The 54,416-nt window shown below is 45.8% G+C and overlaps 2 long non-coding RNA genes across 5 annotated transcripts; both read left to right on the forward strand.

The window, feature by feature from the left end:
- Positions 1–28,329: 28,329 nt before the first annotated feature.
- On the forward strand, positions 28,330–47,341 carry LOC134433525 (uncharacterized). Of its 4 annotated transcripts, XR_010031593.1 has the most exons (7): positions 41,443–41,550; positions 44,065–44,129; positions 44,737–44,800; positions 45,093–45,171; positions 45,491–45,566; positions 45,687–45,946; positions 46,337–47,337. It is a non-coding gene; the product is annotated as an uncharacterized LOC134433525 (long non-coding RNA). The 4 variants fall into 4 exon arrangements; XR_010031595.1 differs by lacking the exon at positions 41,443–41,550 and adding an exon at positions 28,330–28,362 and having other exon boundaries at positions 45,687–47,341; XR_010031592.1 differs by having other exon boundaries at positions 41,439–41,550; positions 45,687–47,341.
- LOC134433526 (uncharacterized) lies at positions 30,702–35,880 on the forward strand. The gene is made up of 6 exons (XR_010031596.1): positions 30,702–30,944; positions 31,563–31,626; positions 32,317–32,392; positions 32,511–32,820; positions 33,161–33,278; positions 34,435–35,880. It is a non-coding gene; the product is annotated as an uncharacterized LOC134433526 (long non-coding RNA).
- Positions 47,342–54,416: the final 7,075 nt, after the last annotated feature.

Below are 54,416 nucleotides of genomic sequence, written 5' to 3' on the forward strand. Positions count from 1 at the left end.
GCGACTGTCGTAAATACGGCCGTAAAGCGCGACTGCCGTAAATACGGCCGTAAAGCGCGACTGCCGTAAATACGGCCGTAAAGCGCGACTGCCGTAAATACGGCCGTTAAAGCGCGACTGTCGTAAATACGGCCGTAAAGCGCGACTGTCGTAAATACGGCCGTAAAGCGCGACTGTCGTAAATACGGCCGTAAAGCGCGACTGTCGTAAATACGGCCGTAAAGCGCGACTGTCGTAAATACGGCCGTAAATAGCGACTGTCGTAAATACGGCCGTAAAGCGCGACTGTCGTAAATACGGCCGTAAAGCGCGACTGCCGTAAATACGGCCGTAAAGCGCGACTGTCGTAAATACGGCCGTAAAGCGCGACTGCCGTAAATACGGCCGTAATCGCGACTGTCGTAAATACGGCCGTAAAGCGCGACTGCCGTAAATACGGCCGTAAAGCGCGACTGCCGTAAATACGGCCGTAAAGCGCGACTGTCGTAAATACGGCCGTAAAGCGCGACTGTCGTAAATACGGCCGTAAATAGCGACTGTCGTAAGTACGGCCGTAAAGGCGCGACTGTCGTAAATACGGCCGTAAATAGCGACTGTCGTAAATACGGCCGTAAAGCGCGACTGCCGTAAATACGGTCGTAAAGCGCGACTGCCGTAAATACGGCCGTAAAGCGCGACTGCCGTAAATACGGCCGTAAAGCGCGACTGTCGTAAATACGGCCGTAAAGCGCGACTGCCGTAAATACGGCCGTAAAGCGCGACCTGCCGTAAATACGGCCGTAAAGCGCGACTTCCGTAAATACGGCCGTAAAGCGCGACTGTCGTAAATACGGCCGTAAATAGCGACTGTCGTAAATACGGCCGTAAAGCGCGACTGCCGTAAATACGGCCGTAAAGCGCGACTGTCGTAAATACGGCCGTAATAGCGACTGTCGTAAATACGGCCGGTAGAAGCGCGACTGTCGTAAATACGGCCGTAAAGCGCGACTGTCGTAAATACGGCCGTAAAGCGCGACTGTCGTAAATACGGCCGTATAAAGCGCGACTGTCGTAAATACGGCGTAAATCGCGACTGTCGTAAATACGGCCGTAAAGCGCGACTGTCGTAAATACGGCCGTAAAGCGCGACTGTCGTAAATACGGCCGTAAAGGCGCGACTGCCGTAAATACGGGCCGTAAAGCGCGACTGTCGTAAATACGGCCGTAAAGCGCGACTGCCGTAAATACGGCCGTAAATCGCGACTGTCGTAAATACGGCCGTAAAGCGCGACTGCCGTAAATACGGCAGTAAAGCGCGACTGCAGTAAATACGGCCGTAAAGCGCGACTGTCGTAAATACGGCCGTAAAGCGCGACTGTCGTAAATACGGCCGTAAGATAGCGACTGTCGTAAGTACGGCGTAAAGCGGTCGTACTGTCGTAATACGGCCGTAAATAGCGACTGTCGTAAATACGGCCGTAAAGCGCGACTGCCGTAAATACGGCCGTAAAGCGCGACTGCCGTAAATACGGCCGTAAAGCGCGACTGTCGTAAATACGGCCGTAAATAGCGACTGTCGTAAATACGGCCGTAAAGCGCGACTGTCGTAAATACGGCCGTAAAGAGCGCGACTGCCGTAAATACGGCCGTAAAGCGCGACTGTCGTAAAATACGGCCGAAAAGCGCGACTGTCGTAAATACGGCCGTAAAGCGCGACTGCCGTAAATACGGCCGTAAAGCGCGACTGTCGTAAATACGGCCGTAAAGCGCGACTGCCGTAAATACGGCGTAAAGCGCGACTGTCGTTAAATACGGCCGTAAAGCGCGACTGTCGTAAATACGGCCGTAAAGCGCGACTGCCGTAAATACGGCCGTAAAGCGCGACTGCCGTAAATACGGCCGTAAAGCGCGACTGTCGTAAATACGGCCGTAAAGCGCGACTGTCGTAAATACGGCCGTAAAAAGCGACTGTCGTAAATACGGCCGAAAAGCGCGACTGTCGTAAATACGGCCGTAAAGCTCGACTGCCGTAAATACGGCCGTAAAGCGCGACTGCCGTAAATACGGCCGTAAATCGCGACTGCCGTAAATACGGCCGTAAAGCGCGACTGCCGTAAATACGGCCGTAAAGCGCGACTGCCGTAAATACGGCCGTAAAGCGCGACTGCCGTAAATACGGCCGTAAAGCGCGACTGTCGTAAATACGGCCGTAAAAAGCGACTGTCGTAAATACGGCCGTAAAGCGCGACTGTCGTAAATACGGCCGTAAATAGCGACTGTCGTAAATACGGCCGTAAAGCGCGGACTGTCGTAAATACGGCCGTAAAGCGCGACTGCCGTAAATACGGCCGTAAAGCACGACTGTCGTAAATACGGCCGTAAAGCGCGACTGCCGTAAATACGGCCGTAAAGCGCGACTGCCGTAAATACGGCCGTAAAGCGCGACTGTCGTAAATACGGCCGTAAAGCGCGACTGTCGTAAATACGGCCGTAAAGCGCGACTGCCGTAAATACGGCCGTAAAGCGCGACTGTCGTAAAAGGTGCCGTAAAGCGCGACTGCCGTAAATACGGCCGTAAAGCGCGACTGTCGTAAATACGGACGTAAAAGCGCGACTGTCGTAAATACGGCCGTAAAGCGCGACTGTCGTAAATACGGCCGTAAAGCGCGACTGCCGTAAATACGGCCGTAAAGCGCGACTGTCGTAAATACGGCCGTAAAGCGCGACTGTCGTAAATACGGCCGTAAAGCGCGACTGCCGTAAATACGGCCGTAAAGCGCGACTGCCGTAAATACGGCCGTAAAGCGCGACTGCCGTAAATACGGCCGTAAAGCGCGACTGCCGTAAATACGGCCGTAAATAGCGACTGTCGTAAATACGGCCGTAAAGCGCGACTGTCGTAAATATGGCCGCTAATAGCGACTGTCGTAAATACGGCCGTAAAGCGCGACTGTCGTAAATACGGCCGTAAAGCGCGACTGCCGTAAATACGGCCGTAAAGCGCGACTGCCGTAAATACGGCCGTAAAGCGCGACTGTCGTAAATACGGCCGTAAAGCGCGACTGTCGTAAATACGGCCGTAAAGCGCGACTGCCGTAAATACGGCCGTAAAGCGCGACTGTCGTAAATACGGCCGTAAAGCGCGACTGTCGTAAATACGGCCGTAAATAGCGACTGTCGTAAATACGGCCGTAAAGCGCGACTGTCGTAAATACGGCCGTAAAGCGCGACTGCCGTAAATACGGCCGTAAAGCGCGACTGTCGTAAATACGGCCGTAAAGCGCGACTGCCGTAAATACGGCCGTAAATAGCGACTGTCGTAAATACGGCCGTAAAGCGCGACTGTCGTAAATACGGCCGTTAAAGCGCGACTGTCGTAAATACGGCCGTAAAGCGCGACTGCCGTAAATACGGCCGTAAAGCGCGACTGTCGTAAATACGGCCGTAAAGCGCGACTGCCGTAAATACGGCCGTAAAGCGCGACTGCCGTAAATACGGCCGTAAAGCGCGACTGCCGTAAATACGGCCGTAAAGCGCGACTGTCGTAAATACGGCCGTAAGCGCGACTGTCGTAAATACGGCCGTAAAGCGCGACTGCCGTAAATACGGCCGTAAATAGCGACTGTCGTAAATACGGCCGTAAAGCGCGACTGCCGTAAATACGGCCGTAAAGCGCGACTGTCGTAAATACGGCCGTAAAGCGCGACTGCCGTAAATACGGCCGTAAAGCGCGACTGCCGTAAATACGGCCGTAAAGCGCGACTGCCGTAAATACGGCCGTAAAGCGCGACTGCCGTAAATACGGCCGTAAAGCGCGACTGCCGTAAATACGGCCGTAAATCGCGACTGCCGTAAATACGGCCGTAAAGCGCGACTGCCTTAAATACGGCCGTAAAGCGCGACTGTCGTAAATACGGCCGTAAAGCGCGACTGTCGTAAATACGGGCCGTAAATCGCGACTGTCGTAAATACGGCCGTAAAGCGCGACTGTCGTAAATACGGCCGTAAAGCGCGACTGCCGTAAATACGGCCGTTAAAGCGCGACTGTCGTAAATACGGCCGTAAAGCGCGACTGCCGTAAATACGGCCGTAAAGCGCGACTGTCGTAAATACGGCCGTAAGCGCGACTGCCGTAAATACGGCCGTAAAGCGCGACTGCCGTAAATACGGCCGTTAAAGCGCGACTGTCGTAAATACGGCCGTAAATAGCGACTGTCGTAAGTACGGCCGTAAAGCGCGACTGTCGTAAATACGGCCGTAAATAGCGACTGTCGTAAATACGGCCGTAAAGCGCGACTGCCTTAAATACGGCCGTAAAGCGCGACTGCCGTAAATACGGCCGTAAAGCGCGACTGTCGTAAATACGGCCGTAAAGCGCGACTGTCGTAAATACGGCCGTAAATCGCGACTGTCGTAAATACGGCCGTAAAGCGCGACTGCCGTAAATTACGGCCGTAAAGCGCGACTGTCGTAAATACGGCCGTAAAGCGCGACTGCCGTAAATACGGCCGTTAAAGCGCGACTGCCGTAAATACGGCCGTAAAGCGCGACTGCCGTAAATACGGCCGTAAAGCGCGACTGTCGTAAATACGGCCGTAAAGCGCGACTGCCGTAAATACGGCCGTAAATCGCGACTGCCGTAATACGGCCGTAAAGCGCGACTGTCGTAAATACGGCCGTAAAGCGCGACTGTCGTAAATACGGCCGTAAAGCGCGACTGTCGTAAATACGGCCTTAAAGCGCGACTGCCGTAAATACGGCCGTAAATCGCGACTGTCGTAAATACAGCCGTAAAGCGCGACTGCCGTAAATACGGCCGTAAAGCGCGGACTGCCGTAAATACGGCCGTAAAGCGCGACTGCCGTAAATACGGCCGTAAAGCGCGACTGCCGTAAATACGGCCGTTAAAGCGCGACTGTCGTAAATACGGCCGTAAAGCGCGACTGTCGTAAATACGGCCGTAAAGCGCGACTGTCGTAAATACGACCGTAAATAGCGACTGTCGTAAATACGGCCGTAAAGCGCGACTGTCGTAAATACGGCCGTAAAGCGCGACTGCCGTAAATACGGCCGTTAAGCGCGACTGTCGTAAATACGGCCGTAAAGCGCGACTGTCGTAAATACGGCCGTAAAGCGCGACTGTCGTAAATACGGCCGTAAAGCGCGACTGCCGTAAATACGGCCGTAAAGCGCGACTGCCGTAAATACGGCCGTAAAGCGCGACTGCCGTAAATACGGCCGTAAAGCGCGACTGCCGTAAATACGGTCGTAAAGCGCGACTGCCGTAAATACGGCCGTAAAGCGCGACTGCCGTAAATACGGCCGTAAAGCGCGACTGTCGTAAATACGGCCGTAAAGCGCGACTGCCGTAAATACGGCCGTAAAGCGCGACTGCCGTAAATACGGCCGTAAAGCGCGACTGCCGTAAATACGGCCGTAAAGCGCGACTGCCGTAAATACGGCCGTAAAGCGCGACTGTCGTAAATACGGCCGTAAATAGCGACTGTCGTAAATACGGCCGTAAAGCGCGACTGTCGTAAATACGGCCGTAAAGCGCGACTGTCGTAAATACGGCCGTAAAGCGCGACTGTCGTAAATACGGCCGTAAAGCGCGACTGTCGTAAATACGGCCGTAAATCGCGACTGTCGTAAATACGGCCGTAAAGCGCGACTGTCGTAAATACGGCCGTAAAGCGCGACTGTCGTAAATACGGCCGTAAAGCGCGACTGCCGTAAATACGGCCGTAAAGCGCGACTGTCGTAAATACGGCCGTAAAGCGCGACTGCGTAAATACGGCCGTAAATCGCGACTGTCGTAAATACGGCCGTAAAGCGCGACTGCCGTAAATACGGCCGTAAAGCGCGACTGCCGTAAATACGGCCGTAAAGCGCGACTGTCCGTAAATACGGCCGTAAAGCGCGACTGTCGTAAATACGGCCGTAAATAGCGACTGTCGTAAGTACGGCCGTAAAGCGCGGACTGTCGTAAATACGGCCGTAAATAGCGACTGTCGTAAATACGGCCGTAAAGCGCGACTGCCGTAAATACGGCCGTAAAGCGCGACTGCCGTAAATACGGCCGTAAAGCGCGACTGTCGTAAATACGGCCGTAAATAGCGACTGTCGTAAATACGGCCGTATAAGCGCGACTGTCGTAAATACGGCCGTAAAGCGCGACTGCCGTAAATACGGCCGTAAAGCGCGACTGTCGTAAATACGGCCGAAAAGCGCGACTGTCGTAAATACGGCCGTAAAGCGCGACTGCCGTAAATACGGCCGTAAAGCGCGACTGTCGTAAATACGGCCGTAAAGCGCGACTGCCGTAAATACGCGCCGTAAAGCGCGACTGCCGTAAATACGGCCGTAAAGCGCGACTGTCGTAAATACGGCCGTAAAGCGCGACTGCCGTAAATACGGCCGTAAATCGCGACTGTCGTAAATACGGCCGTAAAGCGCGACTGCCGTAAATACGGCCGTAAAGCGCGACTGCCGTAAATACGGCCGTGAAGCGCGACTGCCGTAAATACGGCCGTAAATCGCGACTGCCGTAAATACGGCCGTAAAGCGCGACTGTCGTAAATACGGCCGTAAAGCGCGACTGTCGTAAATACGGCCGTAAAGCGCGACTGTCGTAAATACGGCCGTAAAGCGCGACTGTCGTAAATACGGCCGTAAATAGCGACTGTCGTAAATACGGCCGTAAAGCGCGACTGTCGTAAATACGGCCGTAAAGCGCGACTGCCGTAAATACGGCCGAAAAGCGCGACTGCCGTAAATACGGCCGTAAAGCGCGACTGCCGTAAATACGGCCGTAAAGCGCGACTGCCGTAAATACGGCCGTAAATCGCGACTGCCGTAAATACGGCCGTAAAGCGCGACTGTCGTAAATACGGCCGTAAATCGCGACTGCCATAAATACGGCCGTAAAGCGCGACTGCCGTAAATACGGCCGTAAAGCGCGACTGCCGTAAATACGGCCGTAAATCGCGACTGCCGTAAATACGGCCGTAAAGCGCGACTGTCGTAAATACGGCCGTAAAGCGCGACTGTCGTAAATACGGCCGTTAAAGCGCGACTGCCGTAAATACGGCCGTAAAGCGCGACTGCCGTAAATACGGCCGTAAAGCGCGACTGCCGTAAATACGGCCGTAAAGCGCGACTGTCGTAAATACGGCCGTAAAGCGCGACTGCCGTAAATACGGCCGTAAATCGCGACTGCCGTAAATACGGCCGTAAAGCGCGACTGTCGTAAATACGGCCGTAAAGCGCGACTGTCGTAAATACGGCCGTAAAGCGCGACTGTCGTAAATACGGCCGTAAAGCGCGACTGTCGTAAATACGGCCTTAAAGCGCGACTGCCGTAAATACGGCCGTAAATCGCGACTGTCGTAAATACGGCCGTAAAGCGCGACTGCCGTAAATACGGCCGTTAAAGCGCGACTGCCGTAAATACGGCCGTAAAGCGCGACTGCCGTAAATACGGCCGTAAAGCGCGACTGTCGTAAATACGCCGTAAAGCGCGACTGTCGTAAATACGACCGTAAATAGCGACTGTCGTAAATACGGCCGTAAAGCGCGACTGTCGTAAATACGGCCGTAAAGCGCGACTGCCGTAAATACGGCCGTTAAGCGCGACTGTCGTAAATACGGCCGTAAAGCGCGACTGTCGTAAATACGGCCGTAAAGCGCGACTGCTGTAAATACGGCCGTAAAGCGCGACTGCCGTAAATACGGCCGTAAAGCGCGACTGCCGTAAATACGGCCGTAAAGCGTGACTGCCGTAAATACGGTCGTAAAGCGCGACTGCCGTAAATACGGCCGTAAATAGCGACTGCCGTAAATACGGCCGTAAAGCGCGACTGTCGTAAATACGGCCGTAAAGCGCGACTGCCGTAAATACGGCCGTAAAGCACGACTGCCGTAAATACGGCCGTAAAGCGCGACTGCCGTAAATACGGCCGTAAAGCGCGACTGCCGTAAATACGGCCGTAAAGCGCGACTGTCGTAAATACGGCCGTAAATAGCGACTGTCGTAATTACGGCCGTAAAGCGCGACTGTCGTAAATACGGCCGTAAAGCGCGACTGTCGTAAATACGGCCGTAAAGCGCGACTGTCGTAAATACGGCCGTAAAGCGCGACTGTCGTAAATACGGCCGTAAATCGCGACTGTCGTAAATACGGCCGTAAAGCGCGACTGTCGTAAATACGGCCGTAAAGCGCGACTGTCGTAAATACGGCCGAAAAGCGCGACTGCCGTAAATACGGCCGTAAAGCGCGACTGTCGTAAATACGGCCGTAAAGCGCGACTGCCGTAAATACGGCCGTAAAGCGCGACTGTCGTAAATACGGCCGTAAAGCGCGACTGCCGTAAATACGGCCGTAAAGCGCGACTGCCGTAAATACGGCCGTAAAGCGCGACTGTCGTAAATACGGCCGTAAAGCGCTACTGTCGTAAATACGGCCGTAAATAGCGACTGTCGTAAGTACGGCCGTAAAGCGCGACTGCCGTAAATACGGCCGTAAATAGCGACTGTCGTAAATACGGCCGTAAAGCGCGACTGCCGTAAATACGGCCGTAAAGCGCGACTGCCGTAAATACGGCCGTAAAGCGCGACTGTCGTAAATACGGCCGTAAATAGCGACTGTCGTAAATACGGCCGTAAAGCGCGACTGTCGTAAATACGGCCGTAAAGCGCGACTGCCGTAAATACGGCCGTAAAGCGCGACTGTCGTAAATACGGCCGAAAAGCGCGACTGTCGTAAATACGGCCGTAAAGCGCGACTGCCGTAAATACGGCCGTAAAGCGCGACTGTCGTAAATACGGCCGTAAAGCGCGACTGCCGTAAATACGGCCGTAAAGCGCGACTGCCGTAAATACGGCCGTAAAGCGCGACTGTCGTAAATACGGCCGTAAAGCGCGACTGCCGTAAATACGGCCGTAAAGCGCGACTGCCGTAAATACGGCCGTAAAGCGCGACTGTCGTAAAAGGTGCCGTAAAGCGCGACTGCCGTAAATACGGCCGTAAAGCGCGACTGTCGTAAATACGGCCGTAAAGCGCGACTGTCGTAAATACGGCCGTAAAGCGCGACTGTCGTAAATACGGCCGTAAAGCGCGACTGCCGTAAATACGGCCGTAAAGCGCGACTGTCGTAAATACGGCCGTAAAGCGCGACTGTCGTAAATACGGCCGTAAAGCGCGACTGCCGTAAATACGGCCGTAAAGCGCGACTGCCGTAAATACGGCCGTAAAGCGCGACTGCCGTAAATACGGCCGTAAAGCGCGTCTGCCGTAAATACGGCCGTAAATAGCGACTGTCGTAAATACGGCCGTAAAGCGCGACTGTCGTAAATATGGCCGCTAATAGCGACTGTCGTAAATACGGCCGTAAAGCGCGACTGTCGTAAATACGGCCGTAAAGCGCGACTGCCGTAAATACGGCCGTAAAGCGCGACTGCCGTAAATACGGCCGTAAAGCGCGACTGTCGTAAATACGGCCGTAAAGCGCGACTGTCGTAAATACGGCCGTAAAGCGCGACTGCCGTAAATACGGCCGTAAAGCGCGACTGTCGTAAATACGGCCGTAAAGCGCGACTGTCGTAAATACGGCCGTAAATAGCGACTGTCGTAAATACGGCCGTAAAGCGCGACTGTCGTAAATACGGCCGTAAAGCGCGACTGCCGTAAATACGGCCGTAAAGCGCGACTGTCGTAAATACGGCCGTAAAGCGCGACTGCCGTAAATACGGCCGTAAATAGCGACTGTCGTAAATACGGCCGTAAAGCGCGACTGTCGTAAATACGGCCGTAAAGCGCGACTGTCGTAAATACGGCCGTAAAGCGCGACTGCCGTAAATACGGCCGTAAAGCGCGACTGTCGTAAATACGGCCGTAAAGCGCGACTGCCGTAAATACGGCCGTAAAGCGCGACTGCCGTAAATACGGCCGTAAAGCGCGACTGCCGTAAATACGGCCGTAAAGCGCGACTGTCGTAAATACGGCCGTAAATAGCGACTGTCGTAAATACAGCCGTAAAGCGCGACTGCCGTAAATACGGCCGTAAAGCGCGACTGCCGTAAATACGGCCGTAAAGCGCGACTGCCGTAAATACGGCCGTAAAGCGCGACTGCCGTAAATACGGCCGTAAAGCGCGACTGCCGTAAATACGGCCGTAAAGCGCGACTGCCGTAAATACGGCCGTAAAGCGCGACTGCCGTACATACGGCCGTAAATCGCGACTGCCGTAAATACGGCCGTAAAGCGCGACTGCCTTAAATACGGCCGTAAAGTGCGACTGTCGTAAATACGGCCGTAAAGCGCGACTGTCGTAAATACGGCCGTAAATCGCGACTGTCGTAAATACGGCCGTAAAGCGCGACTGTCGTAAATACGGCCGTAAAGCGCGACTGCCGTAAATACGGCCGTAAAGCCCGACTGTCGTAAATACGGCCGTAAAGCGCGACTGCCGTAAATACGGCCGTAAAGCGCGACTGTCGTAAATACGGCCGTAAAGCGCGACTGCCGTAAATACGGCCGTAAAGCGCGACTGCCGTAAATACGGCCGTAAAGCGCGACTGTCGTAAATACGGCCGTAAATAGCGACTGTCGTAAGTACGGCCGTAAAGCGCGACTGTCGTAAATACGGCCGTAAATAGCGACTGTCGTAAATACGGCCGTAAAGCGCGACTGCCGTAAATACGGCCGTAAAGCGCGACTGCCGTAAATACGGCCGTAAAGCGCGACTGTCGTAAATACGGCCGTAAATAGCGACTGTCGTAAATACGGCCGTAAAGCGCGACTGTCGTAAATACGGCCGTAAAGCGCGACTGCCGTAAATACGGCCGTAAAGCGCGACTGTCGTAAATACGGCCGAAAAGCGCGACTGTCGTAAATACGGCCGTAAAGCGCGACTGCCGTAAATACGGCCGTAAAGCGCGACTGCCGTAAATACGGCCGTAAAGCGCGACTGCCGTAAATACGGCCGTAAAGCGCGACTGCCGTAAATACGGCCGTAAAGCGCGACTGTCGTAAATACGGCAGTAAAGCGCGACTGCCGTAAATACGGCCGTAAAGCGCGACTGCCGTAAATACGGCCGTAAAGCGCGACTGTCGTAAATACGGCCGTAAAGCGCGACTGTCGTAAATACGGCCGTAAAAAGCGACTGTCGTAAATACGGCCGAAAAGCGCGACTGTCGTAAATACGGCCGTAAAGCTCGACTGCCGTAAATACGGCCGTAAAGCGCGACTGTCGTAAATACGGCCGTAAAGCGCGACTGTCGTAAAAGGTGCCGTAAAGCGCGACTGTCGTAAATACGGCCGTAAAGCGCGACTGTCGTAAATACGGCCGTAAATCGCGACTGTCGTAAATACGGCCGTAAAGCGCGACTGCCGTAAATACGGCCGTAAAGCGCGACTGTCGTAAATACGGCCGTAAAGCGCGACTGCCGTAAATACGGCCGTAAAGCGCGACTGTCGTAAATACGGCCGTAAAGCGCGACTGCCGTAAATACGGCCGTAAAGCGCGACTGTCGTAAATACGGCCGTAAAGAGCGACTGTCGTAAATACGGCCGTAAATAGCGACTGTCGTAAATACGGCCGTAAAGCGCGACTGTCGTAAATACGGCCGTAAAGCGCGACTGTCGTAAATACGGCCGTAAATAGCGACTGTCGTAAATACGGCCGTAAAGCGCGACTGCCGTAAATACGGCCGTAAAGCGCGACTGTCGTAAATACGGCCGTAAAGCGGAACTGCCGTAAATACGGCCGTAAAGCGCGACTGTCGTAAATACGGCCGTAAAGCGCGACTGCCGTAAATACGGCCGTAAAGCGCGACTGTCGTAAATACGACCGTAAAGCGCGACTGCCGTAAATACGGCCGTAAAGCGCGACTGCCGTAAATACGGCCGTAAAGCGCGACTGTCGTAAATACGGCCGTAAAGCGGGACTGTCGTAAATACGGCCGTAAAGCGCGACTGCCGTAAATACGGCCGTAAAGCGCGACTGCCGTAAATACGGCCGTAAAGCGCGACTGCCGTAAATACGGCCGTAAAGCGCGACTGCCGTAAATACGGCCGTAAAGCGCGACTGCCGTAAATACGGCCGTAAATCGCGACTGCCGTAAATACGGCCGTAAAGCGCGACTGTCGTAAATACGGCCGTAAAGCGCGACTGTCGTAAATACGGCCGTAAAGCGCGACTGTCGTAAATACGGCCGTAAAGCGCGACTGTCGTAAATACGGCCGTAAAGCGCGACTGCCGTAAATACGGCCGTAAATCGCGACTGTCGTAAATACGGCCGTAAAGCGCGACTGTCGTAAATACGGCCGTAAAGCGCGACTGCCGTAAATACGGCCGTAAAGCGCGACTGCCGTAAATACGGCCGTAAAGCGCGACTGCCGAAAATACGGCCGTAAATAGCGACTGTCGTAAATACGGCCGTAAAGCGCGACTGTCGTAAATACGGCCGTAAATAGCGACTGTCGTAAATACGGCCGTAAAGCGCGACTGTCGTAAATACGGCCGTAAAGCGCGACTGTCGTAAATACGGCCGTAAAGCGCGACTGTCGTAAATAGGGCCGTAAAGCGCGACTGTCGTAAATAGGGCCGTAAAGCGCGACTGCCGTAAATACGGCCGTAAAGCGCGACTGCCGTAAATACGGCCGTAAAGCGCGACTGCCGTAAATACGGCCGTAAAGCGCGACTGCCGTAAATACGGCCGTAAAGCGCGACTGTCGTAAATACGGCCGTAAAGCGCGACTGCCGTAAATACGGCCGTAAAGCGCGACTGCCGTAAATACGGCCGTAAAGCGCGACTGTCGTAAATACGGCCGTAAATAGCGACTGTCGTAAATACGGCCGTAAAGCGCGACTGTCGTAAATACGGCCGTAAAGCGCGACTGCCGTAAATACGGCCGTAAAGCGCGACTGTCGTAAATACGGCCGTAAAGCGCGACTGCCGTAAATACGGCCGTAAAGCGCGACTGTCGTAAATACGGCCGTAAAGCGCGACTGTCGTAAATACGGCCGTAAAGCGCGACTGTCGTAAATACGGCCTTAAAGCGCGACTGCCGTAAATACGGCCGTAAAGCGCGACTGTCGTAAATACGGCCGTAAAGCGCGACTGCCGTAAATACGGCCGTAAAGCGCGACTGTCGTAAATACGGCCGTAAAGCGCGACTGTCGTAAATACGGCCGTAAAGCGCGACTGTCGTAAATACGGCCGTAAAGCGCGACTGCCGTAAATACGGCCGTAAATAGCGACTGTCGTAAATACGGCCGTAAATAGCGACTGTCGTAAATACGGCCGTAAAGCGCGACTGTCGTAAATACGGCCGTAAAGCGCGAGTGTCGTAAATACGGCCGTAAAGCGCGACTGTCGTAAATACGGCCGTAAAGCGCGACTGTCGTAAATACGGCCGTAAAGCGCGACTGCCGTAAATACGGCCGTAAAGCGCGACTGCCGTAAATACGGCCGAAAAGCGCGACTGCCGTAAATACGGCCGTAAAGCGCGACTGCCGTAAATACGGCCGTAAAGCGCGACTGCCGTAAATACGGCCGTAAAGCGCGACTGCCGTAAATACGGCCGTAAATCGCGACTGTCGTAAATACGGCCGTAAAGCGCGACTGTCGTAAATACGGCCGTAAATAGCGACTGTCGTAAATACGGCCGTAAAGCGCGACTGTCGTAAATACGGCCGTAAAGCGCGACTGCCGTAAATACGGCCGTAAAGCGCGACTGCCGTAAATACGGCCGTAAAGCGCGACTGCCGTAAATACGGCCGTAAAGCGCGACTGTCGTAAATACGGCCGTAAATCGCGACTGCCGTAAATACGGCCGTAAAGCGCGACTGCCGTAAATACGGCCGTAAAGCGCGACTGCCGTAAATACGGCCGTAAAGCGCGACTGTCGTAAATACGGCCGTAAATACCGACTGTCGTAAATACGGCCGTAAAGCGCGACTGTCGGAAATACGGCCGTAAATAGCGACTGCCGTAAATACGGCCGTAAAGCGCGACTGTCGTAAATACGGCCGTAAAGCGCGACTGCCGTAAATACGGCCGTAAATCGCGACTGCCGTAAATACGGCCGTAAAGCGCGACTGTCGTAAATACGGCCGTAAAGCGCGACTGTCGTAAATACGGCCGTAAAGCGCGACTGCCGTAAATACGGCCGTAAAGCGCGACTGCCGTAAATACGGCCGTAAAGCGCGACTGTCGTAAATACGGCCGTAAAGCGCGACTGTCGTAAATACGGCCGTAAATAGCGACTGTCGTAAATACGGCCGTAAAGCGCGACTGTCGTAAATACTGCCGTAAAGCGCGACTGTCGTAAATACGGCCGTAAAGCGCGACTGTCGTAAATACGGCCGAAAAGCGCGACTGTCGTAAATACGGCCGTAAAGCGCGACTGCCGTAAATACGGCCGTAAAGCGCGACTGTCGTAAATACGGCCGTAAAGCGCGACTGTCGTAAATACGGCCGTAAAGCGCGACTGCCGTAAATACGGCCGTAAAGCGCGACTGCCGTAAATACGGCCGTAAAGCGCGACTGCCGTAAATACGGCCGAAAAGCGCGACTGTCGTAAATACGGCCGTAAAGCGCGACTGCCGTAAATATGGCCGTAAAGCGCGACTGCCGTAAATACGGCCGTAAAGCGCGACTGCCGTAAATACGGCCGTAAAGCGCGACTGTCGTAAATACGGCCGTAAAGCGCGACTGCCGTAAATACGGCCGTAAAGCGCGACTGCCGTAAATACGGCCGTAAATCGCGACTGTCGTAAATACGGCCGTAAAGCGCGACTGCCGTAAATACGGCCGTAAAGCGCGACTGCCGTAAATACGGCCGTAAAGCGCGACTGTCGTAAATACGGCCGTAAATAGCGACTGTCGTAAATACGGCCGTAAAGCGCGACTGTCGTAAATACGGCCGTAAAGCGCGACTGTCGTAAATACGGCCGTAAAGCGCGGCTGTCGTAAATACGGCCGTAAAGCGCGACTGTCGTAAATACGGCCGTAAAGCGCGACTGTCGTAAATACGGCCGTAAAGCGCGACTGTCGTAAAAGGTGCCGTAAAGCGCGACTGTCGTAAATACGGCCGTAAAGCGCGACTGTCGTAAATACTGCCGTAAAGCGCGACTGTCGTAAATACGGCCGTAAAGCGCGACTGTCGTAAAAGGTGCCGTAAAGCGCGACTGTCGTAAAAGGTGCCGTAAAGCGCGACTGTCGTAAATACGGCCGTAAAGCGCGACTGTCGTAAAAGGTGCCGTAAAGCGCGACTGTCGTAAATACGGCCGTAAAGCGCGACTGTCGTAAATACGGCCGTAAAGCGCGACTGTCGTAAAAGGTGCCGTAAAGCGCGACTGTCGTAAATACGGCCGTAAAGCGCGACTGTCGTAAATACGGCCGTAAAGCACGACTGTCGTAAATACGGCCGTAAAGCGCGACTGCCGTAAATACGGCCGTAAAGCGCGACTGTCGTAAATACGGCCGTAAAGCGCGACTGTCGTAAATACGGCCGTAAAGCGCGACTGTCGTAAAAGGTGCCGTAAAGAGCGACTGTCGTAAATACGGCCGTAAAGCGCGACTGTCGTAAATACGGCCGTAAAGCGCGACTGTCGTAAATGCGGCCATAAAGCGCGACTGTCGTAAAAGGTGCCGTAAAGCGCGACTGTCGTAAATACGGCCGTAAAGCGCGACTGTCGTAAAGACTGCCGTAAAGCGCGACTGTCGTAAATACGGCCGTAAAGCGCGACTGTCGTAAATACGGCCGTAAAGCGCGGCTGTCGTAAACACGGCCGTAAAGCGCGGCTGTCGTAAATACGGCCGTAAAGCGCGACTGTCGTAAATACGGCCGTAAAGCGCGACTGTCGTAAAACGTGCCGTAAAGCGCGACTGTCGTAAATACGGCCGTAAAGCGCGACTGTCGTAAAAGGTGCCGTAAAGCGCGACTGTCGTAAATACGGCCGTAAAGCGCGACTGTCGTAAATACGGCCGTAAAGCGCGACTGTCGTAAAAGGTGTTGTAAAGCGCGACTGTCGTAAATACGGCCGTAAAGCGCGACTGTCGTAAATGGTGCCGTAAAGCGCGACTGTCGTAAAAGGTGCCGTAAAGCGCGACTGTCGTAAATACGGCCGTAAAGCGCGACTGTCGTAAATACGGCCGTAAAGCGCGACTGTCGTAAATACGGCCGTAAAGCGCGACTGTCGTAAAAGGTGCCGTAAAGCAAAACTGTCGTAAAAGGTGCCGTAAAGCGCGACTGTCGTAAAAGGTGTCGTAAAGCGTGACTGTCGTGAAAGGTGCCATGAAGCGCTACTGTCGTAAACGGTGCCGTAAAGCAAGACTGTCGTAAAAGGTGTCGTAAATCGCGACTGTCGTAAAAGGTGCCGTAAAGCAGAACTGTCGCAAAAGGTTCCGTAAAGCAGACCTGTCGTAAAAGGTTCCGTAAAGCGCGACTGTCGTAAAAGGTGCCGTAAAGCGCGACTCGACTGTTGTAAAGATTGTCGTAAAGCGCGACTGTCGTAAAAGGTGCCGTTAAGCAAAACTGTCGTAAAAGGTGCCGTAAAGAAGCGCTGTCGTAAAAGGTGCCATAAAGCGCGACTGTCGTAAAGCGCGACTGCTGTAAAGCACGACTGTCGTAAAAGGCGACGCCGCAGCGCTGTGCCTGCAGTGCGCCTGTGCAGACGGCAGGGATCGCTGTGTCTGCAGTGCGCCGGTGCACACGGCAGGGGGCGCTGTATAAAGTATAAAATATCAACTATCTATAAGAAGGAATAAAAGCTCTATATCATGTGCAGCATTAGAAAATTTCAGGCTCCCAGGGAATAAATCGTTTTCTTTAAATCATTTTCATTTTGGAGTTTTTTTTACTCCCAGGTAGCCTGAAAATTACTACTGCTGCTTTTTTATTCTAAAGCTAGAAAGGAAAACCAAGATTAGAAATGCAGGGAAAGAACGAAAGAAAAAGAAAAAAAAAATAAGGAAAGGAAATGAAAGGAAGAAAGAAGGAAGGACAGGAAGGAAGGAAGGAAGACAGACAAAAAACCCAAAAACCAGGAGGGCAAGGGGAAACCTACGGAAAAAAAAAATAAAAACAAAAAAAAACAAACCCACATAAAAAAAAAAAAACCTCGAGATGGGTGAGAAACCTCCCTCCCTGAAAAATCTAAGATGAGCAAGAAAAATCCCAGAAATACCACAGAAATAAAAACAGGAATAAAACAAAATAAAGACAAAAAAAAAAAAAAAAGAAAAAAAGAAAAAAAACCCCGAAAAACAAGAACAAGATGGGCAAGAAAAAAACGCAGAAGAAAACCCCAAGATGGGCATGAAAAAGCCCAGAATAAACCCCCAAGATGGGCGAGAAAAATCCCAGAAAAAAAAATAAACCAGAAAAAAACGTAAGAAAGGCAGAGAAAAAAAAAAAAAAACCAAAACAAAACAGAAAAGTACCCAAGATGGGCAAGAAAAATCCCTGAGAACAGACCAGAGAAAAACCCCAAAATGGGCAAGAAATAAAATCAGAACTAAAAACCAAGATGGGGAAGAAAAAATCCAGAAAAGAAAAAAAAAGAAGGCCAAGAAAATCCAAGGAAAAAAAACCAAAAAACAAAACACCTGAAAAAAAAAAACCCCAAGGGGGGCAAGGAAAAACAGGAAAAACTAAAAAAACCCAACAAGATGGGCAAGAAGAAACGAAGAAAAAACCCCAAGAAGTGCCAGAAAAAAATCAAGGAATAAGGGAGTAAAAGCCCCAAGAAACAAGGCAAGAAAGAGAGGCAATAAAGGTCACAAAAACTCAAGACAAAAAAACCCAAAAACAAGGCATGCCAGAAAAAGGTACGAAAATGGTTCTGCCAGGTGTGATCAAGGTGAGCGGGTTCAGTTTCAGGTCCAGGAGATGAACAAGTGTCAGATTAGTTTGGAGCACTGCTGTGCAATGCAGCTGTGACAGGATTTATGTTTAAATATAGTTTAAATAAATTGGGGATTGTTTGGCTTTTATTGGGGTATGGGCTGGAGTTTTCATAAAAAATATAAAACTAGAAATGCAAATATATCATATATATATCGATATCAATAAATATTTAATACATATAAATATAACTAAAAGAAATCTATTGTGTCAAAAGAATGTATCTATTATTATATAAAAAGGTATTCTCTCCAATATATATAATATCTATAAATATAACAAATGAAAATTACAAATATAGATGTGAATAGAATTATGACAAACAAAATTATTTTTAAACTTTTAAATGTGTTTTAAAGAAAGGGGTGTCTTTGCTTTTTATTTCATTAGAGGCAGGGGTTTTATTTTAAATAATATAAGTACTTTAGAAATGTAAATCGACATACAGAAATATATAATAAATATATAGAGATATAAAGATATAATACCAAACTATGAATAGAAATAGAAATCTATGCAAGTAACATGAAAAGATGCAATATATAATATAATTTTTATTATAGAGTAATATAAATTCTAAATATAAATGCGAATATAAATATGAAAAATATATGATTGGGGCTCGGAGCAGCCCAGGTGTGAGCTGTAATGATGATGGGGGCTCGGAGCAGCCCAGGTGTGAGTGTGAGGATGATGGGGGCTCGGAGCAGCCCAGGTGTGAGTGTGAGGATGATCGGGGCTCGGAGCAGCCCAGGTGTGAGCTGTTAGAATGATGGGGGCTCGGAGCAGCCCAGGTGTGAGTGTGAGGATGATGAGGGGCCGGCTCCTGCCGGGGCGAGGCTGTTTTAGGGGGAGGCTTTGCCTCAGCTCCCTTTTGCATGGAGCTGCTGAGTGGAGGGGTATTGGAGAAAAAGTGGCTCCCAATATTACCAGTTAGATTGTGCCTGGGCCAGTCTGACCCTCGCTGCTGGGCCAAAGGCAGCAACTGCGGTGTGTCACTGCAGAGATACCTTAGCTTGCTGGTGGTTGCAGCTGGGCCCCGAACAAGTCCAGGCTTGTAAGGGACCCCGTTACCTCAGGAGGATAGCTTCAGGCGATGGTGAAGAGAAAAAGGAGAGGATTCTGCTGGAGGGTTTCATGTCCAGAGGTTTATTCCATGGTTACAGAGGTCTGAACGTGAGGACCTGCTCCAACAGAACCAAGACCGCATGGTCTGATCACCTTTTTAAGCTCAGGGACAGGGGGAGGGGAGGTACAGGTGAGCCACCAACCAGGTGAGAGGGGCAGGGTCTCAGGGGAAGATGACACCCAGACAGGCCAATGACCTCTGGGCATAGGGGCATCCTTTAAACTTGACCAACCACACGACGCCTTGCTGGAACGTTAGGTCTGAGTGACAGGACTCACTCAGCATGGGGGTAAGGGGGAAGGGAGAGAGACATAGGCACACCTGGGAAAGTGACCTGGAAGGCCAAAATGGGACATTACAGCACACCACAACATCTCCCCCTAGTTTTGTTTAAAAAGAAGAGGACTATGTTTGTGGTGCAGAATGATTGCCAAACCATGGTTGGTAAATCAGTTCTTCCTCTACAGGAGGGTCAGTGTTTTCCACTGAGGCTTCTAGGTCATCCATTGGAGCACGGAGGGCTTCCAAATGGTAGACCTCAGGAGGGGGAGATGAGCTTGAAACTGACTTGAGAACCATGCGTTTGATTAGTCCAAAAACAATGCTAAAAACTACAATAACTATAACTAAAATAAACAGCACTAAAAACACAGTTTTCAGAATAGATCCCAACCAGCCCGAGAGTCCCCAGCCCTTGAACAGTCCACTCAGCCTGTTGTCAGTTTCTCTGTTGATGTCTGAGAGCCTTTGTCAAGGTAGTCCATATGTGGTTTGGGCTGAGGCACTATGCAGGAGGTCACAGGTGGGATGATCACGAGTAGGACGAGAAGCAGGCTCGGTCTCATGGTGTCTCGAGGCTACACACGAACAGTGGGATCTAAACTGCCACAAAAACTTGAAACAAATATATATTATAAACTATTCCAGATAGGAGGCTTAAATGGAATTTCCTCCAGAGAACGCGTGCGGCGTTTTCTTCTCCAGGCAGCATGAGCAACCTGGGGTGCTTCTGTAGATTTCTCTGATACCTTGGGAACATAGGGCTTTACCCATTTGGAAGGAACCCACCCTAAACCAGAGGGGGTGGACACACAGGCATATCCACGTCCCCAAGTAACCAATTTGTAAGGTCCCACCATTTTCCAAGTCTCAGGGTCCTTTCCTAAAACTGGAGGTTTTTCCTTAATTAACCTATGATTGCTCCCCCCAAAGTGGCGTAGGATGGGTGGGTTCAGGCTGTCAAAAGAACAATTCAGAAAATTTATTGTGAATAGCGCCCTGGATAACCGGATGTGGGGAGGTTCTACCTTCAGAACCTGTTGTTGCTGGTCCAGGACCCTTTTAATATCACGGTGAGTTCTTTCTACAATGGCTTGACCTGTAGGGGAGTAGGGGATGCCAGTTTTGTGCTCTACTCCCCATTGCTGCAGGAAGCTCCCAAATTCCTTGGATTTGTAAGCAGGCCCATTATCAGTTTTCAGCTCCTTGGGGATGCCCATGAAAGAAAAAGCCTGCAAGAGGTGCTTAGTAGCATCAATAGATGATTCTCCTGTGTGGGCAGAAGCATAGACCGCTCCAGAAAAGGTATCTACACTAACATGAACATATTTCTGCCGTCCAAAAGACTGTATGTGTGTTACATCTGTTTGCCACAGTTCACAATTGTTCAGTCCCCTTGGGTTTGCTCCCGTACTCACTGTAGGGAGTGCATGTTGTTGGCAATTTGGGCATGTGGCCACAATCGCTTTGGCCTGTTCTCGAGTGATGTTAAACTGACGAACCAGGCCAGGTGCATTTTGGTGGAAAAGCTGGTGGCTGATTTTTGCCTGTTCAAAAACATTTGGGAGAGTGGCCATCACTGCAGGTGCAGCAAGAGCATCTGCCCTTCTGTTGCCTTCAGCGATAAACCCCGGCAAGTCAGTGTGTGATCTGACATGCATCACATAAAATGGTTGCTCTCGGTGAGTGACTAACTTTACCAGCTTTGAGAGCAATTCGAAAAGTGCGATGTTAGACACATCTTGCAGTATTGCTTGATCTGCCCTGGATACTACTCCTGCCACATATGCAGAGTCTGTAATCAGATTAAATGGTTCTGAGAACCTTTCAAAGGCCCTAACAACCGCAGCCAATTCAGCAACCTGAGGTGAACCTTCCACCTCAGCAATGTCTGTCTGGGTTTGAGGATCCTTCCAAGTCATAACAGAATTGTGGGACCTCCCGGATGCATCTGTGAAGACAGTTAGAGCCCTTTTTAAAGGTCTCCTACTTAGAGCACTTCTCAGTTTTAAGGTAAATTGAACATCTTGTTCGAACAATTTGTGAGCGGGCCGCGCTACCGAAATTTGTCCTGAGTAGGAATCCAGAGCAAACTGCAACACTTCATTTTCTTGAAACAATTGTTCCAGTATTTTCATAGTATTTTGACCTGATTTTAACTCAACTGGAATGTGAATGCACTTAAAATCACATCCTGCTAACTCCCTGATCCGGGTCCTTGCTTTCCGGATCAGTTCTGCTACCAGCTCCTGAGGCTTTGTCAGTCTCTTGGACCTTTTGTGACTGAGGAAAACCCATTCTATGATCAAGAGAGGGTCCCTCTGGTCCCGGTCCTTTTTTGGTGTGTTCTTTGCCTTAGGTGTTTGTTTTTCCTCCCACTGGAAAATAATTCCATGGAGGTGTGGCAACTTACCTAGAATGATAAATTTGAATGGCAGGTCAGGCCGGCATCGGTTGGCCTGTCTTGTGGACATTGCAATCTGAACCTTTTCTAGAGCTTTCTGTGCCTCTGGGGTAATAGACCTAGGAGCACCTGGGTCCTCTCCCCCTTTCAATAAATTGAAAAGAGGGGCAAGGTCTTCATTAGTCAGACCGAGCCATGGTCTTACCCAATTCAAAGACCCACACAACTTGTGGACATCCGCAAGGGTCTTGATCTTTGGATTGATTTCTAATTTTTGAGGAACAATGGTCCTATTTCCAATTTCTAAGCCCAAATACTTCCAAGGTGGCATCTTTTGAATTTTCTTTTCCTGGAGCTCGAACCCTGCAACAATCAATGCATCGATCGTTAGGTCAAGCGCATGCGTGAGTAAATCATCATTGGGGGCACACACAAGGATATCATCCATATAATGATAGATGATGGCCTTCTCTGCGGCTGCACGTACTGGGGAAAGCAGGGAAGACACATACCACTGGCAAATAGCTGGAGATACCTTTAATCCCTGAGGAAGAACGGTCCAGTGGTACCTTTTCATAGGGGATTCCATATTAATAGAAGGGACTGAGAATGCAAAACGCGGTGCATCGTCAGGGTGCAAGGGGATTTGGAAAAAACAATCCTTAATATCAATAACAGCTAATTTCCAATCTTGGGGAAGCATTGTTGGGGATGGCATACCAGGCTGGGGAGAACCCATATCTTCAATTACATTATTAATTTGTCGGAGGTCGCAGAGGAGCCGCCATCTCTTTTTGTCAGCTTTTTGGATGACAAACACTGGAGAGTTCCATGGGGACATGGTCTCCACAATGTGGCCCTTTTTTAGTTGCTCTTCCACTAGTTCTTCAAGCACCTTTATTTTTTGTTTACTTAGCGGCCACTGTTTCACCTGAACTGGTTTGTCTGTTATCCACTTCAGTTTTGGGGTGGGGCGCTGTTGTTCAGTGACTGCTGTACAAATATGCTGTGGAGAGTCTGGAATATCAATTGTGACACCCCACTGGGCCATTAAATCTCTCCCTAACAAAGGTTCTGAATAATCCAACACAAATGGACGGATATTAGCCAATTGTCCGTTTGGTCCCTCAAATTGAATAATGCTTTTGGATTGTCTTGCCAATTGCAGATCTCCTACTCCTTGAAGGTGACCGGCAACATTTTGCAAAGGCCAATGTGCTGGCCAGTCTTGTACCGGAATTACTGTGCAGTCTGCACCTGTGTCTACAAGCATCTCAATGCGTTTAGACTCCCCACCCCCACTGACATTACACCATAATTTGGGTTTGTCTTTTCCAATAACTTGGACCCGGGCGACTGTGGGCCCTTGTTTTTTGATATTTTCAGGTAAAGATGGCACAGGGATAGCTTGTGCAACAATTTGTCCCTTGGGAAGAAACAGGGGTGGGTGGAAACAATGCAGGCCGAGAACGAATTGCTCAGGATCTGATGTTGTCATTCCCGGAGCAATTTCGATCTCTTGTGGTGTGTGTTTGGTGTCCCCAATGACGATGTACTTACAACGAATCCGGCTCCAAGTACCTTTCTGTTCAGGATTTACAGACACAAAATGCCAATCAGTGTCCTCCAGATGGAGTGACTCAGTCAGCTGCAACCTGTAAGGCTCATTGACAGAAGATGTGGTTAACACAGGATCACTTAAATCATACACAGTCTTTGAAGCACCTGCTTCACTTACACAATCATTAATATTATCGCGCGCTTGATTTGTTTTGCTACCCTTATTCCCTTGGCCTGCTCTTTTTGTGTCTATGCGCCTGGCAGGCCGGCGCTGGCTCTTCAGTTTTTTTGTTGTTGTTGACCCCCAGGGAGGGCTTGTAGTTCTCCTCCCCTGCCATTTCTAAATTCATCAAATTCCCTTTTCAGGGGGCACTGGTTACTCCAGTGCCCTAGGTTGTTACAAAGCAGGCATGGTTTTGTGGGCTCAACCATTGCTGGTCTCCGCTGCTGCCCAGGGTACTGATGTGCTGAGGGAAAAGGCGCAGGGCTGGCAACGGCGACACGCTGAGGTGGTCTTGGCAGCAGCCTTGGTCTGGTGTCTTCAGCCACAGTCATCAGAGGCACTTTCCTGTTACACACTAGAAGCATGTCCTTTAACGTAGGGGTAGGTTCGAGAGGAAGGCTCAGGATTGCCGCTTGACACTGTTCATTTGCATTTGTAAACGCCAATTCCTCTAAAATTGCTTCCCTAGCATTCTCTTTTTTAACTTGTATTTCAATAGCTCTAGTTAACCTTTCTACAAATTTCAAAAAAGGCTCTGATGGTAGCTGTTTAATTTTACTATAGGGCTCAAAAGGCCCCTCAGGTTGTAGGGAAAAGAATGCTTTTTCAGCTGCTTCCTTTACTTTTTCGAGTGTTTCTGCAGGAATTGCAGTAGCTTGGATCAAGGGAGAAGACCATTGGCCCTCACCACAGAGGAGCTCAATGGTGATAGGGTTACCACTGTTGTCTTTGGCTGTGTTTGGATCAGCATGCAAGCCTGGGAGAGCATCTTTTAGCATTTGTTTCCATGCTATTTCCCATAATTTAAATTCCGTGGAGGTCATTAGACAGGAAAAAAGCTGTTTTAAATCATGTGGAATCACTACAGTCCTACTCAATTCAGAATTTAAAAGGCCACGGAAATATGGACTGTGTGGACCATATTCTTTATGAGACTTACAGATCTCTTTAATCAATTGCCGTCCAAAAGAACTCCAATTAGCAGTTGGAACTGCTCCCCCCTGAGCAGCAGTCTGAAAGGTAACAGGAGCCAGTGACAACATGGGACTATGCATTGGGTCTGCTGTTCCCTGCTCTGTATCCCTTGAAACAGAAGCATTGGGATCACAGACACAGGTTTGGGGGATGGCAGTGGGTGTGTCCCCACCGTGGGAACCCGGGGAGGGGGCGGAGACGCAACGGGGACAGGGGGCGGGGACAGGGGGCCGGCAAGGGGCGGGGAAACCGTGGGAACAGGGGGCGGGGTCAAGGGGCAGGCAGGGGGCGGGGACACCTGGTGACATCACGTCAGCAGACGCCCCCTGGGAGGAGTAGAGGGGCGGAGCTGAGGGTATTGCAGGAAAGGGAGGGGGAGGGGGAAAGGTGTCACGAGGAACAGGAGGAGAGGGGGATGGGGCTGGAGTTTTGGGATGCTTAAGGGGATTTTGGGAAGAAGAAGACCAGGTTTGGGAAGATGCCACGTGGCATCCACCATCTTGTGGACCCCCTAGGGACTGGGGGCCATTTTGGGTAACACTACTCTCTGCAAAGCTACCACGTGCTGTGGGTTTCAGAGGAGGGGACACAAGGGATTGGGAAAGATTCCACGCAGGCTGGCCAGGGCCTTGTGGAGAGGGCAACTCAGGCATTTCAACAGAATTTGGGCGTCGACTTCCCAATGAGTTTGATCTGTTTAAAATACTAAGTTTTGGGGAAAGAGGTTTAGGGGTTTTAGAACTAGGAGAGGGAGAAACAGGGAGAGTAGAGGTACATGGCTTTACATTTGGCTTTTTCTCCATTTCCTTTTGTTTGAGCAATGCTGTACGAATTTGTAAACTCCAAAACACAAATTTAGCCGAGGGGGCATTGCCAGATTGTCCTAAGGTTATCAATTCATTTGCAACTTTATCCCAGAATTGAATGTTGTGGATTTCTTCAGGGGAGATTTGTGGGAAGTGGAGGAAAAGCCATCTTATAAACTGTTTCAATTTTCCCTTTGAGAACTTCACATTACTACTATTTAAAATGCTAACAATATTATAATACACTCCTTTTTGTACAATGCTGAGTTTCAAACCCATGTTAAATGTAAAAAGCAAAGTACTAAATCCCGCCTGACCAAAAACAAAGCCAAAATCAGCTACCGATTTCAAAAAAAAAAAAAACCACAGATGGAAAGGGATAACGAGCCGACAAAAGCTTCACAATGCAGCTGTATATACTGCTTTTCAAATTCCCGGGCAGCAGCAGCAGGGCACGCCCTGCCGAGCAGAGGCAGAAACAAAGCCTCCCCCGCCGTGGAATGCACCCCCCCGCGGAGCAGAGAGAGCAGCCACGCCACGCGGCAAGCCGAAACCGGGGCCCCCCGCGCCGCGTGTGCAGAGAACACCCCCCTCCCCCGCACAGAGAGAGAGAGAAAGATCTCCCGACCACGTGGAGAGAGCCGAGCTTGCAGAGCCAAAAGGAAGAGAGAGAGAGCTCCCGCGCGAATTCGAAAAGACAGCAAAACACGCGGCAGAAAGCTAATAGCTAGAAATCAATGAATTCCCGTCTGTGGGGCTGCGCAGCCAAAAATGCAAATGCAAAAAGGAACAGAACTCACGGCAGAGTCTGTTTTTGAGATCCTGCCCTACCGAGAGCAGAGATACTCACCCAAAATGGAAGCTGTAGCTGGCTGGGTACAGGCAGGTCTCTTCACCGGAACAGGACCTCTCTTGGGCGAGAGAGGCTACCCTGTCCTCCCTCTGGAAAATCTGCTCACCAGAAAGGAGCTGGGCTTTCCAGAGGCGCCGAACAGTCCACGAAACTTCTTCTGGGAATATTCCCTAAGTCTCTAGCCGAGGGCGAATAAACCAAAGCCCCTTTCAGCTGGATGCACGGCTGCCAGAAGCTTCTCCAAGGCACTGCAGGTCTGTCTTCGGCTGCAGAGTCGCTTTGCCCGCCTCAGGGACGCCAAATATTGGAGAAAAAGTGGCTCCCAATATTACCAGTTAGATTGTGCCTGGGCCAGTCTGACCCTCGCTGCTGGGCCAAAGGCAGCAACTGCGGTGTGTCACTGCAGAGATACCTTAGCTTGCTGGTGGTTGCAGCTGGGCACCGAACAAGTCCAGGCTTGTAAGGGACCCCGTTACCTCAGGAGGATAGCTTCAGGCGATGGTGAAGAGAAAAAGGAGAGGATTCTGCTGGAGGGTTTCATGTCCAGAGGTTTATTCCATGGTTACAGAGGTCTGAACGTGAGGACCTGCTCCAACAGAACCAAGACCGCATGGTCTGATCACCTTTTTAAGCTCAGGGACAGGGGGAGGGGAGGTACAGGTGAGCCACCAACCAGGTGAGAGGGGCAGGGTCTCAGGGGAAGATGACACCCAGACAGGCCAATGACCTCTGGGCATAGGGGCATCCTTTAAACTTGACCAACCACACGACGCCTTGCTGGAACGTTAGGTCTGAGTGACAGGACTCACTCAGCATGGGGGTAAGGGGGAAGGGAGAGAGACATAGGCACACCTGGGAAAGTGACCTGGAAGGCCAAAATGGGACATTACAGCACACCACAACAGAGGGGTTTATGGGGCGCTCCCGGCGCTGTCTCATGGAAGGACTGCGGGAGCTTCCCACAGGGTCGGGGGCACCACCTGGATCCGCGCTTGGGTACGTGGAGCATCGCTTAAAGGAGGCGCCGAGGGACGAATCTTTGTGCCGGGGAGCAGCAGCCGAACAGGTGAGCCCGTGTGGGTTCGGAGCGGGGAATTTTCTCCTTCCCCTTTGCAATTTCATCTTGCCAGTCCCTCCCCGGTTCCCCAGGAACACAAATGGAGCTTATGAAGACAAAAGGGATTAAGGAGAAGGAAGCAGCTCCTCTTCTTTTATTGTCTGCGTTTGACCTGAGGGGATCCCTCTTGACTTGTGGTTTTAAGGGTGTTGATTGCAGGAAAAGCTGCCTTTTCCAGGCTGTTAGGGGTATCCAGGGGGTTCTATTCTAAGGGGAATGGGAAAAGTATTTTTGTGGTATTATGGGTTTGATTTGAAGGCAGCCACCCCATTTGCACCACCCTCGGGTTTAAATGGCGGGGGCAGCCTTGGTGTCCCTCCTTTTCAAGGGTTTGAATGGAGGTCGAAATCGCCCTTTCCCATCAGTCGAAGGCTTTCATTTGGGGAGCGCCCCTACTTTTCTGCTCTCCTAGGAGGTGAAATTGGAGGGGAGAACACATTTCTTTGCCCTTGTTGAAGTGAGGTGCGCCCCGTCTGCGGTTTCGGGGTTGGCTTGCGGGAAGCCGCAGCTCCGGCAGCGTTTGCAGGGCTGCAATGGGGCTGTACCGCTGCATTGGAGGGCGCTGCCCGTGCCCGCGGCCCGGCCCGGAACGTTCCCGCTCGGGAGCGCTGCTGGCACGGCCCGGACAGCTGCCGGGGCGCACGGGGGATTCGGCGCGGCCGGGCCGGCCGAGGGCGGCAGTGGCGGAGCCGCGCCGGTGCGAGCCGTGCGGAGCCGAGTGGAGCCGGGCCGGGCCGGCCAAGGGCGGCAGAGGCGGCGCGGGCGCTGCCGCGCCGGCCCGGGCGGTGCCGGCCGCTCCGTCCACTCCGGGCGCGGGGCTCGGGCGCCGCCGGTAGCCCCGGGCCCGGTGCCGGCCCCGCCGGGCAGGGGCAGCGGGCGGGGCTCCCCGGGGCGGCGCCGGCCCCGCGTGCCGGAGCAGCCGCCACAGGAGCCGCTTTCCTGCCGGGAGCCGCGCTCCGTCCGGGGCCGGCAGCGAGCGCGGGGTTCGGCCGCTCCAAGTTCGGCGGTGCCGTGGCTCGGAGGCGCTTTGGAGGTGTTGATGGCATCGCTGGGTTCGGTTTGCAGCGGCTGTCCGCTAAGGGATACGGTGTTCTTCCTGAGCGGGCACGGTTCTCGGTGCCGGTAGGGATGATAATGGTTTGTTTCGGATTGAGTTTTGTAGTCGGATATATATTTTTTTGCCGGGGTATTATGTTTAGAAGGGCGCGCAATGTTTTTTACGGGTCGTAGCGCGAAGCAGCGGTTCGCATTTTAATTCTGTTGCGGTGGCTTTTATTAGCGTGAGTGTATAGTGTTTGTTTTGGGCGGCTTGGGGTAGCGTCGTGTCGTTCATAGCAGCGGGTTTTTAATCTCGATAATTGCATGTGTGTTTATCGTCTTCCAGGGCTTTTATTTGTTTGGTTTGTTTGATTGTAGTGTATGTTTTATGGTTACGGGTAATTTGGGGGACATTGTTTATGGTTACGTTTGTCTTTAGTCTTTGTGTTTGTTTCTAGGTGGTATTTTTATTTTGATAGCTTGAGGCACTATGGGTTTATTCAGTTGGGAATAAGTTTTTTGTTTCAGATTTCAGTTTATCTGTGTTTTTTGGTATTATTCTTGTTGTTGCTTTCTTTATTTTCTTTTTTTGTTGTTGTTGTTGTTGTCTTTTAATGTATTTGCGTATTGTTTATCATGGTTTATTTTGGGAACGTGGGTTTTTATATGGTGGGTTTTTAAAGTATTTATTTATTTGAGTAGTCAATTTCTTAGTTTTTAGTGGTTGAGATGTTTTTCCATTTTGTTAATTAGTTCAGGTTTTAAAGTTATTTTTACAGAGGATTGTTTATTCTTTGAGTTAGTGTAGAGGTAGAATTTTGTTGTTTTTTATTTTTTTTAGTAACGTCGTTCAGGGTGAGTGGCACTGTCTTGAGTTTAGTAGATGGGATTGACTTTTTTTTAGTACTTTTTGTAATTTGCTGTGTGTGTTTCTATAGGATTTTCTTTTATTTTGGTTCCATTTTTCTGTCGTGATGAGAATTATTATTGAAAAGAGTGTTCTTTGTTTTTTTGCTGACACTTGTTTGGCTGTTGGAGGTATCTTGATGTTTTTGGAAGATATTGGTGGGAATTTGATGCTGTTTGTTCTGTCATTTCATTTAGGAATTGGATTTTAAATATGCAATTATGACTCTAACTATATTGAAACAAAAGAAATAGATGTGTAGCAATGGGAATGAGCCAATTTTATTTTTATATATTCGGTCAATTTCTAAAATTTAACATGTAACATGAGTCATTATATGTTACAATAAGTTATTCTAATTTTAATAGAGTATTGTGTATGTTTATAGATATATGAATAGAGAATATAAATGTAAATACAACCCAAACAAAAATACAAATATATAAATGTATTGCAACTATATGCAGATATATAAAAAATTAATAATAAATTGTAAATGTAAAATAACATAAATTGATACAATATATAGTACAAGTAATACTGTGTATATTTTTTTAAAATAATATAGGAAATGGATATAAAATAGATATAAATATGGATGTGATCTATCTATCTATATATATCTATCATTTGTTGTATATTATGATAAATATAAATATAAAAAAAAAAATAGGTAGTTTAAAATAATGGATGGTTTTGTTTTTTCTTTGCCCAAGCAGGGGTTTTAGTGTAAAAATTACAAATACAAATAATATAAAGGTAGAAATATAAGTATAGAAATATATCATAAACACATTAAAGATTTATATAAAAATTAGAAATATAAGGAAAAATAAGTTGTAGCAGTAGATATGGTAAATAATAAAAAAAAAATTCCCGTATATTTTTGAATAAGGTGCATATTAAATATAGTTATTAATATAATGCATCAATATAAACTATAAATATATGTAAAATATAACTATCTATAAGAAGGAATAAAAGCTCTGTGTCACGTGCAGCAGTAGAAAATTTCAGGCTCCCAGGGAATAAATAGTTTTCTTTAAATCATTTTCGTTTTGCAGATTTTTTTTTTTACTCTCGGGTAGCCTGAAAGTTTCTACTGCTGCTTTTTTATTCTAAAGGTGGAAAGGAAAACCAAGATCAGAAATACAAGAAAGGGGAAAGGAAAGGGAAGGGAAAGGGAAAAGGAAAAGGAAAAGGGAAGGGAAGTGGTGAAAAACAGAGTGAAAAAAGTAAAAAGAGTTGGAGGGAAAAAGAGAGGGCATTGGGGAGGAGCGGTGCTGCCTCAGGTCCTTCCCCGCCGTGGGGCGAAGGAGCCGTTTGATGCCCGGGAGGGAGTGCAGGTCCCGGTGGCTCCCGGGGGACGGAGCGGTGGCTGTCAGCCCGAGACTCCAACTCCCGGCAGGCCGTGCTGCCGGCGCGGCGTGTGACGCAACGGCTATCGCGGCACATGAGTGGCTGTCAGCCCGAGACTCCAACTCCCGGCAGGCCGTGCTGCTGGCGCGGCGTGTGACGCAACGGGCGACGCGGCCCGGCATTTTTCTCTAAATCGGCAGTAAATACAGCTGAGTAAAATTAGCTTGGTTTTCTTCCTTCTTTTGTAACGGAACTGTTTTTATTAAAAATCCTATTTGAATATGTGGAAAAAGTGGGGATGTCCTGTAATATATCGTCGCTTTTCTTGTTTACAGGGTGCTCAGAAAGCATGCGTCCCTTAGAGTCCCACGGAAAGGTTCTCAGTGCGATCTCTATCAAGGTATGTATTTACAAATAAGTGATCCCTTTAGATATTTGCCTGTGTACCTTTTCCTGTAATTCAGAGCTTGCGTTCTGTGGGTTTTATGATAAACCTGTAAAACATGTAAAAATGGTTTTGCAAGTCTTAAACCTTGAAGGTAGCAATAAGTGGATTTAGAGCCTGTTCTTGACCAGACAAAGGGAAAAAGTGTGACTTTGATGCTGAACTTGTCATTTTTCATTTGACTTGTCTTGAATGATTTAGGAATAGAGAGAACTAGAAAAAGAGAGAAATAGAATTGATTATTGAGCACTCCTCAACTGCTCACCATGGTTCAGTGTAGAGCCAAAGGGAAGGGTGATGGAACAGAGCTCTGTGCTTTGCAAGGAAATAAATTTAAACCTGACCTCCTCACAGAGTCTCACTAACTTCTTTTGTTTTAAAATACAAAATACGATTAGGAAGGGTTGGAAGTTAGTGTTTTCGGAAAGAAACGGCAGTTCCACAGAACATTCCATTTCACAGAGGCTCTGGGAACGATTCATGTTGTAAGTGCTGTCACTGCAATCAGTTGGTGGTTCAGCCTTGAAACGTGCACTTGGCCTTCTATAAAGCACTGTTTTGTTTGCCTTTCAGTGCTATGAGTCTTGATAAATTGGAGAAGAGCCCAAGAGAAATTTTTCATCCCTTGATATAAAAGGTAGGAAGTGACTTTTTTTGGTTTGGTTCTTTTTCTTTATTATTTTCTGGAAATAAAAGTAATTAAGTATAGGTACTACTGGTTTGTTTCTTCCAGTAGCAGGTGATAACAATAGCAGTAGTACTAGTAAAAATAACAATAGAAATAATAATAACAGTAATGTAATACTACGTAAACTGTCTTTATCCATTGAACTGGCCATTTCAAATCAAAACTTCTAAACACAAATCAAACCATCATCCTTGTAGAATCTTTCACAGCAGCGGGCTAAAGATCTTGGTTTTGTTGACAGGATTTATTGGTTCTGGAAGAACAAGAGGGAAGTACAAGCCTAACTACTTCTAGCTCACAGACCCGTCCAGTGAACCCAGCTTTGTGTTTTGGTGGGCTTGTGATGACTTTGAAATCAATTGCTCATTCCAGTAAAAAAAATTCATGTTTTTTTGAACGTGACAGCAGAAATAACTTTAGGCACCAACTGAATAATAATAGATCACCAGTTTAAGTTAAAAATTCATGCTATACTATCAAAATTTAAAGGTAAATTATTATGTATTAGGTGATGGTATAAAGTGTATGTTCTAATGTGTAATGCAAAGATACATACGTACCTGAAAGTCCTTAGAGGAAACAAATTTTTATGTCTGCTGTTTGATTTTTTACCATACGATATTTGGCTTTATTTCCCAGGGATCGGTGAATTTTAACTTTGGAGTCCACTATGCTAAGGATGCTCAGCTTACAGGTGATGAAATGTTCAGTAATGGTGAGTTTTTCACCTTCTCTTTAATTGCTATGCTGATCTGAATAAGAAAAAAAAACAAAAGCAAGAGAAAAAAAAGGATGGTTTATTATTTTTTACGCTGTTATGTTTGTTTCCTCAGTATTTGCTGCAGCTCTGCTTACCCAAGCTTTGGGTTCCTTCTGTCCCACTGGGAGTTGCCCAGTTTGGTTGCATCTGGTGAAATTCACCCTGAGACCTTACAGAACTAGCTCCAACTACGTGAGAGCCATTTGCAGTTCTCTCCAGACACCTGGAGAATGGGTGACGTTTCTGAGGATCCGGCGAGCGTGCTTCTATCAAAACTCAGTCTGTGAAATTCCTGGGGAAAACCCTTCTGTGTCCTGAAGGGTTCAAACTCTGGCGAGGATCCCGTTATCAGGTGCTCACCTGGATGGTTCCAGCTCCCAAAGGTAACACTTGTACTCTTGCCCTGTAGTTTACATCTATTGTATTTTTGTTATTTTGCAAGATTTTTTGTCTTTGCAAAATACTGTGCATTTCACTCTTTGGAACCTCTCAGATGGTTCTTTGGTGCAGCACCACCCCATGGGACACTTGGCTGCTGTCCTGAAGGGGTTGGTGGCTGGAATTGTGAATCCTGGAGAGTTTATGAGTCTTCTGTCCCCAGGGAGGTATCATGCTTTGTTTACTCTTGTTCTGTTGGTTAGGCGCTGCTTCTCGTTGCAAGTACGAATTTCAAACTGCCCTGTTCTTTTTTTAACTGTTTTCCTGGTTCTCTCCGCCCGGCAGGGAAAGACTCTCGTATCCTTGTCGTCGGGCTCGGTGCTGTCCAAGAAGATACGGGGACTAAAAAAATCATAAGAAGCAAAATATGACTGCAGGGAAAAGAAGCTGGAGAGAACAGAAGGTGATGTTGTTATCCTTACCCTGTATTAGAGACATCCGCTGTGCTTTGATGCTGGCAGCTGCCAGGGGCTTGTTAGCTCTTTGTAGGCAGGTGTAGGTGTTCACTTGTAGGTTTTATCTCTGGACAAGTCAATTCAAACTTTGCTAAGCTGATATTTGCAGATTACTCTCTAGCACAGTCCAGCATGACATTTTTGAATGTTGTAAAAATACCATGTTACTTGGAAATTGCTAATGAAGAGAAGCTTTAGGGGAAAATAAGATTTCAGGGTTGGAAGATGTGAGAAGAATTTTGTGGGGACGTTAGACTGAAGTAAAGCACACTTGAAGCTGGACTGGCACGCTGGCAGGTCCCCTATTAAACAGTAGTGCTGAGATTAGCCTGGGGGTTGCCCATTGTTTCTGTAGAAATCAATGTTTCCTGGTCTTCAGAGGTAAGCTGCTTTGAAAAGCTGGAAGGTGCAGCACGCTGACAATCCCCGTGCTTTGGAATAAAAGTAGATTTCAGAAGGGTCCTAAGCTTTTGTCTTTTCCTAGAAGTCGATGTAATCCTGTCGAGGAGTTTTTAATTCTCTGTTGCCATGTCATCCATCAGAGCCCTGTTGTACTAATCTTATACAAGTACAAAACAAAAAATCAGACCCTGTCCCAAGCACTTAGAGGCCAGAACACGATTTCCTCAGGCTGCCATTTGTGTGCCATCGGTACTCACCACGAATTGAGCCCTCTGGCTCTGACAGAGCCCCTGGATGCTGACGGAAGGGGGCTGGTCACAGACCCTGGAGGTGCCTGTCCCCCAGGGTGGGAGAGGACGAGGCAGTGTGGCCTGCAGGGAGGGTGTCGTCCCCAGAGAGCAGCCGGCGACTCCATGCCTGCCCGGGGCTGCGGGTGCACCCTCGGGGTGGACGCCTGCCCTCAGGTTTCCCTCTGGGCACCCGGGGAGGGAACCAGGTCCATCCGTGTGGCAGCTGCAGGGCCTGCAGGCTCTGGGCCCTGGAGCCGAGTGAGCCTGAGCTGCTGCATGCTTGCTGTGAGCTTTGGGGTGAGCGTGCATCACTGCAGGCCTGGGATGGATTGAAATGCGCTGAGGAAAGCGGAGGGAGGGAGGGAGGGAGGGAGGGAAATGCTCTGTTAACATGTGCCAATTCTTCTGTCAGACTCATCACGGCGGGACAGCGTGAGGACTGAAAGTGTAAGAAGATGTGGAGGGAAAGAGAGAATCTGACAGGAGCAGCGAACGCATGAGTGCACGAATTTTGCTTTTTGCTTGGATGTAAACTCAGGAGTTGAGAGGAATTTGGGAGTGAGAAGGGACATTTCAGAAGGAGAAGAAGAAAAAGAAGTTGTTGCTACAGTCCTGGCAAAAGCTTTTGTTCTAGCTAATAAAAGAAGTTAGTTTAAAAAACAAAAAGGAAAAAATGTAGTGTTTTTTTTTTCCTTCACTATGATATTCATTGGTGGTATATGGTGTGTTGTTTTATTTCTTGGTATTATTAACTCTGTGTAAATTGTTTTTTGAGTGAAGCTGACTTTCTGGATGGGTTGGTTTGTATTTGAGGCAGGATTAATTTCAGTAGGGTTCTTTCATAGATTTCTGATGGGTATTACTGGGATTTTGGTTTTGTTTACTGTATGTATGAACCTAGAGCTTTGGTAGGGCCAGCTGGGCTGCTGGAGTTTTGGGTGTGAATTTATTAGATGGCTTTTGTTAGATGCAGTTTTTAATTTTTGAAATGTTTTTCAATGTAGTGGTTTTAAGGTGGTTTTTAAGAATTCATTGTATTGCTTTATCTTGTTTGTAGTTGGTGTATGATAAGGGATGTGGTGTGAGTTCTTGAACATTATGGTTTTGGTGTTCCTAAGTTCTGATTTCTTTGTGGTTCAATATTTTTTTTTATTTTTATTTTTTGGGACAGGGGCATTTATATGGTGGGTTTTTATAGGCAATATGTTTTTTAATTTAGGTAGTGATATTTTTTAATATTTTAATAGTTTAGGTTTTTTATTTTCATGGTTTTAATTATTTTTTTTAATTTTTTGAAATAACTTTTATAGATTACATGTTATTATTTGTGCATTAACATAAAGGTAGAGCTTTGGGGACTTTTTTTAGTAATGTTTAGGGTCAGTTGTGCAGTTTTGAGTCTAGTGCGTTGGTTTGATTTAATTTTTAATGGGTGTTTGTTTTTATTAGCAGTTGTGTCATTTTCAAGGTGTGTTTGAGTTTTTTGGGGTTTTTGAGATACTGGTTTAGGAGGAAGTTTATGATGAGAATGTGCGGAGGTTTTGGGCTACTTTATAGTGAGATTTAAAATTTATTTACAGTTAGGTTTATTTGAGTTTTTATTAGGGTTCAGTGACGTTGTGGGATGTTTGTTCTGTTAGTAATAGAAATAGGTTTTGTTTTGCTGTGCTGCGATGGGATGGGCGTGTGCTGCGTGCCGGTGCTGACAAAGGTACAGTATTGTTGTGGCTCTGGTGCGTCGGGTTAATGAACTGACATGGTTTAATATAGAGATGAAAATAGAAATAAATATACATTTAAAAATAAATATAACATTAGAGTGGTAAACATAAATATAGATAACAGATACATACATAAAACTATAATATATGGTATATAATTGTAACATGTTATCATATAGATAAATGATAGTCTATTTTATATATATATACACAAAGATATATAAATATAGATTGTAAATATAAAAATATTTAAATAGAGTTAAAGTAAATTGGGGGGTTTTATTAGGGTATAGGCTGGGGTTTTTAAATGATAGCAATAAAATATAAATTCAGATATACAAATATATATAGAAATACAAATATCTATACATATTTAATTTAAAGAAATATAAGTAAGAAAATATATATAATACAGAAAATATATTTCTATGATTATATTAGAAGGTATTCCCTCTAATATAGATAAAATCTATGCATAAAATAAATAAAAATATCCATATAAATATCATTATAATTTTGAAAAATAAATTTACTTCGTAAATTTTAAATCTGGTTCAAATAAAGGGGTGTCCTTGGTTTTTATTTGGTTAGAGGCAGGAGTTTTATTTTAAATAATATAAGCAATATAGAAATGTGGATCTTAAGATAGAAATATATAATAAATATATAAAGAGAAATTGCTAAACTATGAATATAAATTTAAATATAAATATATGTAAGTAATATGAGGAGTTGTGGCATGGAATATAAATAACATTAAATGGCAATATAAATTATAAATGGGAATATAAATATAAAAATATGTAAATATCGTTTAAAAGAAATGGAATGTTTTGGCTTTTATTTAAGTAGAGGCAGGGTTTTTATTTTGAATATTATAAGTGTTCCAGAAGTAAAAATCTTGACGCAGAAATATTTAATCCATATAAAAATATGAATAAAAAAATATAAAAAATATAAATACCTACTCGCATCGGATGTAATATAGAATATAAATTTATTTATAAATTGACATTGGTAAAGATAAATATATAAGTAAGCAATATACATTAATATACATTATAAATACAAATATGAATATAACAATTGAACATTAGGATAAAATCTATTTAAATATTTTTTAAAAGAAAGGGTTCGGTTTTTTTTTATTGTTGTGTTAGAGGCAGGGTTTTTATTTTAAATAGTATGAATGTAGATATTGTTATATATTTCTAAATATTGAGATATACAATCAAGATATAAATATATATATAAACACAAAATATAAATAAATACAAATAATAGGAAGTGATGTAATGAAGAATACAAATAACAGTATACATAAGTATACATTTTAAATGTAAATGTGAATATGAACCTGAAAAATAGAATTTTATAAAATATTTAAGTACAGTTTGGAAGAAAGGGGTTCTTTTTGGCTTTAATGTGGATGGAGGCAAAGGTTTTATTTTAAATAATCCAAGTGTTACCGAAGTAAAAATCGTAACAGAAATGTATACTTACTATGTGAAAATATTTATAAAAATATACAAATAAATTTAAGTTTTAGGGATATATGCAATATGGAATAGAAATGTATTTATAAAAAGAAATGTATAAATGGACAGTGTACATCAATATACGTTGTAAATAGAAATGTGAATATTAATATGAAAAAATATTTTTAAAAATATTTAAATATTTTTTTTAATAATTTTTTTTGTGTTGTGTTTTGTTTTGTTTTGTCTTTTATCCTATTAGATTAGAGGCAGACGGTTTTTTTCCCTCTTCCCGGTTGTTTTGGGGCATTTATTTCAGAGCAGTTTTCGGCGGGGGTCGCCCCTGTTCTTTTTTGCCGCCTTCGCTGCCGCAGCCCCGAGGCGCGCTGCGCCCCCGGCTGGGGCGGGCGGCAGTGCTGCCGCCTTGTGGGCAGAGCGCGGTACTGCAGCCGTGCAGCTAGAGGCGGCCAGCTTGGGAGTGGCGCGTGGGCGATGTCGCGGAGTTTTGTTTGACCTTCTCAGCATGGCGGCGAAAAGGGCGGGGAAGTGGAGGACCGTGTGGGTGTTTAACTGCACTGCCTGCGCGGAATACCGATGTCATGGCGGCCCCGACGGATTTTTCTGTGGCGTTTCATGTGTACCCGAGACATGCTGTGGGCTCAGGGGCTCCGCGGGCGGGCGTATTTTGGCGGGTTTGTGAGAGGCATCTGGGTAAACGCCTCGCTGTGCCGGGGTCCTCTCACGTCCGCTTTCCCGCCCTGAGGGAGCCGAGCCGGGCCGAATAGTTCCGAAGAGCCGTAGAGTCTAGTGTGGCCGGAAAGAGCCGAGTTTCCCCGAAGAGCCGAGTGTGGCCGGAAAGAGCCGAGTTTCCCCGAAGAGCCGAGTGTGGCCGGAAAGAGCCGAGTTTCCCCGAAGAGCCGAGTGTGGCCGGAAAAAGCCGAGTTTCCCCGAAGAGCCGAGTGTGGCCGAAAACAGCCGTGTTTCACCGAAGAGCCGAGTGTGGCCGGAAACAGCCGAGTTGAGCCGAAGAGCCCAGTGCGGCCGAAAACAGCCGAGTTTACACCAAGAGCCGATGATAGCCGACTGGAACCGATAGCCGAGTGTAGCCGACTTGAGCCGCATTTAGACAATGTGCCGAATACGACCGAGTTTAGCCGAAGAGCCGAACTGAAACGAGTTTAGACCAAGAGCCGAACCACGCCGAATTCAGCCGAGTTTCATTAAACAGAACCGAACGACGCCGCAGCGCTCTGCATGCAGTGCGCCTGTGCAGACGGCAGGGATCGCTGTGCCTGCAGAGCGCCGGTGCACAAGGCAGGGGGCGCTGTATAAAGTATAAAATATCAACTATCTATAAAAAGGAATAAAAGCTCTATGTCATGTGCAGCAGTAGAAAATTTCAGGCTCCCAGGGAATAAATCGTTTTCTTTAAATCATTTTCGTTTTGGAGGTTTTTTTACTCCCAGGTAGCCTGAAAGTTACTACTGCTGCTTTTTTATTCTAAAGCTAGAAAGGAAAACCAAGATTAGAAATGCAGGGAAAGAAAGAAAGAAAAAGAAAAAAAGAAAATAAGGAAAGGAAATGAAAAAAGAAGGAAGGAAGGAAGGAAGGAAGGAAGGAAGGAAGGAAGGAAGGAAGGAAGGAAGGAAGGAAGGAAGGAAGGAAGGAAGGAAGGAAGGAAGATAGATAGATAGATAAAAAAACCCAAAAACCAGGAGGGCAAGGAGAAGCCTAGGGGGAAAAAAAATAGAAGAAGAAAAGAAAAGAAAAACCAACAAAAAAAAAAAAAACGAAGATGGGCAAGAAAAATCCCTGAAAACAGACCAGAGGAAAACCCCAAGATGGGCAAGAAAAAAAATCGCAACAAAAAACTAAGATGGCGAAGAAAAAATCCAGAAAAGGAAAAACCAGGAAAAAAAAAAAAAAAAACTGAAAAAAACCCCCAAGGGGGGCAAGGAAAAACCAGAAAAAACACCAAGATGGGCAAGAAGAAACGAAGAAAAAACCCCAAGAAGTGCCAGAAAAAAAGAGAGGCAGTAAAGGCCACAAAAACTCAAGACAAAAGAAAAAAAAAACCAAGACATGCCAGAAAAAGGTACGAAAATGGTTCTGCCAGGTGCGATCAAGGTGAGCGGGTTCAGTTTCAGGTCCAGGAGATGAACAAGTGTCAGATTAGCTTGGGGCACTGCTGTGCAATGCAGCCGTGACAGGATTTATGTTTAAATATAGTTTAAATAAATTGGGGATTGTTTGGCTTTTATTGGGGTATGGGCTGGAGTTTTCATAAAAAATATAAAACTAGAAATGCAAATATATCATATATATGTCGATATCAATAAATATTTAATACATATAAATATAACTAAAAGAAATCTATTGTGTCAAAAGAATCTATATGTTATTATATAAAAAGGTATTCTCTCCAATATATATAATATCTATAAATATAACAAACGAAAATTACAAATATAGATGTGAATAGAATTATGACAAACAAAATTATTTTTAAACTTTTAAATGTGTTTTAAAGAAAGGGGTGTCTTTGCTTTTTATTTCGTTAGAGGCAGGGGTTTTATTTTAAATAATATAAGTACTATAGAAATGTAAATCGACATACAGAAATATTTAATAAATATATAGAGATATAAAGATATAATACCAAACTATGAATAGAAATAGAAATCTATGCAAGTAACATGAAGAGATGCAATATATAATATAATTTTTATTATAGAGTAATATAAATTCTAAATATAAATGCGAATATAAATATGAAAAATATATGATGGGGGCTCGGAGCAGCCCAGGTGTGAGTGTGAGGATGATGGGGTCTCGGAGCAGCCCAGGTATGAGCTGTGAGGATGATGGGGGCTCGGAGCAGCCCAGGTGTGAGTGTGAGGATGATGAGGGGCCGGCTCCTGCCGGGGCGAGGCTGTTTTAGGGGGAGGCTTTGCCTCAGCTCCGTTTTGCATGGAGCTGCTGAGTGGAGGGGTTTATGGGGCGCTCCCGGCGCTGTCTCATGGAAGGACTGCGGGAGCTTCCCACAGGGTCGGGGGCACCACCTGGATCCGCGCTTGGGTACGTGGAGCATCGCTTAAAGGAGGCGCCGAGGGACGAATCTTTGTGCCGGGGAGCAGCAGCCGAACAGGTGAGCACGTGTGGGTTTGGAGCGGGGACTTTTCTCCTTCCCCTTTGCAATTTCATCTTGCCAGTCCCTCCCCGGTTCCCCAGGAACAAAAATGGAGCTTGCGAGGACAAAAGGGATTAAGGAGAAGGAAGCAGCTCCTCTTCTCTTATTGTCTGCATTTGACCTGAGGGGATCCCTCTTGACTTGTGGTTTTAAGGGTGTTGATTGCAGGAAAAGCTGCCTTTTCCAGGCTGTTCGGGGTATCCCGGGGGTGACAGGGAATCCCTGCGTTCTATTCTAAGGGGAATGGGAAAAGTATTCTTGTGGCATTATGGGTTTGATTTGAAGGCAGCCACCCCATTTGCACCACCCTCGGGTTTAAATGGCGGGGGCAGCCCTGGTGTCCCTCCTTTTCAAGGGTTTGAATGGAGGTCGAAATCGCCCTTTCCCATCAGTCGAAGGCTTTCATTTGGGGAGCGCCCCTACTTTTCTGCTCTCCTAGGGGGTGAAATTTTAGGGGAGAACACATTTCTTTGCCCTTGTTGAAGTGAGGTGCGCTCCGTCTGCGGTTTCGGGGCTGGCTTGCGGGAAGCCGCAGCTCCGGCAGCGTTTGCAGGGCTGCAATGGGGCTGTGCCGCTGCATTGGAGGGCGCTGCCCGTGCCCGCGGCCCGGCCCGGAACGTTCCCGCTCGGGAGCGCTGCTGGCACGGCCCGGACAGCTGCCGGGGCGCACGGGGGATTCGGCGCGGCCGGGCCGGCCGAGGGCGGCAGTGGCGGAGCCGCGCCGGTGCGAGCCGAGCGGAGCCGGGCCGGGCCGGCCAAGGGCGGCAGAGGCGGCGCGGGCGCTGCTGCGCCGGCCCGGGCGGTGCCGGCCGCTCCGTCCGCTCCGGGCGCGGGGCTCGGGCGCCGCCGGTAGCCCCGGGCCCGGTGCCGGCCCCGCCGGGCAGGGGCAGCGGGCGGGGCTCCCCGGGACGGCGCCGGCCCCGCGTGCCGGAGCAGCCGCCGCAGGAGCCGCTTTCCTGCCGGGAGCCGCGCTCCGTCCGGGGCCGGCAGCGAGCGCGGGGTTCGGCCGCTCCAAGTTCGGCGGTGCCGTGGCTCGGAGGCGCTTTGGAGGCGTTGATGGCATCGCTGGGTTCGGTTTGCAGCGGGTGTCCGCTAAGGGATACGGTGTTCTTCCTGAGTGGGCACGGTTCTCGGTGCCGGTAGGGATGATAATGGTTTGTTTTGGATTGAGTTTTGTAGTCGGATATATATTTTTTTGCCGGGGTATTATGTTTAGAAGGGCGCGCAATGTTTTTTACGGGTCGTAGCGCGAAGCAGCGGTTCGCATTTTAATTCTGTTGCGGTGGCTTTTATTAGCGTGAGTGTGTAGTGTTTGTTTTGGGGGGCTTGGGGAAGCGTCCTGTCCTTCATAGCAGCGGGTTTTTAATCTCGATAATTGCATGTGTGTTTATCGTCTTCCAGGGCTTTTATTTGTTTGGTTTGTTTGATTGTAGTGTATGTTTTATGGTTACGGGTAATTTGGGGGACATTGTTTATGGTTACGTTTGTCTTTAGTCTTTGTGTTTGTTTCTAGGTGGTATTTTTATTTTGATAGCTTGAGGCACTATGGGTTTATTCAGTTGGGAATAAGTTTTTTGTTGCAGATTTCAGTTTATTTGGTTTTTGGTATTATTCTTGTTGTTGCTTTCTTTATTTTCTTTTTTTGTTGTTGTTGTTGTTGTCTTTTAATGTATTTGCGTATTGTTTATCAGGGTTTTTTTTGGGTATTTATATGGTGGGTTTTTAAAGTATTTATTTATTTGGGTAGTTAATTTCTTAGTTTTTAGTGGTTGAGATGTTTTTCCATTTTGTTAATTAGTTCAGGTTTTAAAGTTATTTTTACAGAGGATTGTTTATTCCTTGAGTTAGTGTAGAGGTAGAATTTTGTTGTTTTTTATTTTTTTTTAGTAACGTCGTTCAGGGTGAGTGGCACTGTCTTGAGTTTAGTAGATTGGTTTGACTTTTTTTTAGTACTTTTTGTAATTTGCTGTGTGTGTTTCTATAGGATTTTCTTTTATTTTGGTTCCATTTTTCTGTCGTGATGAGAATTGTTATTGAAAAGAGTGTTCTTTGTTTTTTCGCTGACACTTGTTTGGCTGTTGGAGGTATCTTGATGTTTTTGGAAGATATTGGTGGGAATTTGATGCTGTTTGTTCTGTCATTTCATTTAGGAATTGGATTTTAAATATACAATTATGACTCTAACTGTATTGAAACAAAAGAAATAGATGTGTAGCAACGGGAATGAGCCAATTTTATTTTTATATATTCGGTCAATTTCTAAAATTTAACATGTAACATGAGTCATTATATGTTACAATAAGTTATTCTAATTTTAATAGAGTATTGTGTATGTTTATAGATATATGAATAGAGAATATAAATGTAAATACAACCCAAACAAAAATACAAATATATAAATGTATTGCAACTATATGCAGATATATAAAAAATTAATAATAAATTGTAAATATAAAATAACATAAATTGATACAATATATAATACAAGTGATACTGCATATATTTTATGAAAAATATTATAGGAAATGGATATAAAATAGATATAAATACGGATGTGATATATCTATCTATCTATCTCTATCTATCATTTGTTGTATATTATGATAAATACAAATATAAAAAAACATTTAGGTAGTTTAAAATAATGGATGGTTTTGTTTTTTCTTTGCCAAAGCAGGGGTTTTCGTGTAAAAATTACAAATACAAATAATATAAAGGTAGAAATATGAGTATAGAAATATATCATAAACACGTTAAAGATTTATATAAAAATTAGAAATATAAGGAAAAATAAGTTGTAGCAGTAGATATGGTAAATAATTTAAAAAATATTTCCCGTATATTTTTTGAATAAGGTGCATATTATATATAGTTATTAATATAATACATCAATATAAACGATAAATATATATAAAATGTCAACTATCTATAAGAAGGAATAAAAGCTCTGTGTCACGTGCAGCAGTAGAAAATTTCAGGCTCCCAGGGAATAAATAGTTTTCTTTAAATCATTTTCGTTTTGGATTTTTTTTTTTACTCCCGGGTAGCCTGAAAGTTTCTACTGCTGCTTTTTTATTCTAAAGGTGGAAAGGAAAACCAAGATCAGAAATACAAGAAAGGGGAAGGGGAAGGGAAGGGAAAGGGAAAAGGAAAAGGAAAAGGGAAGGGAAGTGGTGAAAAACAGAGTGAAAAAAGTAAAAAGAGTTGGAGGGAAAAAGAGAGGGCATCCGGGAAGAGCGGTGCTGCCTCAGGTCCTTCCCCGCCCTGGGGCGAAGGAGCCGTTTGATGCCCGGGAGGGAGTGCAGGTCCCGGTGGCTCCCGGGGGACGGAGCGGTGGCTGTCAGCCCGAGACTCCAACTCCCGGCAGGCCGTGCTGCCGGCGCGGCGTGTGACGCAACGGCTATCGCGGCACATGAGTGGCTGTCAGCCCGAGACTCCAACTCCCGGCAGGCCCTGCTGCTGGCGCGGCGTGTGACGCAACGGGCGACGCGGCCCGGCATTTTTCTCTAAATCGGCAGTAAATACAGCTGAGTAAAATTAGCTTGGTTTTCTTCCTTCTTTTGTAACTGAACTGTTTTTATTAAAAATCCTATTTGAATATGTAGAAAAAGTGGGGATGTCCTGTAATATATCGTAGCTTTTCTTGTTTACAGGGTACTGAGAAAATACGTCTCCCTTAGAGTACCGCGGAAAGGTTCTCAGTGCGCTCTCTATCAAGGTATGTATTTACAAATAAGTGATCCCTTTAGATATTTGCCTGTGTACCTTTTCCTGTAATTCAGAGCTTGCGTTCTGTGGGTTTTATGATAAACCTGTAAAACATGTAAAAATGGTTTTGCAAGTCTTAAACCTTGAAGGCAGCAATAAGTGGATTTAGAGCCTGTTCTTGACCAGACAAAGGGAAAAAGTGTGACTTTGATGCTGAACTTGTCATTTTTCATTTGACTTGTCTTGAATGATTTAGGAATAGAGAGAACTAGAAAAAGAGAGAAATAGAATTGGTTCTTGAGCACTCCTCAACTGCTCACCATGATCCAGTGTAGAGCCAAAGGGAAGGGTGATGGAACAGAGCTCTGAGCTTTGGAAGGAAATAAATTTAAACCTGACCTCCTCACAGAGTCTCACTAACTTCTTTTGTTTTAAAATACAAAATACGATTAGGAAGTGTTGGAAGTTAGTGTTTTGGGAAAGAAACAGAACATTCCATTTCACAGAGGCTCTGGGAACGATTCATGTTGTAAGTGCTGTCACTGCAATCAGTTAGTGGTTCAGCCTTGAAACGTGCACTTGGCCTTCTATAAAGCACTGTTTTGTTTGCCTTTCAGTGCTATGAGTCTTGATAAATTGGAGAAGAGCCCAAGAGAAATTTTTCATCCCTTGATATAAAAGGTAGGAAGTGACTTTTTTTGGTTTGGTTCTTTTTCTTTATTATTTTCTGGAAATAAAAGTAATTAAGTATAGGTACTACTGGTTTGTTTCTTCCAGTAGCAGGTGATAACAATAGCAGTAGTACTAGTAAAAATAATAATAGAAATAATAATAATAGTAATGTAATACTACGTAAACTGTCTTTATCCATTGAACTGGCCATTTCAAATCAAAACTTCTAAACACAAATCAAACCATCATCCTTGTAGAATCTTTCACAGCAGCGGGCTAAAGATCCTGGTTTTGTTGACAGGATTTATTGGTTCTGGAAGAACAAGAGGGAAGTACAAGCCTAACTACTTCTAGCTCACAGGCCCGTCCAGTGAACCCAGGTTTGTGTTTTGGTGGGCTTGTGATGACTTTGAAATCAATTGCTCATTCCAGTAAAAAAAATTCATGTTTTTTTGAACGTGACAGCAGAAATAACTTTAGGCACCAACTGAATAATAATAGATCACCAGTTTAAGTTAAAAATTCATGCTATACTATCAAAATTTAAAGGTAAATTATTATGTATTAGGTGATGGTATAAAGTGTATGTTCTAATGTGTAATGCAAAGATACATACGTACCTGAAAGTCCTTAGCGGAAACAAATTTTTATGTCTGCTGTTTGATTGTTTACCATACGATATTTGGTTTCATTTCCCAGGGACCGGTGAATTTTAACTTTGGAGTCCCCTATGCTAAGGATGCTCAGCTTACAGGTGATGAAATGTTCAGTAATGGTGAGTTTTTCACCTTCTCTTTAATTGCTATGCTGATCTGAATAAGAAAAAAAAACAAAAGCAAGAGGAAACAAAAAGGATGGTTTATTATTTTTTACGCTGTTATGTTTGTTTCCTCAGTATTTGCTGCAGCTCTGCTTACCCAAGCTTTGGGTTCCTTCTGTCCCACTGGGAGTTGCCCAGTTTGGTTGCATCTGGTGAAATTCACCCTGAGACCTTACAGAACTAGCTCCAACTACGTGAGAGCCATTTGCAGTTCTCTCCAGACACCTGGAGAATGGGTGACGTTTCTGAGGATCCGGCGAGCGTGCTTCTATCAAAACTCAGTCTGTGAAATTCCTGGGGAAAACCCTTCTGTGTCCTGAAGGGTTCAAACTCTGGTGAGGATCCAGTTATCAGGGGCTCACCTGGATGGTTCCAGCTCCCAAAGTTAACACTTCTACTCTTGCCCTGTAGTTTACATCTATTGTATTTTTGTTATTTTGCAACATTTTTTGTCTTTGCAAAATATTGTGCATTTCACTCTTTGGAACCTCTCAGATGGTTCTTTGGTGCAGCACCACCCCAGGGGACACTTGGCTGCTGTCCTGAAGGGTTTGGTCGCTAGAATTGTGAATCCTGGAGAGTTTGTGAGTCTTCTGTCCCCAGGGAGGTGTCGTGCTTTGTTTACTTTTGTTCTGTTGGTTAGGCGCTGCTTCTCGTTGCAAGTATGAATTTCAAACTGCCCTGTTCTTATTTTAACTGTTTTCCTGGTTCTCTCTGTCCGGCAGGGAAAGACTCTCGTATCCTTGTCGTCGGGCTCGGTGCTGTCCAAGAAGATACAGAGACTAAAAAAATCATAAGAAGCAAAATATGACTGCAGGGAAAAGAAGCTGGAGAGAACAGAAGGTGATGTTGTTATCCTTACCCTGTATTAGAAACATCCGCTGTGCTTTGATGCTGGCAGCTGCCAGGGGCTTGTTAGCTCTTTGTAGGCAGGTGTAGGTGTTCACTTGTAGGTTTTTTCTCTGGACAAGGCAATTCAAACTTTGCTAAGCTTATATTTGCAGATTGCTCTCTAGCACAGTCCAGCATGACATTTTTGAATGTTGTAAAAATACCATGTTACTTGGAAATTGCTAATGAAGAGAAGCTTTAGGGGAAAATAAGATTTCAGGGTTGGAAGATGTGAGAAGAATTTTGTGGGGACGTTAGACTGAAGTAAAGCACACTTGAAGCTGGACTGGCACGCTGGCAGGTCCCATATTAAACAGTAGTGCTGAGATTAGCCTGGGGGTTGCCCATTGTTTCTGTAGAAATCAATGTTTCCTGGTCTTGAGAGGGAAGCTGCTTTGAAAAGCTGGAAGGTGCAGCATGCTGACAATCCCCGTGCTTTGGATTAAAAGTAGATTTCAGAAGGGTCCTAAGCTTTTGTCTTTTCCTTGAAGTTGATGTAATCCTATCGAGGAGTTTTTAGTTCTGTGTTGCCATGTCATCCATCAGAGCCCTGTTGTACTAATCTTCATACAAGTACAAAACAAAAAATCAGACCCTGTCCCAAGCACTTAGAGGCCAGAACACGATTTCCTCGGGCTGCCATTTGTGTGCCATCGGTACTCACCACGAATTGAGCCCTCTGGCTCTGACAGAGCCCCTGGATGCTGACGGAAGGGGGCTGGTCACAGACCCTGGAGGTGCCTGTCCCCCAGGGTGGGAGAGGACGAGGCAGTGTGGCCTGCAGGGAGGGTCTGGTCCCCAGAGAGCAGCCGGCGACTGCCCGGGGCTGCGGGTGCACCCTCGGGGTGGACGCCTGCCCTCAGGTTTCCCTCTGGGCACCCGGGGAGGGAACCAGGTCCATCCATGTGGCAGCTGCAGGGCCTGCAGGCTCTGGGCCCTGGAGCCGAGTGAGCCTGAGCTGCTGCATGCTTGCTGTGAGCTTTGGGGTGAGCGTGCATCACTGCAGGCCTGGGATGGATTGAAATGCGCTGAGGAAAGCAGAGGGAGGGAGGGAGGGAGGGAAATGCTCTGTTAACATGTGCCAATTCTTCTGTCAGACTCATCACGGCGGGACAGCGTGAGGACTGAAAGTGTAAGAAGATGTGGAGGGAAACAGAGAATCTGACAGGAGCAGCGAACGCACGAGTGCAGGAATTTTGCTTTTTGCTTGGATGTAAACTCAGGAGTTGAGAGGAATTTGGGAGTGAGAAGGGACATTTCAGAAGGAGAAGAAGAAAAAGAGGTTGTTGTTGTTGTTACAGTCCTGGCAAAATCTTTTGTTCTAGCTAATAAAAGAAGTTAGTTTAAAAAACAAAAAGGAAAAAATGTAGTGTTTTTTTTTTCCTTCACTATGATATTCATTGGTGGTATATGGTGTGTTGTTTTATTTCTTGGTATTATTAACTCTGTGTAAATTGTTTTTTGAGTGAAGCTGACTTTCTGGATGGGTTGGTTTGTATTTGAGGCAGGATTAATTTCAGTAGGGTTCTTTCATAGATTTCTGATGGGTATTACTGGGATTTTGGTTTTGTTTACTGTATGTATAAACCTAGAGCTTTGGTAGGGCCAGCTGGGCTGCTGGAGTTTTGGGTGTGAATTTATTAGATGGCTTTTGTTAGATGCAGTTTTTAATTTTTGAAATGTTTTTCAATGTAGTGGTTTTAAGGTGGTTTTTAAGAATTCATTGTATTGCTTTATCTTGTTTGTAGTTGGTGTATGATAAGGGATGTGGTGTGACTTTTTGAACATTATGGTTTTGGTGTTCCTAAGTTCTGATTTCTTTGTGGTTCAATATTTTTTTTTATTTTTATTTTTTGGGACAGGGGCATTTATATGGTGGGTTTTTATAGGCAATATGTTTTTTAATTTAGGTAGTGATATTTTTTAATATTTTAATAGCTTAGGTTTTTTATTTTCATGGTTTTAATTATTTTTTTTAATTTTTTGAAATAACTTTTATAGATTACATGTTATTATTTGTGCATTAACATAAAGGTAGAGCTTTGGGGACTTTTTTTAGTAATGTTTAGGGTCAGTTGTGCAGTTTTGAGTCTAGTGCGTTGGTTTGATTTAATTTTTAATGGGTGTTTGTTTTTATTAGCAGTTGTGTCATTTTCAAGGTGTGTTTGAGTTTTTTGGGGTTTTTGAGATACTGGTTTAGGAGGAAGTTTATGATGAGCATGTGCGGAGGTTTTGGGCTACTTTATAGTGGGATCTAAAATTTATTTACAGTTAGGTTTATTTGAGTTTTTATTAGGGTTCAGTGACGTTGTGGGATGTTTGTTCTGTTAGTAACAGAAATAGGTTTTGTTTTGCTGTGCTGCGATGGGATGGGCGTGTGCTGCGTGCCGGTGCTGACAAAGGTACAGTATTGTTGTGGCTCTGGTGTGTCGGGTTAATGAACTGACATGGTTTAATGTAGAGATGAAAATAGAAATAAATATACATTTAAAAATAAATATAACATTAGAGTGGTAAACATAAATATAGATAACAGATACATACATAAAACTATAATACATGGTATATAATTGTAACATATTATCATATAGGTAAATGATAGTCTATTTTATATATATATATATATACACAAAGATATATAAATATAGATTGTAAATATAAAAATATTTAAATAGAGTTAAAGTAAATTGGGTGGTTTTATTAGGTTATAGGCTGGGGTTTTTAAATGATAGCAATAAAATATAAATTCAGATATACAAATATATATAGAAATACAAATATCTATACATATTTAATTTAAAGAAATATAAGTAAGAAAATATATATAATACAGAAAATATATATCTATGATTATATTAGAAGGTATTCTCTCTAATATATATAATATCTATTAATAAAAGTAAATAAAAATATTCATATCAATATCATTATAATTTTGAAAAAAAAATTTACTTCCTAAATTTTAAATCTGGTTCAAATAAAGGGGTGTCCTTGGTTTTTATTTGGTTAGAGACAGGAGTTTTATTTTAAATAATATAAGCAATATAGAAATGTGGATCTTAAGATAGAAATATATAATAAATATATAAAGAGAAATTGCTAAACTATGAATAGAAATTTAAATATAAATATATGTAAGTAATATGAAGAGTTGTAGCATAGAATATAAATAACATTATATGGCATTATAAATTATAAATGGGAATATAAATATAAAAATATGGAAATATAGTTTAAGAGAAAGGGAATGTTTTGACTTCTATTTAAGTAGAGGCAGGGTTTTTATTTTGAATATTGCAAGTGTTCCAGAAGTAAAAATCTTGACGCAGAAATATTTAATCAATATAAAAAATATGAATATAAATATATAAAAAATATAAATACCTACTCACATCGCAGGTAATATAGAATATAAATTTATTTATAACTTGACATTGGTAAAGATAAGTTTATAAGTAAGCAATATACATTAATATACATTATAAATACAAATATGAATATAAAAATTGAACATGAGGATAAAATCTATTTAAATATTGTTTAAAACAAAGGGTTGGGTTTTTTTTATTCTTGTGTTAGAGGCAGGGTTTTTATTTTAAATAATATGAATGTAGATATTATTGTTATATATTTCTAAATATTGAGATATACAATTAAGATATAAATATATATATAAACACAAAATATAAATAAATACAAATAATAGGAAGAGATGTAATGAAGAATACAAATAACAGTATACATAAGTATACATTTTAAATGTAAATGTGAATATGAACCTGAAAAATAGAATTTAAAAGATATTTAAGTACAGTTTTGAAGAAAGGGGTTCTTTTTGGCTTTAATGTGGATGGAGGCAAAGGTTTTATTTTAAATAATCCAAGTGTTACCGAAGTAAAAATCGTAACAGAAATGTATACTTACTATGTGAAAATATTTATAAAAATATACAAATAAATTTAAGTTTTAGGGATATATGCAATATGGAATAGAAATGTATTTATAAAAAGAAATGTATAAATGGACAGTGTACATCAATATACGTTGTAAATAGAAATGTGAATATTAATATGAAAAAATATTTTAAAAAATATTTAAATATTTTTTTTAATAATTTTTTTGTGTTGTGTTTTGTTTTGTTTTGTCTTTTATCCTATTAGATTAGAGGCAGACGGTTTTTTTCCCTCTTCCCGCTTGTTTTGGGGCATTTATTTCAGAGCAGTTTTCGGCGGGGGTCGCCCCTGTTCTTTTTTGCCGCCTTCGCTGCCGCAGCCCCGAGGCGCGCTGCGCCCCCGGCTGGGGCGGGCGGCAGTGCTGCCGCCTTGTGGGCAGAGCGCGGTACTGCAGCCGTGCAGCTAGAGGCGGCCAGCTTGGGAGTGGCGCGTGGGCGATGTCGCGGAGTTTTGTTTGACCTTCTCAGCATGGCGGCGAAAAGGGCGGGGAAGTGGAGGACCGTGTGGGTGTTTAACTGCACTGCCTGCGCGGAATACCGACGTCATGGCGGCCCCGACGGATTTTTCTGTGGCGTTTCATGTGTACCCGAGACATGCTGTGGGCTCAGGGGCTCCGCGGGCGGGCGTATTTTGGCGGGTTTGTGAGAGGCATCTGGGTAAACGCCTCGCTGTGCCGGGGTCCTCTCACGTCCGCTTTCCCGCCCTGAGGGAGCCGAGCCGGGCCGAATAGTTCCGAAGAGCCGAAGAGTCGAGTCTGGCCGGAAAGAGCCGAGTTTCCCCGAAGAGCCGAGTGTGGCCGGAAAGAGCCGAGTTTCCCCGAAGAGCCGAGTGTGGCCGGAAAGAGCCGAGTTTCCCCGAAGAGCCGAGTGTGGCCGGAAAAAGCCGAGTTTACACCAAGAGCCGATCATAGCCGACTGGAACCGATAGCCGTGTGTAGCCGACTTGAGCCGCATTTACACAATGTGCCGAATATGACCAAGTTTAGCCAACCGTGCCAAGTTCGGCCGAAGAGCCGAACTTAAACGAGTTTAGACCAAGAGCCGAACCAAGCCGAATTCAGCCGAGTTTCATTAAACAGAACCGAACGACGCCGCAGCGCTGTGCCTGCAGTGCACTGGTGCAGACGGCAGGGAGCGCTGTATAGAGTAAGTATAAAATATCAACTATCTATAAGAAGAAATAAAAGCTCTATATCACGTGCAGCAGTAGAAAATTTCAGGCTCCCAGGGAATAAACAGTTTTCTTTAAATCATTTTTGTTTTGGAGTTTTTTTAATCCCAGGTAGCCTGAAAGTTACTATTGCTGCTTTTTTCTTCTAAAGCTAGAAAGGAAAACTAAGATTAGAAATACAGGGAAAGAAAGAAAGAAGGGAGGAAGGAAAGGAGAAAGGAAGGGAGGAAGGAAAGGAAGGAAGGGAAGGAAGGGAAGGAAAGGAAGGAAGGGAGGGAAGGAAGGGAAGGAAGGGAAGGAAGGAAGGGAAGGAAGGAAGAAAGAAAGAAAGAAAGAAAGAAAGACAGACAAAGAAAGAAAGAAAGAAAACAAACCAGGAGGGCAAGGAGAAACCTAGGGGGAAAAAAAAGAAAAGAAAAAAAACCCAACAAAAAACAAACCCACAGAAAAAAACCTCGAGATGGGCAGGAAAACCACCCCCCTTCCGCAAAAAAAACCCCAAGATGGGCAAGAAAAAGCCCAGAATATAACCTCAAGATGGGCAAGAAAAATCCCTGAAAACAGACCAGGGAAAAAACCCAAGATGGGCAAGAAAAAAAATCAGAACAAAAAACCAAGATGGCAAAGAAAAACCCAGAAGGAAAAGAAAAAAAAAAAAAAAACAAAACAGAAAAAAAAAACCCAAGGGGTGCAAGGAAAAACCAGAAAAAACACCAAAATGGGCAAGAAGAAACAAAGAAAAAACCCAAGAAATGCCAGAAAAAAATCAAGGAAAAAGGGAGTAAAGGCCCCAAGAAACAAGGCAAGAAAGAGAGGCAATAAAGGCCACAAAAACTCAAGACAAAAAAAACCAAAAACAAGGCATGCCAGAAAAAGGTACGAAAATGGTTCTGCCAGGTGCGATCAAGGTGAGCGGGTTCAGTTTCAGGTCCAGGAGATGAACAAGTGTCAGATTAGCTTGGGGCACTGCTGTGCAATGCAGCTGTGACAGGATTTATGTTTAAATATAGTTTAAATAAATTGGGGATTGTTTGGCTTTTATTGGGGTATGGGCTGGAGATTTCATAAAAAATATAAAACTAGAAATGCAAATATATCATATATATGTCGATATCAATAAATATTTAATACATAAAAATATAAGTAAAAGAAATATATTGTGTCAAAAGAACGTATCTATTATTATATAAAAAGGTATTCTCTCCAATATATATAATATCTATAAATATAACAAATGAAAATTACAAATATAGATGTGAATAGAATTATGACAAACAAAATTATTTTTAAACTTTTAAATGTGTTTTAAAGAAAGGGGTGTCTTTGCTTTTTATTTCGTTAGAGGCAGGGGTTTTATTTTAAATAATATAAGTACTATAGAAATGTAAATCGACATACGGAAATATATAATAAATATATAGAGATATAAAGATATAATACCAAACTATGAAGAGAAATAGAAATAGAAATCTATGTAAAGTAACATGAAGAGAGGTATATATAATATAATTTTTATTATACAGTAATATAAATTCTAAATATACATGCGACTATAAATATGAAAAATATATGATGGGGGCTCGGAGCACCCCAGGTGTGAGTGTGAGGATGATGAGGGCTCGGAGCAGCCCAGGTGTGAGCTGTGACGATGATGAGGGCTCGGAGCAGCCCAGGTGTGAGCTGTGACGATGATGGGGGCTCGGAGCAGCCCAGGTGTGAGTGTGAGGATGATGAGGGCTTGGAGCAGCCCAGGTGTGAGTGTGAGGATGATGAGGGGCCGGCTCCTGCCAGGGCGAGGCTGTTTTAGGTGGAGGCTTTGCCTCAGCTCCCTTTTGCACGGAGCTGCTGAGTGGAGGGGTTTATGGGCCGCTCCCGGCGCTGTCTCATGGAAGGACTGCGGGAGCTTCCCACAGGGTCGGGGGCACCACCTGGATCCGCGCTTGGGTACGTGGAGCATCGCTTAAAGGAGGCGCCGAGGGACGAATCTTTGTGCCGGGGAGCAGCAGCCGAACAGGTGAGCCCGTGTGGGTTTGGAGCGGGGACTTTTCTCCTTCCCCTTTCCAATTTCATCTTGCCAGTCCCTCCCCGGATCCCCAGGAACAAAAGTGGAGCTTATGAGGACAAAAGGGATTAAGGAGAAGGAAGCAGCTCCTCTTCTCTTATTGTCTGTGTTTGAACTGAGGGGATCCCTCTTCACTTGTGGTTTTAAGGGTGTTGATTGCAGGAAAAGCTGCCTTTTCCAGGCTGTTCGGGGTATCCCGGGGGTGACAGGGAATCCCTGCGTTCTATTCTAAGGGGAATGGGAAAAGTATTCTTGTGGTATTATGGGTTTGATTTGAAGGCAGCCACCCCATTTTCAACACCCTCGGGTTTAAATGGAGGGGGCAGCCCTGGTGTCCCTCCTTTTCAAGGGTTTGAATGGAGGTCGAAATTGTCCTTTCCCATCAGTCGAAGGCTTTCATTTGGGGAGCGCCCCTTCTTTTCTGCTCTCCTACGGGTTTTTTTAAGAATTGTTTTTGCTTGTTCTTTGTTGTGCTTCTGTGCTTAGAAAACCTCCCTTTAAAATCAGTTCAGTTCATCAGTTGAACCTTTGTTTGCAGACCCTCACTGAGCAGAATTCATTGCAGACTCAGTGCACGCTGTGCCGGCCTCCCGGGAGTGTGAGGAGCTCATGTGTGCTACTTTTTGCTTTAGGACGCTCTGAGGTATTTATTCCTTTTGGGATACATGATGAGAATTCCCAAGAGAGGTAGTTATAAGGTATGACATCGGGAAAAAGCCTGTGTATTTG

Source organism: Melospiza melodia, unplaced genomic scaffold (assembly GCF_035770615.1).
Source record: "Melospiza melodia melodia isolate bMelMel2 unplaced genomic scaffold, bMelMel2.pri scaffold_188, whole genome shotgun sequence".
Classification (NCBI taxonomy): Eukaryota; Metazoa; Chordata; class Aves; order Passeriformes; family Passerellidae; genus Melospiza; species Melospiza melodia.